We start from the raw sequence: 72,089 nt of genomic DNA, 5'->3' as shown, positions 1-72,089 counted from the left end.
TTAAATAGATATTTTGGACAAATATTAGGTTTTGTTAATATTTGTCCATTTCTTCACACATAGCACACGCACACGCACACGCACACACATACACACACACATACACGCACACACACACACATGCATGCACACACACATGCATGCACACACACACGCATGCATGCGTTTAGATATACTCGCTTATTACTAATAGTATATAATGTTTATATCTTAATTTTATGGTACTATGATTTGTATTTTCATGGTTATGGAGGAGCGTGACCTTCTAATACAGGTAACACTTAGTAGAAGGTCACACACACACTTTGTACACAATTTTGTTATGAAACACACATCTTAACATTTGTGCTTTTTTAATACCACTGAGGTGGCAAACAACAAATATACGACCCACCTGATGGTAAGTGGTTACCATAGCCTATGAACGACTGCAATATCTGGGGTATTACGCGCGCTGTGCCGACCGTGACAAAACCTCATTACCCCTTTTTTGAAGAACCCCGTGCTATAGACTCTTGAAAAAACCACGACAGGGAGTTCATTTCATAACCTGAGCATTCGTGGAAGAAAACATCTCTGAAACCGCGCTGTACGTTTCCATCTATGCTCTAACGTATGGAGGTGAACTTTCTGTTGATGGCGAGTGGCCATGGGCATCATATTGAACATAGTTCTCTGAGCAAAATCGGTTATATAAGCGATAGAATATGCAGAATGAGGTAAAATCTCTTCTAAGACCTAAAGGTTCGATACCGATTGTAAGCTTGGGATCATCGACAATTCTCATAGCTCGTCGTTCTACTGAGTCGAAGGGTTGAAGCTGGTATCTACGTGCTCCTGCCCATAAGTGACAGCAATACTCGATGTAGGATCGGATTTGCGATTTAAATGCTAGTGAGATTATACGGTACGGAGGTATAACATTATAGGCATCATTATAGTCTTAGGAATGACAACTCATGACTGCCATGTGTATCATAGTATATTCTGTGATGATCCAAATTGCTATTTTAGTTTATAGGTAACGGTTACCACTTTTCATCAGGTGCGTGCGTCATCAGCTTGTTTGCCATTTTAAGTATCACATTTTTTTAATCAATTAGTAATCTGGTATCTTATAACACTGGGTATTTTAGTCAATCGCTAATGATTGTGAGACATTTATTATTATTATACTTTTAACGTAAATTTTAAATCATATGAAAGGATGTTTATAGTAAAATATGATATCTACCTGTAAAAAATCAATTTAAAAAATAATACTAAATCCGGTCACAAAGAAAGATATCGCGTAATACTTATAAAGAAATAAATTAAAAACGACCGTCATTTAATAAATAAATACCTGGGTATGAGTGTTTTTAACTATATAATTATGTTAATTCTGATTTATTACAATAAATGAAAGTAGAAGACGGAGCTCTCATATTCTGTAGGTTACCGAGTTTATTTATATTCGACATTTTTTATTCAAGAGAGTAATATTAATACGTACCTATATATGAACTATATTATGTACGAGTGAGTTCGAATATTTGCCGCAATATATAGATTAAATTGCAGATTTTATTAAGATGGAATAATGTCAGATTTCTGTGTTGTTCTAGCAAAGAATAGGCCATCCTTTTTTTTTTCGAGGGTGTCGTAAGAGGTGACTAAGGGAGGGAGAGGGATGGGCAGTAGCGTATTTTTTAAAAATTCTCCAAAGCATAACTGCAGTTATCAGTCCGCTTGCCAAGCATGGCAACTACTAGCGAAACATCCCATGGGCGAGGCTTATGTTCAGCAGTGGACAGTTAAAGATTGATGATTATGATGAACGATAGATTCGTCGTTAAATTATAGAAGTGTTATTGGTTATAAGTTGTCAAAAACTAACGAAATTTATGTATTGGAGTGTTATATGACTTTCATGTCTACTTTTTATATATATTTTATAGATGGGTTTACAAATAATGGATTAAGAGTTTTTTCTCAGGTTTCATACTCGTACTAACTATTCGCCGTGTGGTCCCAGCACAGAACGGATCTTCCCTTATTGTCCCTTGGGTGTCGTAAGAGGCGATTAAGGGAGTTTAATGGTCGAGGGATGGGCAGCAGCGTCTTTTTAAAACATTTCCAAAGCCGAACTGAGGTTGCCAATCTGCCTGCTAAGCATGCAATTATTGGCAAAATTTCATCTTTTGGGGGAGGCCTATGTCCAGCTAAAATAAATGTGGACAGTCAATGGTTGACAAAATACAGTACAAAACTAGCTATTGCCTGCGGTTATGCACGTGTGGTGTGTTTCATTTTGAAGTGCAAAATTGATATTTCTAAATATATCTATTTTTTCGGCGTATGTTGATAGTTAGCCAGTATAAAAGATTTTATTAATGTGTATTTAATTTTATTACTATATATTGTTCAATCACGTTATTGTGAACTGATTATAATAAAGAAAACGCCGGTTCGTGTTGAAAAGTTATACTGACAGTTATAAAAAAAATGAATAATTAAAAGAATACAATATTAGAAATTACAAATTACAAAGGAGTTTGTAACACTCCCCTTTTTTACGTAGGCAGGGGCACCAACTTCCTCATTGGGCGTCTAAATAAGCCGATAGGCGTCCGTACTTCGGCTATTCGAGCAATGCCATCTTGTCCTCGATAAATTGCAGTGATTACACCTCTTAGCCACGTTCCACGCGGTTGTTGATCATCTCCAACTAGCACCAGGTCCCCCACATTCACTCTTGGCGCAATACCCTGCCCTCGTCTAGGCAATAGTGTTGGCAGATATTCTTTAACCCACCTGGACCAGAAATGATCTGCGAGGCGTAGGGCCCTTTTCCATCCTGCTCTACTACAGAGGTCTCGGTCTTCTAGACGTGCAGGTATTGGTTTTCCTGACGAAGTTCCAAGTATAAAATGGAAAGGAGTCAAAGCTTCACTCTGATCAGGGTCAGAGGGCACGTGAGTGAGAGGTCTGGAATTTATGAGCGCTTCTGCCTCTATAAGAAGAGTTAACAAAATCTCGTCACTGGGTGTACGCTCTTTCAAAGTGACTTGCATAGCGGTTTTCACTGACCTCACTAATCTCTCCCATGAACCGCCCATAAAAGGAGCAGATGGTGGGATGAATTTCCAAGAAATACGCTCATTTGCAGCAAACAGTTCCATTTCAGCTCCATACAAAGATTTCAATAAATGATTGGCACCGACGAATGCCGTCCCATTGTCCGACCAGATTTCTGTAGGAACCCCACGTCTACCAATAAATCTGCGTAAACTCATAATAGCGGCATCGGTACTCAAACTATGTACCAATTCTAGGTGAACTGCTCTAGTTACCAAACATGTAAAAAGAGCGACATACCGCTTTTCACGACGTCGGCCAACAGCAACTTGAAGAGGTCCAAAATAGTCAAGACCAGTAAAACTGAAGGGTCTCTTGTGATGAGCTACACGGGCAGCGGGTAAGTCTCCCATAGGAGGCTGATACGGTGTAGCACGTCTTATCTTGCAGACTCTGCAATTGTAAGCAACAGATCGAACAGCGCTTCGAAGGTGAATGATCCAATAAAACTGTCTGAGTTCATTTACTACCAACTCTGTATTGCCATGAGCTGCCTTTTCGTGATAATAGGCAATAAGTAGACGCACAGTCCGATGACGAGCATCCAAGATAATAGGGCGCTTCACGTGATCTTCGACGTCTATTGCACGATCAATCCTGCCTTTTAAACGGATGACTCGCTGTTCATCGATAACTGGGGAAAGCGTGAACAATTTGCTCTTCCGTGGTAGAGGTTGACCATTTTTCAAGAGTACAAGTTCTTCCGCAAACGTTTCTAACTGGCTATGTCGCAGTAAATGTGTTTCAGCAACAGACAAATCTTCAGCCGTAATATCAGAAGTGCCTTTCCGACGCAGCAAGGTAATGAATTTATGAGCTCTTGCCGTTGCTCTTAATAATCTCAACCAGGAGCTTAGTCTGTCAGAGCTAACTACAAGAGGCATGGGAGATGGCTGTGACGTAATGAGATTAACAACACATGAGTGATGACGAGTAGACGGTTTAAGTTCTACGTCGTTTTTGTCCAAGCTACCAGCCATAGATACTGGTGGAGATGATGGCCAACTAGACTCACTGTCATACAGAAAATTGGGACCTACAAGCCAACGAGACGACTGTGTTAAAATAATACGATTAACACGCGTAGCATCATCAGCCACGTTACTATGCGTTGGAACCCATCGCCATTCATTGACTAGTGTGAGTTCGAGTATCTCACCCAAACGATGAGCTACAAATGGCTTATAGGTACGCGCATCACTCCGGAGTCACCCTAGCACGTTTAACGAATCAGTCCAAAAGAATCGTTTTGTTGGTTTATGGTTATGAGATTCGACTATGAATGACGCTAGACGAGCAGCGACTAACGCTCCCTGGAGTTCTAAACGGGGGATGGAAGTCGGCTTTAATGGAGCTACTCTACACTTACTGGAAATGAGAACGACCTTCACATCTCCGTTTGTAAAAATCATCCGCCAATATGCAACTGCTGCATAAGCCATTTCGCTAGCATCACAGAAGATGTGAAGCTCGCGTTTGGATACATCGGGTTCACTCAAACCGTAATAGCGTGATATCTTGAGATTAGATACCAATTTTAGATCCTGAAACCAATCATACCAAATCTTCAGGTCGGTTTGAGGTAACTCGTCGTCCCATGTAAGGCGTTTACGCCATATATTCTGAAACATGATACGCCCTCTGGAAACTATAGGTCCTAAAATACCAAGAGGATCATAAATACGCATTACATAAGAAAGCGCATCACGTTTAGTAATCTGATGTGGCAATTTATCATTTTCGAACCCAATACTAAACGAAATTGTATCAATATTAGGCTGCCAAATAAGACCTAGAGTCCGAACATTTACGTCGTTGTTCGAATTACCTAAATCTATAGACTCGTTTCTACTTTTGATACAAGTAGAAACCAAGTCTTTTGATAAAAGTGATAGGGCATCAGGATTGTTGGATACCCAACCGCGCATCTCAAAACCAGCTCGCTTATTCAGCTCTACAATATCTGCAGCTAAACGAGCTGCTTTCTCAATGTTGTCCTGCGATCCTATATAGTCATCCATGTATGTATCAAATACAGAGGCATGTGCTGCTTCCGGGAATTCTCCTTGGAATTCATCAGCATTTACTTTTTTAACATACAACGCGGTACATGGACTCGAACAAGCACCGAACATCATTGAAGACATGCGATATATTTTAATTTCCTGCGTGTGATAATCGCGCCATAAAAATCTTTGAGCGTCTCGGTCCTGCTCCCTTATCTTAACCTGCGGAAACATCTCTCGAATATCGGCTGTTAAAGCAATAGGGCCTTCCCTAAATCGCATGAGTATACTAAGAAGGGGCTGTAAGAGATCAGGACCGGGTAATAATAAAGAATTTAAGCTGACCCCTTGGAATTTAGCGGCAGCATCATGAACAATGCGTAATTTTCCTGGTTTATGCGGATGTGTCACCCCAAAATGCGGGAGATACCAGGAAATACCTATTGGTGACTTGTGACATTCCTCAACATAGCCCTTGTCTATCATAGCTTGTACATTCACACGATATAACTGCGCGTATTGATCATCACTTTTCATTTTCTTTTCTAAGCTAAGAAAACGTGAAAGTGCTAATCTATAATTATTTGGCACGACACTAATATCAGGACGCCACAAAAGACCAGCTTCAAAATGTCCATCAGGCAATCGTCGCACTGTGCTTTCCAAAATTTTGAGTGCATGTGCGTCCGACCTACCGCGATATTCTTTTTTAACAATGCCAATTGAATACAATCTATAATGTTCTTTAATTATTTCTTCAAAATTTTGAATGTTATCGGATTGACAATCATCAAAAACTGTAGCGTGATTTATTATATCATGACCACTTCCTATTTTACTTTTACTAATAGGTCCGCAAACAACCCAGCCTAAAGCAGTCTTAATAGCCATCGGTTCAGTAGCAGTACCCGCTCGTATTAATTTAGGTACTGTCAAGTGACAGTTATCAATCCCTATCACGATTGTAGGTTGCGCGTTTTCGTAACAAAGCTCATCGGCAATTTCGAAAAGATGAGGATATTTCTTCAAATCGTCAGCTTGAATACCGTATTGATAAGCTACACCTAAATTGTCAACGGAACGAGCACCGTGAATTTGAAAGGAATCTTCGCTGTGTAAACCTTGGATAGTAAAATTAACTAAATAAAAATCACTCACTTTCGAAAGTCCACCTAAGCAGTCAATATGCACACGACCTTTGGGACCTACAGCACCAATATGCTTCGAAATTTTCGCGTCAATCAGTGTTGTAGTACAGCCGTCATCTAATAGTGCATATGTGTTGACAGTACCACAGGGACCAGACACTCTGACAGCAATTATTTTTAGTAAAGAGCGAGAAAGTGTGTTCGGAAAAGTGGTGGTAGCATGAGCTGAAACTTCGACAGCACATTCTTCAGTTCTGCGAGTATTTACTATCTGATTCTTGTCGCTTTGTGATGTAGAAGAATCAGACTCTACAATATCTACATCTGCATGTGCAACGAGGTTAAGTTCTACGCTATTGTTGTGTAAAAGAAAGTGATGTTTGAATAAACAACCATCCTTACCACACGTAGATTTATTTTTACATAATTTAAATCTATGCGAATTTTTTCGTAAACAACGATAACAAACCTTATTAGCCTTTACCCATTTCCATCTGTCATCTATAGATAAAGATAAAAATTTGTCACATACGACAATGTCATGTTCTGTTTGTTTACAAAATATGCATGACATGTTTGCAGATTTATTTACATTTGATTTATTAGGTTTTTTAGATGAACCTGAACTCACGCTTCCCGTATTGCAATTAACTTGATACTTACCCTGTTTATGTGTGTGATTTGATGTATTACGAGTAGTATGAGAGGTCGACGGATGTAAATATGTGTCTGAAGTTATTCCAAATTTATTTTGTAAATGTATCTCCCGTACAAGAAACTCGGATAATACCTCGAGTTTACTACCTCCCTCAGTATGACTAGCTGCATAATCTAACCAACGCATACGTAAAAGTGGAGTCAGTTTGCTAACTAATACGTTGAAAAGTTCAGGTGAACCTAAATAATCTGCCTGATTTAATAATCGCATTATTTCAATGCAGTTTTTCACTCGACACGCAAAAATACCTAAATCCTTTCCTTCGCTACTAACTTTCGGTAGGGCTCGGACGGAATTTAATTCTTGTAGCATAATCATCTCGGGACATCCAAATCGGGTTTCGAGTGCACTGATGACCTGCTGTGGGTCACGCGCCGATACCAATAGGACGTGAACAGCCTCCCGCGCGGCTCCACGCAACGCACCGTTTAGGCGTGCGAGATTCTCACCTGCTGAATAGAATTTTTCCGTGTCTACAAATGTACGTTTGAAGCTAAGCCACTCAGTAGCACAACTGCCATCAAATAACGGCAACTTGGTATGACAGTTATTCGATTTATTACTTGTTAAGACTGCACCTAAATCACTTATAGCCTTAGCTATGAATTGTGCGTCAAAACTCCCCGTGTACTTTTGTCCCTGGGGATCACTGACAGAGTTGTGAGAAGTAGTAGGATGAAATGGTAACCCTAAAGAGTGTGACGCAGGGACCTCTGGGGCACTAATGCCGGGTTGCCGATCGATCGGCTCCTCTGCTAACGGGCCATCACCCGGGTTATTATTCAACCACGTTTCAACCTGTTTGCTACTCATACACGAGCTTGCATACGAGTTTGCATGTACGCTACTCTCAGCCTCTATAGCGGCGAGCTGTGCGCGTAGCTCAGCATCCGCAACTTTACGTTCTAACTCAGCGAGCCGGCGAGCGTGCTCCGCCTCGGCTGCTAAACCATGCCTGCTGCCTTTACCATACTCCCTGTGGATCTTCTCGATGCGGTGTGACTGTCACCCCGAGACCTGGGTGGGGGCTCCACGTGAACTCCCTCCGAAGGCGCATCCATTTGACTGGTGGACGCACATTGAGCCTCCGACGTCCCTTGATCTCCATACGTAGGGTTTGACTGTCCACTCTTGCTGTGATCCATGGTATTTTCGTATTTATTCGACGGCCTACCTTTTTGGGAACGTGTGAGTACCATTTCCAACACTTAAACGGTAGAAGGACCAATAATATTGTGAACTGATTATAATAAAGAAAACGCCGGTTCGTGTTGAAAAGTTATACTGACAGTTATAAAAAAAATGAATAATTAAAAGAATACAATATTAGAAATTACAAATTACAAAGGAGTTTGTAACACACGTAGTTATCTATGACTATTAAAACTAGTCTATAAGTTAAATCTTACAACTTTTGCTTCTTCGATATTGTTACTGTTATTAGTTTGGGTTCATTTCTAATTTCATAATGCTTTGTTTGACAATTTAACCATTTTTAATAACGTTAACAATGATGAAAATTGTATAAATTTTTATTTTTAAAATTAAAAAATACCTGATCACGTAACTCTAACAAATCCTATTGCAATCGATATTTGAAAAAGATATTTTATAAAACTTAGAAGGCAAACAAGCTGACGGCTCACCTAATGGAATTGAAAATGGATGAAAATTAAAAATGTTTTCAAAGTTTTATCTTCCTGCAAAATTATTCGATTTTGTAAAGGAGTTTAGGCTTAAGGATAATTCAAATGCGTGGGATAGGTAGGCATATACACATGATTCAAAAATGGAATTATCAATAATAATGAGTCATGTATAATACATGTCGTTAGGGGTTTTCTTTTTCTTTGTCCATTGTGAACATTTGTGTCGAGTACGGTAACGATTGTCATTCAGTGCGCGCGCGCATACGTGGATGCAGTCCAATGCCGCTGGCTCTTCCTTCCGTTATTTAGAGATGACTGCGCTCTCCGACCGGTCTTAAATGTCAATGGATTTAGAATAATAGAATTTGGGATCAAGTGACTTTGGTATTTGTCGTAATTTATATGTACCTTTGTATTTCTAGAACATTTATATTTAAACACTTAATTGCAAATTGTTATAGAAATATAATTAAACCATGAAAAATAGATACAGTAAACATCGTGATTTGAAAAAACTGCGGTGGGATGAATTAGAACTTGATATAAATATCGATATGGCGGATTTTGAACCGACTTCAAAAAGAAGAAGTTTCTCAATTTGATTATATTTTTTTTGTTTATTATCTATAAATCCATCATTTCTGAAGCGATTTGGAAAATTCTTTTTTTATCTGAAAGGATATGTTTACAGATTGGATCTATAGAAATATTATCAAAATCGGTTTAGTAGTTTAATTTTTAGACCAGAAAAACTAGTTTTGTCACAATTCAAGTCGATTTATTGTGGGACGCATTCTTTAATTATAATTATATTTTTTTTTAATAATTTTATTGAGATCAGAACAATAAATAATAAATGTTAATGGTAATCATAAGATTATCTGTGATTGTACAGTGTACATAGCGAAATTCCATCATGTAGGTGAGGAATGCTAGAGATAGGTATGTAACACAAAGTAGGTAGTTAGATACCTACATCTACTTCGACCAATCTTAAGTAGAACACTGAATACTGCATCAATTCGTAGAGCAATCAACTATTTGGCATTTACAATCGGTTGTTATTGTCTGTCTCATTATATTATTGTAATGCAATTTAAAGCAGTTTATAATATTTTTGAAGGGATATTAATTTAAATAATGTTAGAGTAAACTGTTGATAGAATCGACGGCTTAAAGTGAACGAAGAACTATGGGTGCTATTAAGTACTTATCTATATATTAATACGTGAAGCAAAAACTTTGTAACTTTTTCACGAAAATTGCGTGGTAAGAGGAGTATGAAATTTGGCACACTTATAGTTTATATAGAGGAGTGTAACTTTATGCATAAAAAATACATTATAGCAATAAAAACAAAATTACACACACTACCATGTATTTGACATACACACGCATATATACTCTTTTGTTTAGTGTTAAAGTCTGTTAAATTGCGAATAGATTAATATTGTTTGTCTTTAATATTATTTATTTGTTTATAATGTTACTGAATATCAAATATAACCATAATAAATTCGTTTATTACAATGTATGTTATAGTCGAATTTCGACCACGGGACGACCATTAGTTATAATGTAATACACAACTTTTTAATAAATCAATTACCTACTCTACTGTTTTTGAAGCTCATATTTTAAGAATCATATCAATCAATTTATCAATAAAAATATCGTTATTACTTTTCAATAAAATTATTAATTATCAATAAAATTATTGTTGTATTTAATTAGAATATATCCAGAAACCTACTCATCATCATCTTCCTACCCTTTATCAATTATTATTTGGAGTCAGCGTAATATGTTTTTTTTCTTCGATTTTTCTCTATTCGCAGTCATTTGCGCATTCACTCCCATTTTGGCGATATCATCTTTCACACAGTCCATCCATTCTAGAAACCTACAATTTTAAATTATTTATTATATTATAAATGTGAAAGTTTCTATATAAATGTTCCGATTTTAGTATATTTGATTAAATGGCCGAATGGATTTAAATAAAATTTGGTACACGGGTAGGTTATATTTTAACTTAGTACATGATATTTAATGTACTGATTTACGCAGGCAATGCCGGAGGAAATAGATCTTAATTAATCATTTAGCCTCATTATCATATACCTACCTATAGTAAATAATTAGATAGATTCTCGTAGTACAAAAGCATTTCGATCCGCGTGAATTAAACCCAGGAATTTCTAAGTTCAATAGTTCATTGGATAATTTCGAAATAGGCTCAGGTTTAGGTGTTCTAACTGGGATTCTGAATATTTATTACTCTCTTTCAAGGAATTAACAATAATAATTAATAGATAATTAATATAATAATAATTATTAATTATATTATATTAAATATCTAATTACTTTAAATAAAATGTAATTTAAATGTCAACGGTTTCTTTTAGAGGTTCTCCAAAAAGATCGTAATAAGTTTTCTTAAAAATCTGCATAGCCTACAGTGGCACGGTGATTATTAACAATTTACCATCAGATGAAAAGAGAAGGAAAACTCGAATACCAGACTTCTTTTATTGGAACAAACCCGTGTCCAGCTTGGGGATATAAATTCATTGTTATAAATATATAAGCGTACTTATTTTTAAAAATTTAATGTAGTTTTATAAATACCTTACATAAATATCTTAAGTCTTCTAACATAACACACCGAGGTAGCGTACCAAAGATTTTGATAACATTACCTCTCTGGATAATAATATTTATTTTTTTAGGAGAATATATAACGACCTTAATTTTTAAATGAATTTATGTTCATTTTTTAATGATTTTACGCTCCGTCCCGATGGCTGCTGTATCAATTTATTTGTCGAAATCTTGTAAATGAATCCTGTTTTAATGTTGCCAAACAAGTCAAAAATAAAAACGAAATGGCAGGTATGCAGTTACTTTTAAGTGATAATTTATTTGTGGCAAGTCACTATATTGCCAGTGTATTTAAAATTAGAACAAAAAATAAACAATGTGTGCTTACTTAATGTGGAAGTATATATAAACTGGAATTCCAACAGAAAGCTATATTTTTTTATGATACTTAGAAAGACGAACAAGCCGAATGTCCACCTGATGGAAAGCGGTAGCCGTCGTCTATAGACATTAACAGTGCCACGGACAACACAGAAGATACTGTCATGCCTGTGTTACCACTTATGCGTTGCCGTTCCTGAGGACTGTAGTGTTTTGCCTCAGTATCCTGTAACTTCATAGCCATGTTTAAGATATTAAAAGTAATGACAAATTTAATAACTTTTGTAAGCAATTTACAAATGGCAATTAAGCTGACAGCCCAGTTGATGGATTGATAACCGTTGTCATTAGAAATGAACAGCGTCTTCATTATAAAATAAACTATGACGCCCATGATACCCCTCACATCTAATGTCGTAATAATAAATAATCATGACACCCCTAATAACTAAGACACAATATACATTTTTGCATCCTGTAATCTTATAATCATTATTATTACGATAGATACGTATAGATTACCAAAGTAATGAGAAGGTTTAGAAGTTTATTCTGATTGTGAATTCATTTGGATCAATCGAATAAATAAATAGGAGGTAAATAATTGATGATTAATAATATTTTTATGGATTTATTGTGAAATATAAGTAATTTTTTTAGTAGCATAAAGTCAAAATTAGTATAGGATTAACAATCCAATCAACAACCCAGAATTATAGAGCATATAAAATAAATATTGAGGAATAAAAATATTCTTTTTGAAATCAGTTGATAACAGTATCATTAATTTTAAAGACGAATTTTTTTATAAAGAACAAACGGCTGATTGAAGATTTTCAATATTATTTCATTCATAGACGCGTCTGAAGTCAAAGCAATAAATTGTGGACAATAAAGTGTGAACCCTGACGAGACCTTGAGAAGGCCTTGCTTCGTTTAAGGGATGAATGGTCAAAAGAAATTTGTACCCTTATTTAATTTTGTTTAAAATTAAGACTATATTTAGAATTGTTAAATGTTATTTGTTTATTAGGGTTTATTTTTAAAATTAGTATATCTACTTATTCTAGATATTTTACAATTTGAATATTTTTATTACTATATTAACATAATAAATTTTTAGTATTTGTATATAATCTTTAGATATATTATAGTTTTTCTAATTTGATTTTAGTATTTTTGTTACTATATTAGTAGTATTATAATGTTATAAAATTTATTGTGTGTATTTCTTTACTAGCTTTAATCTGTTACTTTGTACGAGTGGATTTTGGAAGTAATAACTTCTTATCTAGAAGTAGTGTAGTGTGCAAAAATAAAATCATTATATATTATAAAGTTATATTATAGATGCAGTGATATCTGCATGATGTCGGAACAATCATACAAATAAACAGACCTACAATTGTTATAAAAATCTTAAATATCTCCTATTAATATTTCTGTATAGTATCTTTGAAAATACAAAGGGTTTGGTTTGGCTTCCGAAACTAAGTGGGCTTTTCTACAGTTCAAAGAAAGGCGTTTTTGAAAAGAGTAGTAAGAAAAATTGGCTGTACGCATGGGTCGGGTCACCTTTGGTCACAGGCTATGCAGGCGTCCGTAGACTTCGGCAGAGACCATATATTTTAAGTAAAATATCTAACTTATTTAGTCTCTTTGGTTAGCATTTACCAACTGATGGGGTCATATGCTTCCTTGCCACTATCGTAGGCAATACTGATTTGATGTGATCTGATACAAGTTTGGCAAATACCTCTTATAGGAGAGAACAGATTGCTAATAATGAGGATTAGTAGCTTCATTACTAGCAAAACTTCATTACTAGCAAAGTCGACCTCTTCGCGGTTCTCCCTGAAAACCATCGTGATCAATTTCAAGTGAATTCATTACGATGGGCTAACTGACCTGCCTTTTCATCTTCACCTATTATCCTTCATTGGTGCCTTGCCAGCGCATACCGTTAGCGCAGGCGGAGTTACCATTTCATTATCATCCATTTAAAAAAATACCTCTTATACCCTCGTTTGAGATTACAGTCGTGAACATTTTATTTTTAGGTCTTTGTGAGGATTTCAAGTTACATAAAATTTTACTAGAGAACTCCTTTATTAAGTCGGTTAAAAAATAAGGGTGGCTTGAAAATGGAATGTTTTAAGGTCCACATAAATTTTATTACCGCGTAATAAGGCATTTGGACCGTTTCCCGGGCATACTGGTTTACAGACCGTTGCTTGACCTTACAAACATTGATCTCATTGTTTGACACATTGCACTTTTGGGGATTGTCGATGGTGTGCCGCTCATCTATATACAGGTTGATGTTTGTAAAATATGACGATGTATCTCAAATAATACCTATTAATTATGAATTATATTTTTTTTCTTCATGTCAGATGTTTATGGGATAGACACTGGGATTTTTCAAGCCGCAATCATGCGTTCGGTTGACAGAGCTTTTGTCTGCTATAAGGCTGTAATTTTTTTCTATTTGATATTTTTGATCACTTATGTACCTATATTTTTTTTCGTATGATATGGCCAGTAGCGTTTTTTAATAATTTTATTAATTTAGGGCAAATAATGAGATAAGGGTTAAGGGAAAAAGACAAATTTTACAGAACTATTGAGGACAGAAGGGGAAAAATGTTAGGACACTTGATACGACACGACGAACGTATGAACATTATAATAGAAGGTAAGATAGAAGGAAGAAGGGGGAGAGGGAGACCGAGACATAGTTACATCAGGCAGATCAAGGAAGGAGTTGGTGTCGTGTCGTATCAAGAGGTGAAGAGACTCGCTGAAAATTGTAGTGAGTGGCAAGAGCTCCACCGACAAGAGCGCAGCTCTTAAATGGATAGATAGATAGAATGAGATAAAACAAATTGTATACGATTGACACTTTTAAAAATAATTGATAAATACTAATACAAGAAACTAAATTAAATAATACAAATGTACAAAAAGACAAAAAATACTTTAACGTATTAGAGAATAACAATTGTGTATGTGTAATTTTGAATAAGTAAACAAAAATTATTTCCTGTGTCGCATTTAGGAAAAAATAACAGGAAAAAAATTATCATGTACGGTGCGATCCCAGCACACCCTGTGCAGCGTGTGGTCGGGTGCGCGTGCGCATATAACAGCGGTGCAGCGACCGATGTCGCACAATCGCACGCACGCCGCACCACCGCAACCGTGAGTACCGCATACTAAAACACGCAACACTGCCACACGCACATGTGATAAAAATATTGAAAGAAATTCCAAAAAAAAAAAAATCTGAAATCTATAAAAAAAATTGCGGTAATTTTTCGACTTAAGTGTATTTAAATATGCAATGAAAAAATAATACGATAAAAATTTAACGGTGAATTACTAAATAATAATATATTTGTGTGAATAGTTGTATTGGAATTGAAAAGTAAGGAAGACAAAGCAGGTATTTTATATTAAATAAATATTTAAATGTGGAATATCTATTCAATTACGATACGACTTAATTATCAATATCCATTACAGCTTTAAATCGATTAATTGCCATTTGTTTGTTGTTTACAAAATATTGAATGTTTCAATTAATTATTTCACAATGTTTTCCATATAATCTAGATAATTGACAGAACAACAATGAGTTAAGAGCACTATATTATTTTCCCCTACCGTAACAGTTATAAAGAATTAATATTTTTGCATACTATATTGATGATAATATACTATTCAAATTCAAATCATATTTATTTGCTTGTTACACAGTGAAATAAGGTGTTACATATATGAGTAAGTAAATAACATGCAGCACCCCATAGGGATATGCAAATATTAAATTGTATTTGGTTTTATTACATTGATTTTACAAAATTTCTAATTACAATATTCTTAATATCAAATCATTTTATAAAATTATGTTTATATTTTAAATAATCTTTAATACAGTAATAATAATAGGATAAGTTCACAAATTTCGCCACAATTTGGCATGCAAAATTTAAAATACATTGATAACTATATGTATATATATGTACGTTTGTATTAATTTTCAAATTCCTTTTTAATGTCATAAATGTAATTATATGTATCGTTAGGTATTAATGTTACATTAGCCAGAATAGAACCAGGTTATGTTAAATGCCGATAAATATTGAAGGTTGAATCGTGGGGAGGGCATAACATTTGGAATAGTCGATTTTCACGGTGTCTTCTCATAGTACGAGTACTTACCAACGTGATAGGGTAATGCATTGATTTACTATTGTACCTGATTTGATATATCGATGTTTTATTTTGATTGTAACTGTAGATGTGGGTGTAAACGTTATAATAGAAATTTCTCATTGATAAAGAAGATCATAGAGCCTTTATAATGGTGGTCAGTACTCGGCAGCATTAGTGACCTCACCAGTAGGTTTTACTATAGATTTTGGTTTATACAACAGACATTAGGAAACTGTGAAAAGATTGACCTGATAAGATACTTATATTACTTTATATATTTAGGCTCGCCCCTGATTTGTAAGATTCTAAAATATTCAGTGAAATATAAGTATGTCGAATATTACATTCTCTTCAATGGGGATATATGTAAAATGCTTCTGATTATCTTATTGTGGATTACAGTCATGAGCATGCCTTTTTCAATTGTTTATATTATATTTAATGATTTTTATTTATACTTTGCAATATATATTTACAACATTTTCTATCAGCAGACATACCTAGCTTTTACATGCAATTTCGTCCGCGTGACCGGGATATGTTAATTGACCAAGATAAAATGTAGCCTATGTCATTTTTGATTCTATACAGAACTTATATATTAAATTTATACAAAGCAATTAGTAAAGCCCTTAAGGTGCTAAGAGGTAACATTAAAAAAATCACTTTCGTATTTATAATATTAGTAAAGATAAAATACGTAATTTGAAAATAAATAATAAAGTGTTTGATAGAAATATAATTTACTTTATAATTATTTAGAAACTGTCGGAATAATATTTGTTTAATTTCAAAAGTTTATATTGAATTATATTTGTTTATTTAAATTAGGCTTTGAACTTGTACTCATATCTACGTGAAAGTGTTTATATTATATTCAAACAGTTTAGGATTACATTAACTTTCAAGATCACTTTGAACGCGATTTTCACAACCAGTTTCTCTCCTAAATTAAGTAACATTTAAATTTCTTTTTTTCTTAATTTATTTAGAAAAACGTAATTAATTTAATTGCTTGATATGTATAATGCTTACACGTATAATGTTTTATTAAACTTTTCCATCTATTAGACTGACGTTTTAGTTAGTTTCCTTATTCGAAGAACCGTTGTTAGGGATTTCTGAGAAAGTCATTTTAAGTTATTTCTTACTCTGTGCCGCACAAACTTGTTAATATAAGTATCTACTTAATATTCTCTGACATAAAGTTTCTTATAGTTTAGGAGTATTGTAAAATAAAAGTTCATTGTATACACGATTTAGTTATACTAATAGAACAGAATTTTTTACATTGAACACATCAATAAAGAAGGATATTTTTTTAGAGACATTATTATTGAAACAGCGAATAAATAAATAATACGTACATAAAATATAATAAACATAATCATACTTCTTTTTATTAGTGAATGTAATTGTAAGACAACAAAATTTACCTATGTCCAAAATTTAAAGCTACAAATTTGCATTTTTCTTCATCTATTTAATGATTTTTTTGTACTTAAAATATTAGATTATTTCGTAATAAAACATAAAATTAAGTTATATAATGTGATACTTGGCTATTATTATATGTTCGCATTGTATACCAGCTCAGTCGAAAAGATTCAACATCTAAGTTAAAGGAAATGGTCTGATATACGATGTTTCTGATTTTATACGACTTTTTCTTTAGATAAAAATATTGTAATGTTACACATACTAGCGGACTCGGCAAACGTTCTTTTGCTCCTTACTACTGTTTATCGGATCCATGTTTTCAATCACTTAAATTGGACAAACAATACAAATTGACGAAATTTTATTTAAATTGGTTGTATGGTTTCGGTGTTTAGTGTGAAAGAATACTGCGACACGGAATTTATATATATTCAGATAATTTTTAGCAAAATTCTTGTTATATTTATTATTAGAGCAAATAAAAAATCGGCGGTAGACAAAGGGTTTCACTTTCGGCCGCTGACCTTAGTTGAGACCGAAGCTGGTAATGGTGAAGTCACTTGGTTGTTAGTATTCAAATAACGCACTCACAGTGAACGCTATCAGTACCGGGTTTGGTAAAGCGAGACGAGTGTATGTATGTTCAGGGTGGCATTATGATGGCCTACCATCTACACCTCCTAACTGACGTTTATAAAATAATCGTAAACACTTTTTCTAATTTACCACTTTTCCTTAATTAGATAAAAAGTAGCCTTTGTCCTTCTCCATCTCATATAGAATTTTTATTATATCAGTCTTTAACTGTCTATTGTTGAACATAGGCCTCCCCATAAGGTGACTTTTACCAGTTGTGCCACGCTTGGTAGGCAGGTTGGCAACCGCAGTAAGGTTTTTATGATGTTTTAAGAGGGACGCTGCTGCTCATTATTCGACCATTAAGTTACTTTGGTTGTTTCTTATGACACCAACGGGAATGAAGGGATGGCCCATTCTAAATTCATAAAGTATGTATATACCAAATTTCATAATAATTGGTTACTTATTCATAGCGATTCGGCTAAGAAGTACTAAACAAATACACCGATTTTCACATTTATAATATTACTAAGGCTATTATAAAAAAAGGAAAAGTGGCGATACAGTAATTGTCTTCAGGTATATAGAATTAAAGACAATCTGCCGCCCGCATAATTGGCGTCAATTTAAATTTAGAAAAACCATGTAGAGGATTTGAGATTAGTTAGAATTACCCTAAATGATCTTTTTCTTTTTTAAATTATTTTTATTTTTACTTACCCTAATAATGAAGTACCACGCACATTGCATATTACTGTTTATCCCAAGGGTTGACTGGTGGAGAATGCTATAAGCTTTAAGCCTGCCTTTTATATTTTATTTTGGTCAGTAAAGTTATTGGAATAAATAAATAAATAAGATGTCTAAGCCAGCACTGTCCTGATTGCTATGTAACAGTGATTTGTAAGCGATACGTGTATCGCCACACGTGGGTTATGTTCAAGTGGTATTGACATTTGTCGACTGTAGAGTTATTGTTTTGCAATATAAACTACTGCAGAAACTCGTGAACCGTATATACTTTGTTATTATTAGTATTTTTTTTTACTTTGATTGAACGTGTATTTTTAATGAAAACAACTTTTAAACAAATTGATACATTACTAATTAACAAAATCGAAACCTATGGATTTTGAATACAAACTCATGTATCTAAGATTTTGTTTTGCAGCAAGATGTATTTTGCCCAGTAAAGAAAAATTCTACAAAATTAATATGAGAATAACATTGGAATAAAATATATCGGTTTCAAAATGTTTTTGTAATAAAAATACAGACTAATTCAGAATCTTCTTCTTTTAAAATTAAATAAAAATTCATTATTAGGATAGTTTTTAAATGAATTGATTCTGGAGGATCCATAATCAATTAACTCGTGATTTGCGAGCGAACTGTAGAACCGTTTAGTCGATTATATCGAAGATGTGCACTTTTCTCGTTCAACGGGTCAGTCTAGTTATTCAGTGAGTTAATTAAAAATTATAATGCGAAATTCTTAAATTTGAATTTTGCATTTTGGTAACTTTTCCATTCACTCAAACCCATTCATTTTTTATGTACATATTTTTTTAATTCGTTTAGAATTGAATAAATTTAAAATTTATTTATTAATAAATAAATAAGGATTTATAATTATATTGTTTAACCCTTTTCATTAAAAAAATATGGTATAAAAGGTGACTAATGCTAGTAGTATTCTATACCAGTTAACCATTTTAGATAGATGGATAATTTATTTGTATATTTTATCACATTAATAGCGACAAAGATAGATAAACATTCATAAAAATAGAGATAAATATAAAATAAAGGTAACAGAAAAATATATAAAACGTGACAGATTATTTCTTTTTTTTTTCATGTGTATGCCACAGTAACGAAATGAATATCAAATTAAAACTAAATTAAATATTAAAAAAGTAAACAGCGATATAAAATTGATACTTGTTATTATTTTAGTATTTTGTTTGGAACGAGTAGTTTTAGCTAAATATTAGTCTAGCCAAAGCAAGCCAAATAAGAAAAAATACCGAGTTCAACTAAATTATCCATTTTATACATTTTTAGAGTATACAGAACAGACATTATTTACACAGATAGAAATATGTTAAATTTAATAGAATTATAAATTGGGTAGTTAACCCAGTAATGGTTAACATTAAATTTTATTGGGAGAATTGGTTTATCTAGTCATGAGTGTTATCCTAAACAACGTTACTCTGGAAGAAAGTTTCGATACAATATGTATCTTTATCTGATCAGATTGCTCGAGGCTTGAATATAGTTTTATCTTAAGGATACAGAATTTGGAGACAACATCTTAATTGTTAGAAATACACTTAATGTTGTTTTATATTTCTTTTATTTAGTTACCACTTAGAGATATGTCGTCATTGTTTTTATTCGACTGTCGAACAAATGCAGTAATATTTTTTAGATACAAGTAGCTATGTAAATAGTAAAAAGGATTGCTAGTAACGGGGATTTTTAATAATAAATCCGTGTAGACCTGGAAACTATGGTGTTTAAATCCTAATAGTTTCGTTGCGATGGACCAGTTAACCTAATTTTATTCTCACTTACCAGTAACGTAAACCAATAATGCAAGCAAGGCACCATTCCATTTCCATCCATTAAAAAAAATACCTTTGTAAATATGTCAGGATCTTTGGCGTAAGATTCACATTTTTTAGTGATATTGTAAATTATTCTTATTATAAAAAAATAAAGTTCATTATATCTGCTATCTCGATTAAATCAGCTTTCAAATACAAACAGACAAATACAAGGGTTCAAATTTATAATACCATTATTGCGTCGTAAAGTTAAATACTTAAATTTTGATAGAAGTTTTGCGCAGAAATTATTGCAAGCTGACGCCTGAAAATATCGATTGATGATTTTCACAAAATTGGATCTCATTTAGTTTTTTAAACATTTCATGAATCAATATATCTGTATTTTATGATATTATCGAGCATTCGGGGTTTTGGCATTTACCCCCAAGCCTTTGGCAGTTTATGGCCTTTAAACTCGTATAATAGAGCTGTTTGTCGCGAAACGAATATCAATATAAGATGCCATTGACTGAGTATTTGGTATTTATAAATACCTAATACTGTGTTTGTTTATTAAAAGTCAAAAACCTTTTATATTTTTGTTCAAGAATTCATGTTAAGTTTTTATAAAAGTCAGAGTCGATCTTGTGAGCGAAAGTTTCTTTGTAGTTTAATACAACATAAGTACAAAAAGTAATTTTAAACTAGACTTTTTTAAATAATCACTATACAAACAAAAAATTAAAACTTAATTTTTATAAATAAAAATAAAAACTATTCGTTGGTAAACACATCAGTTGAGAATAGATGAGTTCCATTAATTTTTATAACAGAAAATATTCAGGGATTTGTACAGGACAACGTGCCTAGTCTAATATAAAACTTTAGTGACATTCTACTATTACTATTCACTACTCTACTACTACTGTTACTACTCTACTACTGTATGAAAACTTCTATTACTATATAGGCTAAGTGGCTTTAAATATGATCAATATCAACTGCATCCTGGCAATGTTGGCAAGTATGCTGAATTCTATATGAACCATTGTATATCGTAAGAACCCAACTATAATTAATAACTGTGTGAAATAAAACAATGTGTGGGTCCTGGTAATCTTAATAACGAATTTATTATTATTAATATTTACTTACGAATGGGTACATACAAGTTCACTACTTGATTGTTTCTGTCCATATCGTAAGGGATCTAGGATGAAGTTATATAAATAATTCTCATTTTTCCACTACCATTCTCGTATAATAAAAACTCTGCGCTTTTATTTTTAATTTGTTCTTATAACTTTTAGTGCTAAACAAACTTCTGTTTTCAATTAGTTTGATTTTGATTTGCGATCATTTGAATTGCTGATTTCCTTTGCTATTTCTGTAGATGTTCAACCAGTCTGTGTTGTCCTCTAAAGAATGAAATTATGAGAATTTTCTCGAGAAATCAATGGCATGCAATTAGTTTATGTTTTGCATACGAGTATTTGATCAGGAGAAAAATATTAACATAATTTCTCATCGTTTACATACTCGTAGCGAACTTGTTCTACTAGAAAAATAACTACCATATCCTTTCATTTTTGTAATATATTATATGTACTTATAACGTGTTTTGTAAGTTGTTTTAATATATATATATATATATTTAATTTAAATCTGGATTATTTTTATTTTTAATTCTGCTGTAGCAGAATAATAATGAATTCCTTTTTGAAGACATACAAAACAATAGACATGAAAATATCATTAAAGACCCGACTGAAAAATAGATTATTAACAATTTATATATTTCGCGTTCGATTTCGGTCGGGCTATTAATTAATTAAGCACGGATTTAATTATTTTGGGTAGTGCTCCAGATGTGTTTTACCTGTTTTTCGAAACACAAGATATCTTAGCTTCAGAACTAGGCTATTGATATATGGTATTTATTATTATTATTATACAGTTTGTATTTAGATTATACTGTCGACGTGTAGCTTACTGCGCTTTTATAATTACAACGAATGTAATAACTTTATTTATGAAAATATATGTATACACTATGCTAAATATTGTTTGTATTTTTAGAATACCGTGTACTTAACTAGATTTTATTGCACTAAATATGTAAGTATACTCAAAGACTTTCTTCGAGAATAAAAAAAAAATCAAGTTTATGATTTTTTATTATAGACAGTCTGTCGTGATAATATTTATAATACAGTAAAAGCATCTAATAACATGAAATCGATAGCTAACTAGATTCGTCTGCGTTGTATTGTTGTTGTTCTAATTTTGTAAAGGTATTACGATCTGGAACAGATCTTATAATAGTTTCCTTTTAGTCTATTGTTAATGTGAACACAATGAGAGATGTGTCGGGCACCAGGTCAGGCGGGCAAGTTGTGTGTTGGTGTTGACAATGTTGACAGGCCACAGTCTGACACCGTTATGGACATGGTGTCCCGTTATAAACCGTCTCGTGTGAGCTGTTTGGAATGAGTCTTTAGTTGTTCATGATTTATAATAATTATAAGTCTATAAATAATATTGCTCCGCCACTTCACCAACTTCAGTTAAGACAAATATATGAATCTTAGATTATATAGATAGAGTGTCGTCATAGAAATACTTTAAGAAAAACAGGTCAATTTTTTCATACAATTTGGCGTGATAAATAAGTGATTTCTTTATAACTTTTATATTTATTTTGTCTTATAAATTCTGTATTTTTTTAACTCGTAAAAACTAATTTTATTCATTAAATCATTAAATGAAGATACGTCAGGATATATTATGTGTGTAAGTATATAGAACATTAACAAAAAACGAGTCAGTTAATTTGACAATTAGCTGACAAAAAGTTGACCCGTTTTTGAAGCTCTATCTGTATAATTTAAGATATGAATTAATAAACTTTGTTTAGTGAAAAAAGAAAAAGAAATCATTCAAAGCAATCTTATTAGAGTAAGATACCTCTTGGTTAAACAAGATTAAATGAATAAAATACTTTAAGTATTAATTTTAGATAGTAAAAAATAAAATATATCAACATTGGTCATACGGACGAAGTCGTGGGCAAAAATAAATATTTATACAAGTAATAGCATAAATTTAAATAAATGAGAAAGTTAATTTATGTCTCATCACTTTATGTGTCGATAAAGATTAAAAAGTTAGTTAAAATTTTGCAGTCTAGACGCATTGAACATTCTGAAACATGAGCCCCGCGGGAGAGTTTTATCTTTCCCTCTTAAACAGAAGCACGTTTTTTTGCCGCCTCAGAGGAATATTTATAATTTCCTTTAGTTTTATACGTAATAAAAAATATTTAATAAAATGATAAATCTTAACCTGAAAAAATAAATATGACAGTTGAGCTTTTTGCCAGTTCTTACTGGCTGAAAATGTTTACAGAACTAGCAGGTAGATTTTAAAAAAATATTTAAAAATTTTCTATAGGTACATTATTTTAATTCCAAAAAAACATCTTAGTACCTATAACTACAAATACAACCCATCCAGTTTTTTTGGTATTAGAGATTAAATATATATATATATATATATATATATATATATATATATATATATATATATATATATATATATATATATATATATATATATATATATATATACCTAAAGATAACTATCTTATTTGGAGAAAATATTCAATCAAAACTGTCTCCTATAATATATACAAAAAGATTGCTTTAGTACATGATTTTATGGTATTGAATCTTAATTGTTGGTAAACAATTCGACTTTCCGAAGTTAAATTATAATTACCAAGTTTAATCAAATTATAATTGGGGAAATTAATAAAGTCATAAATATGCAGCGCATTTCTAAATTAATATCCTTCCTCTTTTGATGGTTTTCGTTTTGTTTTGTTTATTGGCCTTACGATTGTGTATTAATATAATTTGAATAAAATATAAATTAATCAGATATTTGAATCGCCAATTCTTTTTACAATATAAAAATGTCTATTATGACCTAGCATATGATATACTTAAGTTATAATATATAAGCAACATGGAGAGTAGACAAATGGCAAATTCTATTTCTGACCACGTTTACGGTTCAGCCCACCTGTCTGGTTTGTTTCAGCATTAGTGAAAACCTTTGTATTTTTATAGCTAGAAACAAAATCAACTGCCCGCAATTCACGTATATTGTAGACTAATTCTATACTGTATTTGTAAAGGAATAAAGTTAATTTTCTATTGGATTCTAGCTTAAATATACTTTGGAATATAATTGTTTACCAGACTCCCTGTAGTCCTACTTACGACATTTCGATATTTGACCACCACGTTTCACAACAATTATTATAGGTGCCAATCGATGCCTCACTCGAGATGTATTTTATAAAAAAAATTACTGAGAATTATAAAACTTTGCTGAATAATAACATAAGACAATTACAAAAATTTGGTGGATAGATATCAGACATAAAACATGTTAATAATTTAATTTGCTACGGTAACACAGCGTTACCAAGTTAGCGCAATTTGGCGTTTAGATTTATAGTACTGATATTTTTAACCGGTAGCTTCAATTTTATATCCCATTTCTTATACCTACTTACCAACATATTAAAAAAGTTAAGAAAAGTTAGATTTTTTCAATTCTTAATATTATACTAATACTAATTAATATAATTATTCATTAGAATATATTGAGTGAGGTCATATTTTAAAGATGAGAGACTTTGTACAAAAGTCGTTTGCATGGCTACCTCTGTCGCTTTTCTATCGTCCGTATACCGTGAAGCAGTTGTATTTGAATGGCTGTGTTTTGGTTTAATGTGTGGGATATGGCAGTGAATTTACAAGGTACAAACGAATAACACTTTAGTCCTCAGGAATGGCAACGCATAGGGGGTATCATGGGCGAAACAGTATACTCTGTTGTCTATGGTACTGCTCATATCTATAGGCCGTCGCCTATAGATATGAGCAGTACCTATAGGCGACGATATTATTACCACTTTCCATCAGGTGTTTCGTCAGCTTGTTTGTAGTTCTAAGTTGTATTTAAAAAAGATGTCCATGATACTACATAATAAATAATTTCCCTTAGCAAATAAACCTATCGCTATTGATATTTGCTATATAGTTATATCGTTATGTTACGAGTTTCACTGTAAAAATTTAAAAATTAGGGTAGTATGAGACAGAAATGTCTAAAGTCTTGTTCTATCTCATAGCTAACGAAAACGTATCAGTCAGCAGATTTGTTAGCTACTTGTTTACGGGTACCGAGTTATTTATATTCTTCTATCTCCGTTTCTGCCGAACACGAAATTTTTATAAGAAAATTATGAACATGGAAATGAAATGTGCTTTGGGCGTTTCTACGTAACCTAAATCATTTGAGTTATGGATCAAACTCAATTTATGTAAATAATAACAGCTTCTATTTATATAATATCCAAAAAGTTTTATCTATTTTAGTATAAATAATAACGGTAAATTATAAATAAATTTCGCAGAAAATGTATCATTAAATTTGAGTAACGAAGAGAATACTACGATTAGTTATCTTTAATACAATCTTATCTTTTAAATTGTCTTAATGATTAGAATAAAAAATTATTCAGTTTTTTACAACATATTTTTAAAGATATAATAATATATATCATAATTTAAAAAGTAGGATAGAACTGGGTTCAATTAGAATGGATTGGTAGAAATTAAATATGTACGAGTACACAAGTAAATATTCATTATTCAATTTTGTTATTTTCCTAAATATAGCTCCGAACTGAATAGCAATATTAAAACAAATAATTTAATATTTTATAATTAATCACTAAAATATCAGACTTGAATACTATTATTGCATATTATACCTTATTTAACTAAATTGATATTTTCTAATTGAAGTATAAAGTTATCAACAATTTATTTAATAAAGCTTTATATTTGAATAGTAATATATATTTTAATTTAATATTTACTTAATCTTTATTAATATTATAAATGTGAATGTGAGTTTGTTTGTTTGTTATGTAATAACGCTATAATGCTTAAATTATTTACTATGATTGGTATGTACTATATGGTATGGAGAAATACATAAGGTACTTTTTAACTCACGGACAGTAAAAAATATTCCGATTATGCGGATGAAATCGCCGGTAAAAGCTAGTATTTATATAAATATATTATTTAATAGTAATATAATTATCAATTCAATAAACAATATTACATACACTGCTTTTTAATTCATTGCAGGTTCAAAATGCGAACGTTACTTGTGACGTTGGCCATCTGCATTGCTCTCACAAACGCTGCTCAATGTAAGTAATTTATCACAACAACAAACTTATTAACAATACATTTACATTAAAACGTAGTAAAAAGTATAATAAAATGCAATTACATAAGAAGATAATTAATTTATGTTGTTTATTCTATTTTATGGTAAACTTAGTTACATTTATTCCACAATGTAAATTGAATATGCAGGGATTTACTTAATTGCTACCTCTGTTAATTCATTCAAAGAAGAATACGTTTTCTTAATGAATAAAATAATTCAAATATCAAAATTAATATTATTTTTTAGATCGTTATCATTAAATTCATCGTAATTCCTATTTGATGATACTTAAGAAACCAAGCTCTTGGTATATATACAAAAGTGCAACCTTGGTATGTATAAATGCACATATTTGACTTATACTTCTCATATTTGAGGAGGAATTCACCATGCTGGGCGTGTTGTTTGTTTTTTATTTGTTTGTTATGTAGTTTTATTTCAGATTTTTCCTTATTTTGCCCTAGTTTATTTTTTTAGTTACCTTTTACGACTTAATAATTTTATGATTATTGAATATATTACTTTGTTTAATAACATATTTTATTAATTATTTCATTTAATAATAGAATTAAACATTAACATTAAGGGTTATCACATTGTAATAATACCTATACAAATATAGAGAAAGGTCAATAACCAAATACATTTCCAAATGACAATCATTTACGTATTGTATGATACTATCTACTTTGTTTTTATTACTGTTATATTTTCCATTCCGCTAAAATAATGCTAATTTATACTACGACGGTATTTAATGATCAGCTAGTTGGTAATTCCTTTCTTGTTAGGTGCATATCGGAAGTGGCTAAGCCGATGATTAATTTCTTTAATTAACATATACTATTTGATTGTTTAATACCTCTCGAACTAAAAGTTTATTGGAATTTTATGAAAAAGTTACTTAATTATTATGCTTAAATACACGATGGGATTATAAAGTCATACATAGATAAAATAATCTTTATCTTCATTTAATAAACTAGACGTTCCCCGCTACATTGCTTACATGAATCAACGTATAAAAGTATCTTATGCGTTAAGTTAGGATATAACCCATTCTTGTATATGAGTTTCATATAAATCCGTTCAGTTATTTCATTACAAATTACTTATTTATGGAAACATGTCTAACGTTGCATTCATTCGAATGAAGTTGTCATTTAATAATATTATTATGGGTTCCTTTATTTTACTTGTAAATTCAGTAATCTGGTTTAAAGAGCAAGATAAGACAAAGATATTACTAGATTCTTTAGGAATATTACACGGGTCGACAATGTACCCTACAAGGGCAGATTTAAAGAATGATACAACAACTATTTACAAAATCTGTCAAAGGGGACAATTTTGCGACATCAGATTCAATTTGTTTTAATATTAATTTTTTAACAAATGACTTATATAATCGTGTAGGGAGTTATAAATAAAAATTGGTTACACTTGTTAAAAAAAATGTTCTTAAGTAATTTAAAATGCGTTGTTTTTTTACAGCGGATGGCAGAGCGCGCATAGTATGCTACTTCAGTAACTGGGCGGTGTACCGGCCAGGCGTTGGCCGGTACGGGATTGAGGATATTCCGGTTGATATGTGCACACACATTATATACTCATTCATTGGAGTCACCGAGAAGAGTAGCGAGGTGCTCATCATTGATCCTGAGGTGAGAATAGAAACACTTGTATCTATACTAATGACTCGCTTGGATTTCGCATTATTTTTCTGACAGTGAAAGGTAGCCCATGTTATTCGTTGATGTTGTAACTTTTTACAGGTGCAAAATTTTAAAAAATCGATTGTTTTTTGAGTTTATCTATTACGAACAAAAAATAAAAAAGTCCTTCTTTGTAATAATGTTCGTATAGAAAAATACGTAATAGATTCACACTTTAGTAGATATAGTAATATTACCAGTAAAGTATTATATTATTTGTGGTAACACTATGGATGTTGGTATAATAAACAGATATGAGTCATGTTGAAGGACGCAATTTGAATTCCGTTCTTCTGCAGTGAAAACACTAGATATTGAAATAAGTAGAATATTTGCTGGATCACGAATGCAGGTCTAAAAAGTAGGACATCAAAACAATAACGCTCGGCTAATATTTGCATTCGTATGCATAGAGATAGTGGGGTAATATGTTTATCGAGGCTGCATTGTCAGTTGAGTATCTCGAATATTCACCCTCATGTAAATTTACAGTGACTTGGTAGTTTGATTAAATATGCGAGTTACATTGTTTGAATTACTAACATAAATGTAACAAAGTTAAATAACGATCGATTTAATCGAATGGATTATAAAGTACGATAATTTAGAAGTTGCTTATTTTAGAGATTAAGCTTGAATCCTGAATTTGATATTATTATTATATCAGCCGTTAACTGTCCACTGTCCCTACCCATAAAGTAAGCTTTGCCAGTAGCTGCTACACACTGCGGCAACCGCAGCATTGGTAACCGCAGTTAGTCTTTGAAGATGTTTTAAGAGGGACGCTGTTGCTCATCCTTTGACCGTCAAATTCCCTTAGTTTCCTCTTATGACACCTAAGGGAAAGGAAGGGGTGACCTATTATATACCGAGACCTAAAGGCAACTTCGATGTACTCGTATTTAAATATTATACAAATAAATTGATCAGCGGGTCTACCATGAAATAAAATTCCGAAATGAAATTTCGTGTTTTTGTTTATACCAAAATCGGACCAATAAATGGAGTTTAACATTTCGTTCATCATACATCCTATCATAAAAGTCCAAAGGAACAATATTTTAACATTTTTATTATTTCCAAACGGCATGTACTCGTATTATGTAACTTTAACATCAAAATTGTGTTTCGTTTGGCTCCGAAATTTCGGAGCACATTTCATGGTAGGCCCTCCGGATGTGGCAAAATTAGGTATAATCGATAAATAATGTTAAACTATTATTTAAAAGTATTTTGAAATAAGAACGCGATAAGCAAAGCATATTAGAATCGTTCATAAAATATAGTTTTAATTTGTGCACTGATCAGGCAATAAATTTAGCACTGATAACTTTATCATTAGAAATGATTGTACTCACCTATATCGAAATACGTTTAGCTGTTAAAGAAGAATCTTATACTCGTATTTCTTTCTAAATCGATACTTTTTTTACTTTAAACTTTAAAATAAGGTGGCATATAGCAAAGATAATGAAGTGCAATGTCTTAACTTATTGTTAGGGATCATTGACCGGACATCGTTGGTCACAGACGTAAACTTAAAGTGAGAAACTTTACTAGGTACTCACGTTTTTTATGTTTTATTTTAGAAGACACGATGAATTATTTTTGTTATTGTCTGATTTACTTATCATATAGATAAGTCCATATTACTGGTTAGTTAATTAGAATTATTTTGTTTAATTCCTTTACAATGGTAAAGTATATTTAGAATACATCTAATATTACTTGGAATTTGCTATTATTTTATACTGAGAACCGATCTTGAGGTCCTATTGAACCTATAGAAATCAGTATTAATTGTGAACTGATCGGAATAAGAAAGTTTGACTGCATATTTTGTAATGCGAGTCTTCGTCAACCGTAAACTTATTTTTAAAATTTCATTAAAAATTGATTTTTTAAAATAATTACTAACTTTAGTGTTATGAAGTTAGGTTAGATTTTAAATACTTTCTTCATAATATATCCTATTAAATTTCTAGATTTATAAGATTGATATATAGTAATTAATAGATTAATAATTTAAAAGGCTTACATAGTATATTCTGGGACGTCGATGTAAATAACTATTTATTTGGAATTATAAATACAAAAATATAATGGGAACAATTTTCAAAGATTATGCAGTTGCTCATATCTATCGTGATGGTCTTAAATATATAAATATTAGTGAAGTATTAAGTGTAAAAATATCCTTTTAATCTTTCCAGTTGGATGTAGATAACAACGGTTTCCGCAACTTCACGTCTCTTCGCTCATCTCATCCGAGCGTGAAGTTTATGGTAGCAGTTGGAGGCTGGGCAGAAGGTGGTTCCAAGTATTCACACATGGTCGCACAGAAGAGCTCCAGAATGGCATTTGTCAGAAGTATTGTTGGTGAGTAGAAAGTGCACTAACGACTCTTTGGTTCTTTTCCACTGGTCGTTTATCCGAAGGCTTAATGAGCTAGAAGGGATATTAAAAGTTACTGGTCAATTTGCTGTTCTGGTAGAGATTATACTCATAGTATATTTGTTATTTAAATTATATTGTGTCACTTTAGGTGTATTTTTCTAATAAAAAATAGCACGTTTTAAATAAAAAGTTGTTTATTGAGAGAAAATAAAAATTCCGTGAAATATTAAATAAATAATATATATCAAAAATAAGAATTTAATAGGCCTTATATTTAACATTTTGTTACATATTATATGTTTTTGTAGTAAGTATAATCAGAGTATAATGAACTATTTTTCATATAACTAAGTCGGTTCCTATCATTTTAAAATATTGTCATCTATGTTAGCCTTTACTTCTCAGGTTGATTATTCTATAAAACGTAATAGTGTTACATAATAACACTAACATTTACTTATCATAATTATGTATACGTCTTAATTATTTTAATACGGATTATGAAATAAGGGTAACAAAGGCAGCCGTCAGTGCGGGGACACTTAGTGAGTTATGCGGTCAGACATAATTTTTCCGCGTGTTGGCGGGAACAAAGATGCGGAAAATGTAATATAATTATGTAACAATTATTTAGATGAGAGTAACTGGGTAAAAAATTATTATATTTTTTTCAATAAAAATTTTAGATAAGAGATTAATTTAATATAGGTTTTATGATTCTTATAGCTTATACCTTTAGTAATTATCACATATGATTTATTAATACGTAAATACATGAATAATTAATAAGTATTATTGAGTCTTGGATTAAAATTGTGCTCATTTTCAAGCAAATTTTTATATACAACTTAGTATTGCAAACAAGCTGACGGCCCATGCGATAGCTATGATACCCACCCTACGTTGCCATTTTTGACAACTCAGGTGTTATTCCTCTGTATACTGTAAATTCATTACCATATCTCACCTTTCAATCGAACTACAGTCATGCAAATACAACTGCTACACGGTAGAAACACGAGTGGGACAAAGGTGCCCAAACAAATGACTTTTGTACAAAGTCTCCCTCTGGTAAATTTGCTGAAATAAGTATTTTGGCATAAAAATAGTAGAAGTACTTTATAATAGGTATTTAGAAAATGCGATCTGACAGCAAGTAAAATCTTTATAAAATAATGTTACAAATATAGATATTAATACTAATATTTTGAAAAATATTGCATTTAAAATCATATAATATGTATAGGGCAAATAATATTATTGCATTATAATTTTTAAACAATGTCTGAATATAGACGTTGTTTAAATACATTTCAAGTGAAGATACAGGAAGAAAAAAGTTGTCGTTATATTTAAGTAAACCAATTACGATGCCACATTAGAGAATTATTTACAGCTCCCTTGTCCAATTTTCGTAAACAAGTCACATCTTACAAGGGAGTCTGCGCTGAATCTTAATGAACTTATTATCAACAAAACAGAAATAAGTATGATAATATGCTCTATTTAATCGACAATTTTGTTTGTGTCTCAATAAAAATAACAACAATATAATAAAATGTCGTAAGGGTTTCATGAAACGTTACAATAATACACTTGATGTGGTTTTCATTGTTATGACGTCAATTTTTTTTTGGGAAAGTTCATTTGTACGATGTAAATATGATAGCTTTAGATTAGTAAAGTGAAAAATGTTTATTATTAATACCCTAACCTTTTTTTTATTATGTTTAGATAATTGTTAATTACATTTAAATAATTAGATGGGTTTAAATGAAATTAAATTTGATTGAAGTTAGATTATATATGTAGGTTTACTGTAATAAGTCCTATTTTACTTTTATATAAAGGCGAGGCGTATATAGCCGAAAGAGGAAAATGAAAGGAGAAATACGCTGACATATGGAATCTCTGGTGGGGTAAACAGTAGCAGTTGTATAATTGTCGTGGTATTATATCTATTAATTTTTGTTTATATATGCTTCATGAATATATATATATTATGCTCCTTGAAAATATATATATTTTCATGGAGCATAATATGAATTTACCTCTCAGATTAACGGTGTTCCCATAACCAGGAGTTAGTTGAAATTTTAAATTTACGCACCATCAGGGTTTAGGTTTCATTATTAGTTATAGTTAAATTCGAAGTAATTACGTCGAGTACTCATAGTTTCGCTAGTTTCGTAAATATTATCATAGAAAAAGTATAACAATCCCTATTAACTTTTTTATCTGTGTTATTACTAAATACTTATTGGTGTCTTGGCTTGGAAACAAGAATAATAAACACAATTTTACTACCAATTCTCATCTATAAGAATTGAGAAATATTTTGTACGAATATTTCTTTTCCTTTCTTTCGTTAGTAGAATTTTACTATTTTTATCACGACTATGTACTATTTATCACATCTTCTGGTGTAATAAAATTGTTATGCAACCCAAGGGAATGTGGTAAAAATAATATTTTTCATATTTTTTCATTTAAGTTATATATCAAATAGTCTTCTTAATAGAGTTACTTCTTTTACAACTTTTTGGTTGCTATATAATACGCAAACACAAAAATATTGTCATTCTTAAGAACGAACGGTATAAATGAAATAAAAACTTCGGAGAAACATGGTGTACCTGAATTATGTTTAGTTTTTTGACATTTAATATTACAAGATACTCGTAGTTCGAGACGTATGTTATGTAAATAATACTAGAATCTTTTGAAAAATCTTCAGGGAAATTTTATATTTGTATATTTTTCGCTGTTTAATTTGTCTCGGCAAATAATTATAATATTCCCATGATATTAAGTAAGATTACCTAGTCGTCTAGATTAAATTATTCGTTCGTTATATTTAAATCGATAAAAAATTGGCAAATACGGTGTTAGTTTCGAACTATTTACTGCATTTATAAACCCCAATGCCATCTATCTTATAAAAAAACAAACTCTTCTGATTTATAGTAGGTATTAGGTAACATAGATAATATATAAAATAAATATTTATGTGAATGAGTTTATATTATTTTTTCAGATTTCCTAAAAAAATATGACTTCGACGGCCTGGACTTAGATTGGGAGTACCCTGGTGCAGCAGATCGTGGTGGTTCATTCTCCGATAAAGACCGGTTCTTATACTTGGTGCAAGAATTGAGAAGAGCCTTTATCAGAGCTGGCAAAGGCTGGGAGTTAACTGCTGCTGTACCGCTCGCTAACTTCAGATTGATGGAAGGATACCACGTGCCTGAACTTTGCCAGTGAGTTTAGATGTATTGATATTAACAATACCACATTCTATGCAATGTCTTTTGTAATACCATAATTTCATAAATAATAGAAACACTGATATCTGAACATTTTTTCTCACTTTTAAATTATTGTAAAAAAAAAATAGTAATTTGAGTCATAAACGTGATTAAACAAAGACTGCGATCCCACATTTTAAAATTTAATTATTATATAATTAGATATTTGGAAATGTATTATTAATTTAAAATAAAAATGTTATTTAAATATGAAATATATTACGAAAATCTATAGATAGTTTAAGTAGTTTACCAAATGTGTGGATTAAAAATAAATTCTTATATAATATGAATATTGCAATGCATGTGTCATGTGTAAAATTATTTTGGTTTGTAATGATTTTCATCAGTAGGCTGGGGGAGAGTAAGCCAAAAATTTAAATCAACATGCAAATATAATAGTTATACTTAAAAATGTTACTATTACAGGGACCTAGACGCTATTCATGTAATGTCATACGATTTGCGTGGCAACTGGGCCGGCTTTGCCGATGTTCATTCCCCTTTATACAAGCGACCACATGACCAGTGGGCCTATGAAAAACTCAATGTGGTAAGTTAAATAATATTATTTTAAATTAGCATTAAATCTGGAATGTAATAAGATAATTTTATTTTAATTTTACGTTATATTTAAAGTTAGTTAATTAACAGGTTATCTACCTGTTTACAACTACTTTACTAATGGCCCCAATGTTAGAAATATATTCTATTATATCTACCTCCATGTAGCCCCCTGCCTTCCCTGAAAATCAACATTGTTAATTCCTAGCGAATTCGTTGTGATAGATCAACTGGTCTAACTTCATTCCTCACCTATCATTTTACATTGGTACCTCGCCAGCTATTATTACACTTAAAAAGTTTTGACCTTAAGGTAAGATGCACGAAATTTTTAATGAAAACTGATTTAATTATATTATTTGTTTACTCAGAATGACGGTCTTAGACTATGGGAGGACAAAGGCTGTCCCACCAATAAGTTGGTGGTTGGTATACCGTTTTATGGTCGATCCTTCACCCTGTCTTCGGGAAATAACAACTACAATCTGGGAACATACATTAACAAAGAAGCAGGTGGTGGCGATCCAGCCCCTTACACGAACGCTACTGGTTTCTGGGCTTATTATGAAGTAAGTATTCTGTTTTTATTGTTTGAACCTAAATATTTATAATTTTATATAAAAAAAGTTTTCTTTAATCATTACCAAATTAGTATAAGAACTAAAAATGGAGTGTTATTATTTGGATTAACTTATAAATTTAGAAAATAGCGCGTAAATACGAATAAATAAAATAACAATAATGATTATAAATATTGTTATAAATATTAATTCACAAAAAAGACTCCAGTCTTGACAAAAATAGAATGCGTCTTACATGAAAGAGTAGCACAGTAAAGTACAGAGTTGGCAATGGTGTACCTTAAGCGTATAAAATATATACAAAAAAATCTGTTGAACTTAGAACTTCCGCTTTTTTAGAAATGAATATTAAAAGTGTGAATTTTTAAATACGTGACTCGTTTTAATAGGTAACTAAAAAGTTTATAGTAAAATATTCAAAGGTGTTATTCCACAGTGCCCTCCCAGTAGAGATAGGCTGATAAAGGTCGCACTTTCTACTGAAGTAGTTAAAAACATTTACCTTACATGTTCAATTATTTATTGAGATACAGATTAAACTTTTAATGGAGTGCAAATATAGGTTTCAATTTATATAATATCATTAAAATCCGTTCAACTATTTTCTTATGATGATATAACAAACGTCATTTCTAAAAAAGACTGGACCGATAGAAAGATACTATTCTTTCAGGACAGTACCTTTGTATGGGCCGAACTCTATATTTATTTCTCATCCTAGGCTAATTTTTACGATTTCAATATTCAAACTATCTCTGTATGTAATAGCTATGTATTATATTATATAGTGATATCAACCTTGATTAATTATAAGAAATGCGCCTAATTCTAAGAGATTTTACCTATTTTTATCTTAAAGAAAGGACGCGTACAAACGCACGGCCTAAATAGTCCGAGCACAATAAAATACTTAAAATGGTTTGCTATATGGCGCATTTTATAATAGTACACGAATTGCACAATAGTAATCTTTGTCTTCGGATAAAATGTCCATCGTGCGTTTTTATTTGACATCATATCATTGAGGGAGGTATAAATTGATAGATCTTTTAGACAGTAGATCCCATGGTATTCGGTGTAATATTCCCTGGAGAAGAAGTATAATGGCAATATGCTTAGACAGCCTCTAATTGGCTGGTTCCTGTCTACAGCATTGATATTGACGAAGGGTGACAGCGGTACGGAACCCGCTAGTATAATGATAGCCAATAAATAAGTTCCGGTTATCTAAAACGAATGTACTGGAAAGAGCTGCTAGTAATGATGGGCATTAAAACTCGTCTGAAGAATATGGAAACGATTTGGTTGAGTTTCATCTAAACTGTAGAAACTGCTACTTCAATGGGCTCTGGGATAATAGAATGTAATAGATAACATTTTCTTATTTATTAATACACCTAATGACGTCATTTTTCACGCTTAAGTATTTACTCCGAATCAGGAATTCAGTTGAAACACAATGACAAAAACAATTTAAGGATATGAGTTTTGTTATAATATTTATTAGATAGGTATTGAAATTAATTATCAGATTGTTTTCCATTTCAAGTTGTATGTATAATATTTTGATTAAATAAGTAATCATAAGTACTTTAGGTCGGTCACCAGAGGGAGACTTTGTACAAAAGTCGATTGCTTGGGTACCTCTGTCCCATTCGTGTTTCTATCGTGAAGCAGTTGTGTTTGCATGGCTGTGTTTCGGTTTGAAGGGTGGGATATGGCGTGAATTTACAGGGTACAGAGAATAACATCTGAGTCCTCAGGAATGGCAACGCATGAGGGGTATCATGGGCGAAACAGTATACTCTGTTATGTCCATAGTACTGCTCATGTCTATAGGCGACGGTTACCACTTTCCATTAGGTGGCCCGTCAGCTTGTTTGTCATTCTTAGTTGTATAAAAAAATTATATACGGTATAAAGTAATACAATAATTAATTATTTATATATATCAAGACATAGTTATAGGCTTCAATAATACAATTTGGTATAATAGTATATCATAGTTATAGAAAAAGTAAATCTATTTGAAACTTTATTATTATTTTAGATTTGCACTGAAGTCGATAAGGAGGAATCGGGCTGGACTAAGAAATGGGATGAACACGGAAAATGTCCCTATGCCTACAAAGGCACCCAGTGGGTTGGTTACGAAGATCCCCGCAGTGTGGAAATCAAGATGAACTGGATTAAAGAAAAGGGTTACTTGGGTGCTATGACCTGGGCTATTGATATGGATGACTTCCAAGGGTTGTGTGGCGAAAAGAATCCTTTAATAAAGTTACTTCATAAGCACATGAGTTCATATACTGTACCACCGCCACGCACGGGAAATACTACTCCTACAGTAAGTATACATTGTAATTTTGGGACAGTTCTCTAAGATTAGGATCAAAAATATTTTTTATTAACATTTTTGATGCAAGTAGTATTTAACATTCTTAATGATAGAGCAAGAAAATACCGACTATAACTTTTATAAAATTAGTATTTAGCACAGCAGGAAGATTTTTCAATTAAAAGAACAGTTATCAAAATTGGTTTACAATTGGAGTAAATAATATTGAATGATATAGGTGTACACATATAATTTACAATTTTGCTCCATAAAAATTAAAGGTTTCATTAATAAAGTTTATTAATTGCAAAAACAAAATATAAATTGCAAAAAATATCAAATATACCCGTTACTTAACACAGTCTTCTTTTAAAATAACTAAAAAAAAAATGTTGATTAATTTCTTCATAATTGTATTATTATATCTGAAAAGCATGGCTGCAGAAGAATATCTACTTCGCAAATTACACTCAGCGTCGTGACATAACAAAGATAGATGGGGTAAAGTCATGTAAAACTGTAGCGATGAGATGTAAGCAATAAATCGTTCTGATAAATGGCAATCTCGTTATTCATGGAGATATTATCTTTAGCCGGATTGGGCGAAGCCGCCGTCGACGCCGTCCGACCCCTCGGAAGGGGAGCCGATTCCCACTACAACTACATCGAGACCGAGTACTACGGCCAGACCGGCTACGACTACTAGGCCGTCTATAACTACTAGGCCTACTATTGCTGCTAAGCCGACTACTACTTCGACTACGCAGTCACCTACAACATCTACGGCAGCATCTACTAGCACTGATATTGATGTTGAGCAGCCTGTGGTAATTTTATTTTAATTTGTATTGTAGTATCAAATATACTCACTAATATTATAAATATCAAAGTGAGTTAGCTTCCCCAATCACTATACGTACTATATCTAATGGTGGATAGGCTATACTTTCTATCTCGGTTAATGAACCTATTCCAATCACGCGGATAAAGTCTTAGGTAAAAACTAGTAATATTGTAAACCTATATCGAGTAGGTACATCAAATCGAGTTAATAATAATAATGTGACACATAATTATAACAATAGTTTGGTCCATAAGCTAGGATACCATAATGCGCAGCTTTTTATCGCGTATAGCACAAGTAATATTTAAAAAAACCTTGTATTATGAGAAACCAGGTTACAAACATGTGGGGGTACAATCCACAACACTTAGACTCGAATCAATTCAAAAAATCCATTTCCTAATTTGGCCCGATCGGGAATTAAATCCGGAACCGCATTTATGCAAAGCAACGTACTTATCACTGCGCCACGGAGATTGTCGAGTCAAAATCAACTGAATGTTAGATGTGGGTCAATCTTACTGCGTTTCCTGTCATATATTTATTTTTTGCACGCAATAAAATATGTATACAGAGCGGACTTAATGTGTGATGGCATTCTGTACATATAACATGAAGTAATAAATATTCTGTTCCATTCATGTCATTGAACAATATTATTAATCTTTTGTACAGTATTATATTTACATATTATAAATACACCACTTACTCATGTTTATCAGATTTTTCTTTTGAATTAACCGTGTTCACCATTTCGTCCGCATACTAAGACATATTGATTAATTAAGATAAAAAGACTTTCCAAATCTCGAATTTTAATTAAAACACCGATGGTATATAAATTAGATGAATAATTGTGATTGTTTTAACAGGAGAACGAGATCGACTCTCCTGACGATGTATGCACATCTCAACAAGACTATGTTGCTGACAAGAAACACTGCGATAAGGTAATTGTAATTTTCATATCAGCTCTTAACTGTCCACTGCTGAACATAAGCCTTCCCCATCAGGGAAGTTTTGCTAGTAGTTGCCACGTTTGGCAGGCGGGTGGCAACTGCAGTTAGGCTTTTAGAAATGTTTTGTGAGGATCGCTGCTATCCATCCATCGATCATTTATTTCCTTTAGTTGCATCTTACGACATCCATGGGAAAGGAAGGGGTGGCCTATTTTATGACAGTTTATTTTTCATCTTATATAATTATAACTTTACATAAGATGAAATACAAACAATTATATAGTAATTTCTTGCAAAATGATAAAAAAAATAAGCCTTCCGTTTGATAGCTATGTTTGTTCATAGGAAAGTTATAATAGATACTCCTTTGGGAAAAATATTTGGTTTCATGGTAAAAACCTTCATTAAAAGGACGTTAATGATGTTATATTACGAAGCAAAGGCAACATAATATATTTTTCTTATGTTTTATGTCTAGGTGGCGGTTGCCATTTTTTTTATCACATGAGTTGTTGGTTTATTTGCTATTTAATCATCAAAAAAAAGATCGCTGTATGTGTCCCGGCATAGAATGGGCCACCCTTTACTTTCTCGTAAGTGTCGTCTAAGCAAAAGTTTATCGTAAGTGTCCCTTGCCCTTTCTTAGTCGAGGCGACTAAGAAAGGGCAAGGGACGGGCAGCAACCTCCCTCTTACAATACCTCTAAAAGCCTAACCGCGCGCATTTTCCTGCCTGCCTAACGTGGAAACTGCTGGCAAAACTCCCCTTATGGGGAAGTTTTATGTCCAGCAATGGACAATCAACGGCTGAAATAATAAAAAAAGTTAAACACTCTTTTAGTAGATAGTGTATTATAATTGGGCTATGTCGACTTTTACTATTACATACATAGTAAGTAAAAAGTGTCCAAAATTTAATTTTGACATATATATTTTTTTCCACAGTATTGGCGCTGCGTGAATGGAGAGCCTGTCCAGTTTACATGCCTTCCCGGGACCGTTTTCAATTCGAAACTCAATGTCTGCGATTGGCCTGACAATGCTAAACGCCTCGATTGCCCACCGTAAACTTAATTGTATAATTAATATTATAATTGTAATTTCACGTGAATAGGAATCTTTAATTGTTACGTGTTTGTTTGTAGTTGTCAGAATTGTTTCTGTAAATGATTTACAATTGTGACAACATTTTTTTAATTAAATGAAATAATATTGTCGTGTTTTGTTCCCTTCGTAACATAATACGCTAATGTTATATATAATAGAGAATACTAGTTAAAATAGATTAGTGCAGTGGTTTTTTTTTTCAGTGACAAAAATCAAAATGTAGTTCAAATATAGTTCGTGATAATTATTATCAGATAGAAGTTTTGTTATATAAATACTCATAGTGTAAAATGATAAAAAACATGTAGACTAAATAATTATGAACATTAAGAATTAATATGTAAAATTGGTCGTTGTCGAAGACTGTTAGTGATTAATCGTATCGTTTTTAGTAGATTACAGTTTATAAAAATGTTTCGTTTAAAAAGCTCCTGTATATTATTATGCGATAAGTTAACGCAGAAAACATAATATTATTAATTTCTTGGATAATTTGTTACAAGCTGGCGTGGCTATCGTGGCAGCCAATTACACGGTTCTCGACTTCAACGGAATTTAAATGAAATTTTCAGAACTCCTGAGGAGTGGTCTCGTCTCTAACTAGGTTATTTTATGTTAATTAATTTATTTCTAACAATAATTGATACGTAATAAATATCGTTAGCAAATTAAAACAATGTTTTTTTATTGCCTATTTTCTTAAATTAAATCTGTGAAGGAAAATTGAAATATTTGACATGATCTGTTTGTTTAAGCTAATGTGTTAGTAACAAATTAAAATACTTAAGATATTATTCTATGAAAAAAAAATTGCGACTTCAATCGTAATAGAATTAGTAGGTAATCTGAAAGGGTATATCCTATCCTATCCTGCATATACATTATTGTATTTAAAGCAAAAGGTTGAAATGGCTTATAATACACTGCATTTTTTAGTGCACAGAAACATAAAGAAATTATAAATTTGAAAGCGAATTAGTTTGTTTTCTTTAGGCGCTTCAACGACATGACCAATAGTTATGAAATTTGGTACCTATTCAGGTAATGTATGAGATGAAGATAAACGTAGACTACTTTTTGCCTTGTCAATAGACGTTATCTTGATCATGCAAACGAAGTTGCAGGCAAATCAGCAGTCAGTCTATCATTTTTAGCATTACTTACCAGAGGGAGACTTTGTACAAAAGTCGATTGCTTGGGTACCTCTGTCTCATTCGTGTTTCTACCGTGAAGCAGTTGTGTTTGCATGGCTGTGTTTCGGTTTGAAGGGTGGGATATGGCGTGAATTTACTGGGTACAGAGGAATAATACCTGAGTCCTCAGGAATGTCAATGCATGGGGGATATCATGGGCGAAACAGTATTCTCTGTTATGTTTATGGTACTGCTCATGTCTATAGGCGACGGTTACCACTTTCCATCAGGTGGGTCGTCAGCTTGTTTGCTATTCTAAGTTGTATAAAAAAAATCTTAGTATAAAAAAAAAACTATCATAATTAACTACATTTTTTTTCCAATTTAAAATATAACTTGAGTCTAGGGCATAATTAAACTGGAAAGAAATTTTACATTATCATTGTAAGCGAATAATTTACATATCTAAATAGAAAAGGGCAGATAAAACATCCTTTAAAAAGTGTGAGTAGATTTAGAAATAAGAACAGACAGGTTGATACTTTTAAATAACAATGAGTCTGACACCTGACACTTAACTAGTGAAACAAAAACGACTTTTTTTTATAAATTCAATAAAATATCTATTGGCATACGATAGACATGAATGAAAATGAATCATCTTCTAGCACTTAGATTTTATATGTAGATATAACCCCTTTAGGATGCCTACATAACTACATTATATATAAATCGATATATATAGGTTACTGGTCTGCGAAGTTTATTTGTAATTTGTATTTTATTGTATCATGTTACATTTTCAAACTACTGTTTATTGCAACCGATATTTATGCACAAACACTAAATTAGCACTTTTAAACACCTCTTCGATTAACCAGCGGTTAACCACATATCGTCATCATCATCATATCAGTCGTCGATTGTCAACTGCTGAACATAAGCCTTCCACATAAAGCGGGTTATGCCAGTAGCTGCCACGCTTGGTAGGCTTTTGTTGATATTTTAGAAGCGACGCAGCTGCCCATCCTATGACCATTATGTTACTTTAGTTGCCTTTTGAGACACCTATAGGAAAGGAACAAACACACACACACACACACACACACACACACACACACACATATATATATATATATATATATATATATATATATATATATATGCTACAAATGAACCATATAACCTAGGGTAATTTTTATCCTAATTTTCTAGTTTTTTTTTTATCTAAGTATATAGAAACGAAATCCATTCTATCACTCATTCCCTAACTGTTTTTAACTGAATGAAACACAAAATCTTAAAAAATACGCGACCGGAATCGGAATTTTTTCAGGGAGACTTCTTACGGTATGTAGATGAACGATATTAACGAGTGAAGCTGCATGAAACAGGTAGTTTTTTTTAAACGCGAATATTTGTTTGTCAATTTTGATAGATAGATATCCTGGTATGTGATATATTAGGATGGACATTAGAATAAACATAATCAAAATTGTTAGTCACTATTGGATTTGTATGTTTTACTCTTTTAGTAATAAAGGAATATTGGAAAAAAATATTTAATAATAATCGTCATATATATACGCAAAAGAAAAACTCTAAATAAAATCCTGTATCAAGTAGCCTGGCTAGTGAGGTACATCCTGTTTTTATAGGAACTGAACCTAGTAAAGTGAACCTTCCTTTGCGTAATGGGTTATTATAGTAATATAATATGCATTTAGAAACTAAAAGTGGTAGTTTCATATTCAGTGGAAAACAGCTAAAATTATATTATAATTAGCTTTTACTCATGACTTCGGCCACGTGACGTGAGATATTTTGGCCGTGATAAAAAGTAGCATATGTCCTTCTCCATCCTATATAATTAATACCTGTATACTAAATTTCATAGTGATTAATTAAACCTTTCATATGCCAAGAGATAAAAAATAAGCAAAGAAATAAACTCACCTTAACGTTCATAATATTGAGTAAGGATAATCAAAATCGATACAAATATAGAAAAAGTCTTAGTAAAAAGGTGAACCTGAAATTATATTTTTCTTTATATTACGTCAGTGAATTTTATATATATAATAGACAGACTTTATTGATATCGCTCAGCATCTGAATTATTAGATTATCTGTACATATGTGTTGGTTTATTGATTTGAATGAAGAGAGATATCGTAATATAAAAGCAATAAAATTATATTACATGCGCCATGTGTGATGACAATTAGTTAAATTAGATCTACTTTAAGATACTACAAATTATAGCTTAATACTGAGATTTCTATTTAGTTCACATGATCCGTTAACAATTGAATTAAAACTTGAAAATAAAATAAAATAATATTAACGTACTGTTATAAAATTTTATTGTTGATGTGCACAAACTCCACTTACAAACTAGCCCGTAATGTTATCTAAATAGTTACATCTTGTAAAAAATAAGAATAGTATTTTACATGTAAGTTTAGATAAAAAGGAAAAGTGAAACACAGGGAAAATAATAAATGAAAAATGTTCCCGCGAGATAAAGAGAATGTCACTTCCTTTATTAGGTCAATTTAAAAATTTAGCGTCAAGGTTTAACCCTTGAATAATGAAAGTACTTTTACGAGGAAACTGTAGTGTTCTCATGGGATAGTGGAAAATATTTTTATATTTAACTCAGTTTGAAAATTTAGCAATTACTTAGATATTGGTTTTCTTTTAATAAACTTTTCCGTGTTTTTTAATGTCCTTTTTTAATTCTCTATCTTATCTGTGAATAATATTTTTACTTTAGAATCATGTTTTAACAGTTTTAAACAGAAGCACGTTTTTTTGCCGCCTCAGAGGAATATTTATAATTTCCTTTAGTTTTATACGTAATAAAAAATATTTAATAAAATGATAAATCTTAACCTGAAAAAATAAATATGACAGTTGAGCTTTTTGCCAGTTCTTACTGGCTGAAAATGTTTACAGAACTAGCAGGTAGATATTAAAAAAATATTTAAAAATTTTCTATAGGTACATTATTTTAATTCCAAAAAAACATCTTAGTACCTATAACTACAAATACAACCCATTCAGTTTTTTTGGTATTAGAGATTAAATATACATATATATATATATATATATATATATATATATATATATATATATATATATATATATATATATATATATATATATATATATATATATATATATATATATATATATATATATATATATATATACCTAAAGATAACTATCTTATTTGGAGAAAATATTCAATCAAAACTGTCTCCTATAATATATACAAAAAGATTGCTTTAGTACATGATTTTATGGTATTGAATCTTAATTGTTGGTAAACAATTCGACTTTCCGAAGTTAAATTATAATTACCAAGTTTAATCAAATTATAATTGGGGAAATTAATAAAGTCATAAATATGCAGCGCATTTCTAAATTAATATCCTTCCTCTTTTGATGGTTTTCGTTTTGTTTTGTTTATTGGCCTTACGATTGTGTATTAATATAATTTGAATAAAATATAAATTAATCAGATATTTGAATCGCCAATTCTTTTTACAATATAAAAATGTCTATTATGACCTAGCATATGATATACTTAAGTTATAATATATAAGCAACATGGAGAGTAGACAAATGGCAAATTCTATTTCTGACCACGTTTACGGTTCAGCCCACCTGTCTGGTTTGTTTCAGCATTAGTGAAAACCTTTGTATTTTTATAGCTAGAAACAAAATCAACTGCCCGCAATTCACGTATATTGTAGACTAATTCTATACTGTATTTGTAAAGGAATAAAGTTAATTTTCTATTGGATTCTAGCTTAAATATACTTTGGAATATAATTGTTTACCAGACTCCCTGTAGTCCTACTTACGACATTTCGATATTTGACCACCACGTTTCACAACAATTATTATAGGTGCCAATCGATGCCTCACTCGAGATGTATTTTATAAAAAAAATTACTGAGAATTATAAAACTTTGCTGAATAATAACATAAGACAATTACAAAAATTTGGTGGATAGATATCAGACATAAAACATGTTAATAATTTAATTTGCTACGGTAACACAGCGTTACCAAGTTAGCGCAATTTGGCGTTTAGATTTATAGTACTGATATTTTTAACCGGTAGCTTCAATTTTATATCCCATTTCTTATACCTACTTACCAACATATTAAAAAAGTTAAGAAAAGTTAGATTTTTTCAATTCTTAATATTATACTAATACTAATTAATATAATTATTCATTAGAATATATTGAGTGAGGTCATATTTTAAAGATGAGAGACTTTGTACAAAAGTCGTTTGCATGGCTACCTCTGTCGCTTTTCTATCGTCCGTATACCGTGAAGCAGTTGTATTTGAATGGCTGTGTTTTGGTTTAATGTGTGGGATATGGCAGTGAATTTACAAGGTACAAACGAATAACACTTTAGTCCTCAGGAATGGCAACGCATAGGGGGTATCATGGGCGAAACAGTATACTCTGTTGTCTATGGTACTGCTCATATCTATAGGCCGTCGCCTATAGATATGAGCAGTACCTATAGGCGACGATATTATTACCACTTTCCATCAGGTGTTTCGTCAGCTTGTTTGTAGTTCTAAGTTGTATTTAAAAAAGATGTCCATGATACTACATAATAAATAATTTCCCTTAGCAAATAAACCTATCGCTATTGATATTTGCTATATAGTTATATCGTTATGTTACGAGTTTCACTGTAAAAATTTAAAAATTAGGGTAGTATGAGACAGAAATGCCTAAAGTCTTGTTCTATCTCATGGCTAACGAAAACGTATCAGTCAGCAGATTTGTTAGCTACTTGTTTACGGGTACCGAGTTATTTATATTCTTCTATCTCCGTTTCTGCCGAACACGAAATTTTTATAAGAAAATTATGAACATGGAAATGAAATGTGCTTTGGGCGTTTCTACGTAACCTAAATCATTTGAGTTATGGATCAAACTCAATTTATGTAAATAATAACAGCTTCTATTTATATAATATCCAAAAAGTTTTATCTATTTTAGTATAAATAATAACGGTAAATTATAAATAAATTTCGCAGAAAATGTATCATTAAATTTGAGTAACGAAGAGAATACTACGATTAGTTATCTTTAATACAATCTTATCTTTTAAATTGTCTTAATGATTAGAATAAAAAATTATTCAGTTTTTTACAACATATTTTTAAAGATATAATAATATATATCATAATTTAAAAAGTAGGATAGAACTGGGTTCAATTAGAATGGATTGGTAGAAATTAAATATGTACGAGTACACAAGTAAATATTCATTATTCAATTTTGTTATTTTCCTAAATATAGCTCCGAACTGAATAGCAATATTAAAACAAATAATTTAATATTTTATAATTAATCACTAAAATATCAGACTTGAATACTATTATTGCATATTATACCTTGTTTAACTAATTTGATATTTTCTAATTGAAGTATAAAGTTATCAACAATTTATTTAATAAAGCTTTATATTTGAATAGTAATATATATTTTAATTTAATATTTACTTAATCTTTATTAATATTATAAATGTGAATGTGAGTTTGTTTGTTTGTTATGTAATAACGCTATAACGCTTAAATTATTTACTATGATTGGTATACACGTACTATATGGTATGGAGAAATACATAAGGTACTTTTTAACTCACGGACAGTAAAAAATATTCCGATTATGCGGATGAAATCGCCGGTAAAAGCTAGTATTTATATAAATATATTATTTAATAGTAATATAATTATCAATTCAATAAACAATATTACATACACTGCTTTTTAATTCATTGCAGGTTCAAAATGCGAACGTTACTTGTGACGTTGGCCATCTGCATTGCTCTCACAAACGCTGCTCAATGTAAGTAATTTATCACAACAACAAACTTATTAACAATACATTTACATTAAAACGTAGTAAAAAGTATAATAAAATGCAATTACATAAGAAGATAATTAATTTATGTTGTTTATTCTATTTTATGGTAAACTTAGTTACATTTATTCCACAATGTAAATTGAATATGCAGGGATTTACTTAATTGCTACCTCTGTTAATTCATTCAAAGAAGAATACGTTTTCTTAATGAATAAAATAATTCAAATATCAAAATTAATATTATTTTTTAGATCGTTATCATTAAATTCATCGTAATTCCTATTTGATGATACTTAAGAAACCAAGCTCTTGGTATATATACAAAAGTGCAACCTTGGTATGTATAAATGCACATATTTGACTTATACTTCTCATATTTGAGGAGGAATTCACCATGCTGGGCGTGTTGTTTGTTTTTTATTTGTTTGTTATGTAGTTTTATTTCAGATTTTTCCTTATTTTGCCCTAGTTTATTTTTTTAGTTACCTTTTACGACTTAATAATTTTATGATTATTGAATATATTACTTTGTTTAATAACATATTTTATTAATTATTTCATTTAATAATAGAATTAAACATTAACATTAAGGGTTATCACATTGTAATAATACCTATACAAATATAGAGAAAGGTCAATAACCAAATACATTTCCAAATGACAATCATTTACGTATTGTATGATACTATCTACTTTGTTTTTATTACTGTTATATTTTCCATTCCGCTAAAATAATGCTAATTTATACTACGACGGTATTTAATGATCAGCTAGTTGGTAATTCCTTTCTTGTTAGGTGCATATCGGAAGTGGCTAAGCCGATGATTAATTTCTTTAATTAACATATACTATTTGATTGTTTAATACCTCTCGAACTAAAAGTTTATTGGAATTTTATGAAAAAGTTACTTAATTATTATGCTTAAATACACGATGGGATTATAAAGTCATACATAGATAAAATAATCTTTATCTTCATTTAATAAACTAGACGTTCCCCGCTACATTGCTTACATGAATCAACGTATAAAAGTATCTTATGCGTTAAGTTAGGATATAACCCATTCTTGTATATGAGTTTCATATAAATCCGTTCAGTTATTTCATTACAAATTACTTATTTATGGAAACATGTCTAACGTTGCATTCATTCGAATGAAGTTGTCATTTAATAATATTATTATGGGTTCCTTTATTTTACTTGTAAATTCAGTAATCTGGTTTAAAGAGCAAGATAAGACAAAGATATTACTAGATTCTTTAGGAATATTACACGGGTCGACAATGTACCCTACAAGGGCAGATTTAAAGAATGATACAACAACTATTTACAAAATCTGTCAAAGGGGACAATTTTGCGACATCAGATTCAATTTGTTTTAATATTAATTTTTTAACAAATGACTTATATAATCGTGTAGGGAGTTATAAATAAAAATTGGTTACACTTGTTAAAAAAAATGTTCTTAAGTAATTTAAAATGCGTTGTTTTTTTACAGCGGATGGCAGAGCGCGCATAGTATGCTACTTCAGTAACTGGGCGGTGTACCGGCCAGGCGTTGGCCGGTACGGGATTGAGGATATTCCGGTTGATATGTGCACACACATTATATACTCATTCATTGGAGTCACCGAGAAGAGTAGCGAGGTGCTCATCATTGATCCTGAGGTGAGAATAGAAACACTTGTATCTATACTAATGACTCGCTTGGATTTCGCATAATTTTTCTGACAGTGAAAGGTAGCCCATGTTATTCGTTGATGTTGTAACTTTTTACAGGTGCAAAATTTTAAAAAATCGATTGTTTTTTGAGTTTATCTATTACGAACAAAAAATAAAAAAGTCCTTCTTTGTAATAATGTTCGTATAGAAAAATACGTAATAGATTCACACTTTAGTAGATATAGTAATATTACCAGTAAAGTATTATATTATTTGTGGTAACACTATGGATGTTGGTATAATAAACAGATATGAGTCATGTTGAAGGACGTAATTTGAATTCCGTTCTTCTGCAGTGAAAACACTAGATATTGAAATAAGTAGAATATTTGCTGGATCACGAATGCAGGTCTAAAAAGTAGGACATCAAAACAATAACGCTCGGCTAATATTTGCATTCGTATGCATAGAGATAGTGGGGTAATATGTTTATCGAGGCTGCATTGTCAGTTGAGTATCTCGAATATTCACCCTCATGTAAATTTACAGTGACTTGGTAGTTTGATTAAATATGCGAGTTACATTGTTTGAATTACTAACATAAATGTAACAAAGTTAAATAACGATCGATTTAATCGAATGGATTATAAAGTACGATAATTTAGAAGTTGCTTATTTTAGAGATTAAGCTTGAATCCTGAATTTGATATTATTATTATATCAGCCGTTAACTGTCCACTGTCCCTACCCATAAAGTAAGCTTTGCCAGTAGCTGCTACACACTGCGGCAACCGCAGCATTGGTAACCGCAGTTAGTCTTTGAAGATGTTTTAAGAGGGACGCTGTTGCTCATCCTTTGACCGTCAAATTCCCTTAGTTTCCTCTTATGACACCTAAGGGAAAGGAAGGGGTGACCTATTATATACCGAGACCTAAAGGCAACTTCGATGTACTCGTATTTAAATATTATACAAATAAATTGATCAGCGGGTCTACCATGAAATAAAATTCCGAAATGAAATTTCGTGTTTTTGTTTATACCAAAATCGGACCAATAAATGGAGTTTAACATTTCGTTCATCATACATCCTATCATAAAAGTCCAAAGGAACAATATTTTAACATTTTTATTATTTCCAAACGGCATGTACTCGTATTATGTAACTTTAACATCAAAATTGTGTTTCGTTTGGCTCCGAAATTTCGGAGCACATTTCATGGTAGGCCCTCCGGATGTGGCAAAATTAGGTATAATCGATAAATAATGTTAAACTATTATTTAAAAGTATTTTGAAATAAGAACGCGATAAGCAAAGCATATTAGAATCGTTCATAAAATATAGTTTTAATTTGTGCACTGATCAGGCAATAAATTTAGCACTGATAACTTTATCATTAGAAATGATTGTACTCACCTATATCGAAATACGTTTAGCTGTTAAAGAAGAATCTTATACTCGTATTTCTTTCTAAATCGATACTTTTTTTACTTTAAACTTTAAAATAAGGTGGCATATAGCAAAGATAATGAAGTGCAATGTCTTAACTTATTGTTAGGGATCATTGACCGGACATCGTTGGTCACAGACGTAAACTTAAAGTGAGAAACTTTACTAGGTACTCACGTTTTTTATGTTTTATTTTAGAAGACACGATGAATTATTTTTGTTATTGTCTGATTTACTTATCATATAGATAAGTCCATATTACTGGTTAGTTAATTAGAATTATTTTGTTTAATTCCTTTACAATGGTAAAGTATATTTAGAATACATCTAATATTACTTGGAATTTGCTATTATTTTATACTGAGAACCGATCTTGAGGTCCTATTGAACCTATAGAAATCAGTATTAATTGTGAACTGATCGGAATAAGAAAGTTTGACTGCATATTTTGTAATGCGAGTCTTCATCAACCGTAAGCTTATTTTAATAATTTCACTAAAAATTGATTTTTTAAAATAATTACTAACTTTAGCGTTATGAAGTTTCTGATAATGGAACGTATAAAATAATTTGCATAGTTAGATTTTAAATACTTTCTTCATAATATATCCTATTAAATTTCTAGATTTATAAGATTGATATATAGTAATTAATAGATTAATAATTTAAAAGGCTTACATAGTATATTCTGGGACGTCGATGTAAATAACTATTTATTTGGAATAATAAATACAAAAATATAATGGGAACAATTTTCAAAGATTATGCAGTTGCTCATATCTATCGTGATGGTCTTAAATATATAAATATTAGTGAAGTATTAAGTGTAAAAATATCCTTTTAATCTTTCCAGTTGGATGTAGATAACAACGGTTTCCGCAACTTCACGTCTCTTCGCTCATCTCATCCGAGCGTGAAGTTTATGGTAGCAGTTGGAGGCTGGGCAGAAGGTGGTTCCAAGTATTCACACATGGTCGCACAGAAGAGCTCCAGAATGGCATTTGTCAGAAGTATTGTTGGTGAGTAGAAAGTGCACTAACGACTCTTTGGTTCTTTTCCACTGGTCGTTTATCCGAAGGCTTAATGAGCTAGAAGGGATATTAAAAGTTACTGGTCAATTTGCTGTTCTGGTAGAGATTATACTCATAGTATATTTGTTATTTAAATTATATTGTGTCACTTTAGGTGTATTTTTCTAATAAAAAATAGCACGTTTTAAATAAAAAGTTGTTTATTGAGAGAAAATAAAAATTCCGTGAAATATTAAATAAATAATATATATCAAAAATAAGAATTTAATAGGCCTTATATTTAACATTTTGTTACATATTATATGTTTTTGTAGTAAGTATAATCAGAGTATAATGAACTATTTTTCATATAACTAAGTCGGTTCCTATCATTTTAAAATATTGTCATCTATGTTAGCCTTTACTTCTCAGGTTGATTATTCTATAAAACGTAATAGTGTTACATAATAACACTAACATTTACTTATCATAATTATGTATACGTCTTAATTATTTTAATACGGATTATGAAATAAGGGTAACAAAGGCAGCCGTCAGTGCGGGGACACTTAGTGAGTTATGCGGTCAGACATAATTTTTCCGCGTGTTGGCGGGAACAAAGATGCGGAAAATGTAATATAATTATGTAACAATTATTTAGATGAGAGTAACTGGGTAAAAAATTATTATATTTTTTTCAATAAAAATTTTAGATAAGAGATTAATTTAATATAGGTTTGATGATTCTTATAGCTTATACCTTTAGTAATTATCACATATGATTTATTAATACGTAAATACATGAATAATTAATAAGTATTATTGAGTATTGGATTAAAATTGTGCTCATTTTCAAGCAAATTTTTATATACAACTTAGTATTGCAAACAAGCTGACGGCCCATGCGATAGCTATGATACCCACCCTACGTTGCCATTTTTGACAACTCAGGTGTTATTCCTCTGTATACTGTAAATTCATTACCATATCTCACCTTTCAATCGAACTACAGTCATGCAAATACAACTGCTACACGGTAGAAACACGAGTGGGACAAAGGTGCCCAAACAAATGACTTTTGTACAAAGTCTCCCTCTGGTAAATTTGCTGAAATAAGTATTTTGGCATAAAAATAGTAGAAGTACTTTATAATAGGTATTTAGAAAATGCGATCTGACAGCAAGTAAAATCTTTATAAAATAATGTTACAAATATAGATATTAATACTAATATTTTGAAAAATATTGCATTTAAAATCATATAATATGTATAGGGCAAATAATATTATTGCATTATAATTTTTAAACAATGTCTGAATATAGACGTTGTTTAAATACATTTCAAGTGAAGATACAGGAAGAAAAAAGTTGTCGTTATATTTAAGTAAACCAATTACGATGCCACATTAGAGAATTATTTACAGCTCCCTTGTCCAATTTTCGTAAACAAGTCACATCTTACAAGGGAGTCTGCGCTGAATCTTAATGAACTTATTATCAACAAAACAGAAATAAGTATGATAATATGCTCTATTTAATCGACAATTTTGTTTGTGTCTCAATAAAAATAACAACAATATAATAAAATGTCGTAAGGGTTTCATGAAACGTTACAATAATACACTTGATGTGGTTTTCATTGTTATGACGTCAATTTTTTTTTGGGAAAGTTCATTTGTACGATGTAAATATGATAGCTTTAGATTAGTAAAGTGAAAAATGTTTATTATTAATACCCTAACCTTTTTTTTATTATGTTTAGATAATTGTTAATTACATTTAAATGATTAGATAGGTTCGAATGAAATTTAATTTGATTGAAGTTAGATTATATATGTAGGTTTACTGTAATAAGTCCTATTTTACTTTTATATAAAGACGAGGCGTATATAGGTGAGAGAGGTAAATGAGAAGGGAAATACGCTGACGTATGGAATCTCTGATGGGGTAAACAGTAGCAGTTGTATAATTGTCGTGGTATTATATCTATTAACTTTTGTTTATATATGTTTAAGTTATATATATATATATATATATATATATATATATATATATATATATATATATATATATATATATATATATATATATATATATATATATATATATATATATATATATATATATATTAAAATATATATATTTTCATGGAGCATAATATGAATTCACCTCTCAGATTAACGGTGTTCTCATAACCAGGAGTTAGTTGAAATTTTAAATTTACGCACCATCAGGGTTTAGGTTTCATTATTAGTTATAGTTAAATTCGAAGTAATTACGTCGAGTACTCATAGTTTCGCTAGTTTCGTAAATATTATCATAGAAAAAGTATAACAATCCCTATTAACTTTTTTATCTGTGTTATTACTAAATACTTATTGGTGTCTTGGCTTGGAAACAAGAATAATAAACACAATTTTACTACCAATTCTCATCTATAAGAATTGAGAAATATTTTGTACGAATATTTCTTTTCCTTTCTTTCGTTAGTAGAATTTTACTATTTTTATCACGACTATGTACTATTTATCACATCTTCTGGTGTAATAAAATTGTTATGCAACCCAAGGGAATGTGGTAAAAATAATATTTTTATTTCATTTAAGTTATATATCAAATAGTCTTCTTAATAGAGTTACTTCTTTTACAACTTTTTGGTTGCTATATAATACGCAAACACAAAAATATTGTCATTCTTAAGAACGAACGGTATAAATGAAATAAAAACTTCGGAGAAACATGGTGTACCTGAATTATGTTTAGTTTTTTGACATTTAATATTACAAGATACTCGTAGTTCGAGACGTATGTTATGTAAATAATACTAGAATCTTTTGAAAAATCTTCAGGGAAATTTTATATTTGTATATTTTTCGCTGTTTAATTTGTCTCGGCAAATAATTATAATATTCCCATGATATTAAGTAAGATTACCTAGTCGTCTAGATTAAATTATTCGTTCGTTATATTTAAATCGATAAAAAATTGGCAAATACGGTGTTAGTTTCGAACTATTTACTGCATTTATAAACCCCAATGCCATCTATCTTATAAAAAAACAAACTCTTCTGATTTATAGTAGGTATTAGGTAACATAGATAATATATAAAATAAATATTTATGTGAATGAGTTTATATTATTTTTTCAGATTTCCTAAAAAAATATGACTTCGACGGCCTGGACTTAGATTGGGAGTACCCTGGTGCAGCAGATCGTGGTGGTTCATTCTCCGATAAAGACCGGTTCTTATACTTGGTGCAAGAATTGAGAAGAGCCTTTATCAGAGCTGGCAAAGGCTGGGAGTTAACTGCTGCTGTACCGCTCGCTAACTTCAGATTGATGGAAGGATACCACGTGCCTGAACTTTGCCAGTGAGTTTAGATGTATTGATATTAACAATACCACATTCTATGCAATGTCTTTTGTAATACCATAATTTCATAAATAATAGAAACACTGATATCTGAACATTTTTTCTCACTTTTAAATTATTGTAAAAAAAAAAATAGTAATTTGAGTCATAAACGTGATTAAACAAAGACTGCGATCCCACATTTTAAAATTTAATTATTATATAATTAGATATTTGGAAATGTATTATTAATTTAAAATAAAAATGTTATTTAAATATGAAATATATTACGAAAATCTATAGATAGTTTAACTAGTTTACCAAATGTGTGGATTAAAAATAAATTCTTATATAATATGAATATTGCAATGCATGTGTCATGTGTAAAATTAATTTGGTTTGTAAAGATTTTCATCAGTAGGCTGGGGGAGAGTAAGCCAAAAATTTAAATCAACATGCAAATATAATAGTTATACTTAAAAATGTTACTATTACAGGGACCTAGACGCTATTCATGTAATGTCATACGATTTGCGTGGCAACTGGGCCGGCTTTGCCGATGTTCATTCCCCTTTATACAAGCGGCCACATGACCAGTGGGCCTATGAAAAACTCAATGTGGTAAGTTAAATCTGGAATGTAATAAGATAATTTTATCTTAATTTTAAGTTTTATTTAAAGTTAGTTAATTAACAGGTTATCTACCTGTTTACAACTACTTTACTAGTGGCCTTAATGTTAGGAATATATTCTATTATATCTACCTCCACGTAGCCCCCTGCCTTTCCTGAAAATCAACATTGTTAATTCCTAGCGAATTCGTTGTGATAGATCAACTGGTCTAACTTCATTCTCACCTATCATTTTACATTGGTACCTCGCCAGCTATTATTACACTTAAAAGTTTTGACCTTAAGGTAAGATGCACGAAATTTTTAATGAAAACTGATTTAATTATATTATTTGTTTACTCAGAATGACGGTCTTAAACTATGGGAGGACAAAGGCTGTCCCACTAATAAGTTGGTGGTTGGTATACCGTTTTATGGTCGATCCTTCACCCTGTCTTCGGGAAATAACAACTACAATCTGGGAACATACATTAACAAAGAAGCAGGTGGTGGCGATCCAGCCCCTTACACGAACGCTACTGGTTTCTGGGCTTATTATGAAGTAAGTATTCTGTTTTTATTGTTTGAACTTAAATATTTTTAATTTTATATAAAAAAAAAAACTTTCCTTTAATCATTACCAAATTAATATTAGAACTAAAACTGGAGTGTTATTATATGGATTAACTTATAAATTTTGAAAATAGCGCGTAAATACAAATAAATAAAATAAAAATAATGATTACAAATATTGTTATAAATATTAATTCACAAAAAAGACTCCAGTCTTGACAAAAATAGAATGCGTCTTACATGAAAGAGTAGCACAGTAAAGTACAGAGTTGGCAATGGTGTACCTTAAGCGTATAAAATATATACAAAAAAATCTGTTGAACTTAGAACTTCCGCTTTTTTAGAAATGAATATTAAAAGTGTGAATTTTTAAATACGTGACTCGTTTTAATAGGTAACTAAAAAGTTTATAGTAAAATATTCAAAGGTGTTATTCCACAGTGCCCTCCCAGTAGAGATAGGCTGATAAAGGTCGCACTTTCTACTGAAGTAGTTAAAAACATTTACCTTACATGTTCAATTATTTATTGAGATACAGATTAAACTTTTAATGGAGTGCAAATATAGGTTTCAATTTATATAATATCATTAAAATCCGTTCAACTATTTTCTTATGATGATATAACAAACGTCATTTCTAAAAAAGACTGGACCGATAGAAAGATACTATTCTTTCAGGACAGTACCTTTGTATGGGCCGAACTCTATATTTATTTCTCATCCTAGGCTAATTTTTACGATTTCAATATTCAAACTATCTCTGTATGTAATAGCTATGTATTATATTATATAGTGATATCAACCTTGATTAATTATAAGAAATGCGCCTAATTCTAAGAGATTTTACCTATTTTTATCTTAAAGAAAGGACGCGTACAAACGCACGGCCTAAATAGTCCGAGCACAATAAAATACTTAAAATGGTTTGCTATATGGCGCATTTTATAATAGTACACGAATTGCACAATAGTAATCTTTGTCTTCGGATAAAATGTCCATCGTGCGTTTTTATTTGACATCATATCATTGAGGGAGGTATAAATTGATAGATCTTTTAGACAGTAGATCCCATGGTATTCGGTGTAATATTCCCTGGAGAAGAAGTATAATGGCAATATGCTTAGACAGCCTCTAATTGGCTGGTTCCTGTCTACAGCATTGATATTGACGAAGGGTGACAGCGGTACGGAACCCGCTAGTATAATGATAGCCAATAAATAAGTTCCGGTTATCTAAAACGAATGTACTGGAAAGAGCTGCTAGTAATGATGGGCATTAAAACTCGTCTGAAGAATATGGAAACGATTTGGTTGAGTTTCATCTAAACTGTAGAAACTGCTACTTCAATGGGCTCTGGGATAATAGAATGTAATAGATAACATTTTCTTATTTATTAATACACCTAATGACGTCATTTTTCACGCTTAAGTATTTACTCCGAATCAGGAATTCAGTTGAAACACAATGACAAAAACAATTTAAGGATATGAGTTTTGTTATAATATTTATTAGATAGGTATTGAAATTAATTATCAGATTGTTTTCCATTTCAAGTTGTATGTATAATATTTTGATTAAATAAGTAATCATAAGTACTTTAGGTCGGTCACCAGAGGGAGACTTTGTACAAAAGTCGATTGCTTGGGTACCTCTGTCCCATTCGTGTTTCTATCGTGAAGCAGTTGTGTTTGCATGGCTGTGTTTCGGTTTGAAGGGTGGGATATGGCGTGAATTTACAGGGTACAGAGAATAACATCTGAGTCCTCAGGAATGGCAACGCATGAGGGGTATCATGGGCGAAACAGTATACTCTGTTATGTCCATAGTACTGCTCATGTCTATAGGCGACGGTTACCACTTTCCATTAGGTGGCCCGTCAGCTTGTTTGTCATTCTTAGTTGTATAAAAAAATTATATACGGTATAAAGTAATACAATAATTAATTATTTATATATATCAAGACATAGTTATAGGCTTCAATAATACAATTTGGTATAATAGTATATCATAGTTATAGAAAAAGTAAATCTATTTGAAACTTTATTATTATTTTAGATTTGCACTGAAGTCGATAAGGAGGAATCGGGCTGGACTAAGAAATGGGATGAACACGGAAAATGTCCCTATGCCTACAAAGGCACCCAGTGGGTTGGTTACGAAGATCCCCGCAGTGTGGAAATCAAGATGAACTGGATTAAAGAAAAGGGTTACTTGGGTGCTATGACCTGGGCTATTGATATGGATGACTTCCAAGGGTTGTGTGGCGAAAAGAATCCTTTAATAAAGTTACTTCATAAGCACATGAGTTCATATACTGTACCACCGCCACGTACGGGAAATACTACTCCTACAGTAAGTATACATTTTTATTTTATTGTAATTTTGGGACAGTTCTCTAATATTAGGATCAAAAATATTTTTTATTAACATTTTTGATGCAAGTAGTATTTAACATTCTTAATGATAGAGCAAGAAAATACCGACTATAACTTTTATAAAATTAGTATTTAGCACAGCAGGAAGATTTTTCAATTAAAAGAACAGTTATCAAAATTGGTTTACAATTGGAGTAAATAATATTGAATGATATAGGTGTACACATATAATTTACAATTTTGCTCCATAAAAATTAAAGGTTTCATTAATAAAGTTTATTAATTGCAAAAACAAAATATAAATTGCAAAAAATATCAAATATACCCGTTACTTAACACAGTCTTCTTTTAAAATAACTAAAAAAAAAATGTTGATTAATTTCTTCATAATTGTATTATTATATCTGAAAAGCATGGCTGCAGAAGAATATCTACTTCGCAAATTACACTCAGCGTCGTGACATAACAAAGATAGATGGGGTAAAGTCATGTAAAACTGTAGCGATGAGATGTAAGCAATAAATCGTTCTGATAAATGGCAATCTCGTTATTCATGGAGATATTATCTTTAGCCGGATTGGGCGAAGCCGCCGTCGACGCCGTCCGACCCCTCGGAAGGGGAGCCGATTCCCACTACAACTACATCGAGACCGAGTACTACGGCCAGACCGGCTACGACTACTAGGCCGTCTATAACTACTAGGCCTACTATTGCTGCTAAGCCGACTACTACTTCGACTACGCAGTCACCTACGACATCTACGGCAGCATCTACTAGCACTGATATTGATATTGAGCAGCCTGTGGTAATTTCATTTTAATTTGTATTGTAGAATCAAATATATTCACTAATATTATAAAAATCAAAGTGAGTTAGCTTTCCCAATCACTATACGTACTATATCTAATGGCGGATAGGCTATATTTTCTATCTCGGTTAGTGAACCTATTCCAATCACGCGGATAAAGTCTTAGGTAAAAACTACTAATAATCTATATCGAGTAGGTACATCAAATCGAGTTAATAATAATAATGTGACATATAATTATAACAATAGTTTGGTCCATAAGCTAGGATACCATAATGCGCAGCTTTTTATCGCGTATAGCACAAGTAATATTTAAAAAAACCTTGTATTATGAGAAACCAGGTTACAAACATGTGGGGGTACAATCCACAACATTTAGACTCGAATCAATTCAAAAAATCCATTTCCTAATTTGGCCCGATCGGGAATTAAATCCGGAACCGCATTTATGCAAAGCAACGTACTTATCACTGCGCCACGGAGATTGTCGAGTCAAAATCAACTGAATGTTAGATGTAGGTCAATCTTACTGCGTTTCCTGTCATATATTTATTTTTTGCACGCAATAAAATATGTATACAGAGCGGACTTAATGTGTGATGGCATTCTGTACATATAACATGAAGTAATAAATATTCTGTTACATTCATGTCATTGAACAAGATTATTAATCTTTTGTACAGTATTATATTTACATATTATAAATACACCACTTACTCATGTTTATCAGATTTTTCTTTTGGTTTAACCGTGTTCATCATTTCGTCTGCATACTAAGACATATTGATTAATTAAGATAAAAAAGTAATTACGACTTTCAAACATTCGAATACTAATTAAAACACCGATGGTATATAAATTAGGTGAATAATTGTGATTGTTTTAACAGGAGAACGAGATCGACTCTCCTGACGATGTATGCACATCTCAACAAGACTATGTCGCTGACAAGAAACACTGCGATAAGGTAATTGTAACTTTCATATCAGCTCTTAACTGTCCACTGCTGAACATAAGCCTTCCCCATCAGGGAAGTTTTGCTAGTAGTTGCCACGTTTGGCAGGCGGATTGGCAACTGCAGTTAGGCTTTTAGAAATGTTTTGTGAGGATCGCCGCTATCCATCCATCGATCATTTATTTCTTCTAGTTGCCTCTTACGACATCCATGGGAAAGGAAGGGATGGCCTATTTTATGTCAGTTTATTTTTCATCTTATATAATTATAACTTTACATAAGATGAAATACAAACAATTATATAGTAATTTCTTGCAAAATGATAAAAAAAATAAGCCTTCCGTTTGATAGCTATGTTTGTTCATAGGAAAGTTATAATAGATACTCCTTTGGGAAAAATATTTGGTTTCATGGTAAAAACCTTCATTAAAATGATGTTAATGATGTTATATTACGAAGCAAAGGCAACATAATATATTTTTCTTATGTTTTATGTCTAGGTGGCGGTTGCCATTATTTATCACATGAGTTATTGCTTTATTTGCTATTTAATCATCAAAAAAAAAACGCTGTATGTGTCCCGGCATAGAATGGGCCACCCTTTACTTTTTCGTAGGTGTCGTAAGAGGCGACTAAGAGAGGACGAGGGATGAACAGTAGCCTCCCTTTTACAATATCTCTAAAACCTTAACCGCGCGCATCAAACTGCCTAGCGTGGCAACTGCTGGCAAAACTCCCCTTATGGGGAAGGTTTATGTCCAGCAATGGACAATCAACGGCTGAAATAATAAAAAAAATTAAACACTCTCTTAGTAGATAGTGTATTATAATTGGGCTATGTCGACTTTTACTATTACATACATAGTAAGTAAAAAGTGTCCAACATTTAATTTTGACATATATATTTTTTTCCACAGTATTGGCGCTGCGTGAATGGAGAGCCTGTCCAGTTTACATGCCTTCCCGGGACCGTTTTCAATTCGAAACTCAATGTCTGCGATTGGCCTGACAATGCTAAACGCCTCGATTGCCCACCGTAAACTTAATTGTATAATTAATATTATAATTGTAATTTCACGTGAATAGGAATCTTTAATTGTTACGTGTTTGTTTGTAGTTGTCAGAATTGTTTCTGTAAATGATTTACAATTGTGACAACATTTTTTTAATTAAATGAAATAATATTGTCGTGTTTTGTTCCCTTCGTAACATAATACGCTAATGTTATATATAATAGAAAATACTAGTTAAAATAGATTAGTGCAGTGGTTTTTTTTTTTCAGTGACAAAAATCAAAATGTAGTTCAAATATAGTTCGTGATAATTATTATCAGATAGAAGTTTTGTTATATAAATACTCATAGTGTAAAATGATAAAAAACATGTAGACTAAATAATTATGAACATTAAGAATTAATATGTAAAATTGGTCGTTGTCGAAGACTGTTAGTGATTAATCGTATCGTTTTTAGTAGATTACAGTTTATAAAAATGTTTCGTTTAAAAAGCTCCTGTATATTATTATGCGATAAGTTAACGCAGAAAACATAATATTATTAATTTCTTGGATAATTTGTTACAAGCTGGCGTGGCTATCGTGGCAGCCAATTACACGGTTCTCGACTTCAACGGAATTTAAATGAAATTTTCAGAACTCCTGAGGAGTGGTCTCGTCTCTAACTAGGTTATTTTATGTTAATTAATTTATTTCTAACAATAATTGATACGTAATAAATATCGTTAGCAAATTAAAACAATGTTTTTTTATTGCCTATTTTCTTAAATTAAATCTGTGAAGGAAAATTAAAATATTTAACATGATCTGTTTGTTTAAGCTATTGTGTTAGTAACAAATTAAAATACTTAAGATATTATTCTATGAAAAAAAAATTGCGACTTCAATCGTAATAGAATTAGTAGGTAATCTGAAAGGGTATATCCTATCCTATCCTGCATATACATTATTGTATTTAAAGCAAAAGGTTGAAATGGCTTATAATACACTGCATTTTTTAGTGCACAGAAACATAAAGAAATTATAAATTTGAAAGCGAATTAGTTGTTTTCTTTAGGCGCTTCAACGACATGACCAATAGTTATGAAATTTGGTACCTATTCAGGTAATGTATGAGATGAAGATAAACGTAGACTACTTTTTGCCTTGTCAATAGACGTTATCTTGATCATGCAAACGAAGTTGCAGGCAAATCAGCAGTCAGTCTATCATTTTTAGCATTACTTACCAGAGGGAGACTTTGTACAAAAGTCGATTGCTTGGGTACCTCTGTCTCATTCGTGTTTCTACCGTGAAGCAGTTGTGTTTGCATGGCTGTGTTTCGGTTTGAAGGGTGGGATATGGCGTGAATTTACTGGGTACAGAGGAATAATACCTGAGTCCTCAGGAATGTCAATGCATGGGGGATATCATGGGCGAAACAGTATTCTCTGTTATGTTTATGATACTGCTCATGTCTATAGGCGACGGTTACCACTTTCCATCAGGTGGGTCGTCAGCTTGTTTGCTATTCTAAGTTGTATAAAAAAATCTTAGTATAAAAAAACTATCATTATTAACTACATTTTTTTTTCCAATTTAAAATATAACTTGAGTCTAGGGCATAATTAAATTAGAAAGAAATTTTACATCATCATTGTAAGCGAATAATTTACATATCTAAATAGAAAAGGGCAGATAAAACATCATTTAAAAAGTGTGAGTAGATTTAGAAATAAGAACAGACAGGTTGATACTTTTAAATAACAATGAGTCTGACACCTGACACTTAACTAGTGAAACAAAAACGACTTTTTTATAAATTCAATAAAATATCTATAGGCATACGATAGACATGAATGAAAATGAATCATCTTCTAGCACTTAGATTTTATATGTAGATATAACCCCTTTAGGATGCCTACATAACTACATTATATATAAATCGATATATATAGGTTACTGGTCTGCGAAGTTTATTTGTAATTTGTATTTTATTGTATCATGTTACATTTTCAAACTACTGTTTATTGCAACCGATATTTATGCACAAACACTAAATTAGCACTTTTAAACACCTCTTCGATTAACCAGCGGTTAACCACATATCGTCATCATCATCATATCAGTCGTCGATTGTCAACTGCTGAACATAAGCCTTCCACATAAAGCGGGTTATGCCAGTAGCTACCACGCTTGGTAGGCTTTTGTTGATATTTTAGAAGGGATGCAACTCCCCATCCTATGACCATTATGTTACCTTTGTCTACCTGTATACTAAATTTCATAGGATTAATTAACAAACACACACACACACACACACACACACACACACACACACAAAATATATCTATATATATATATATATATATATATATATATATATATATATATATATATGCTACAAATATAGAAAAAAGTCATATAACCTAGGTAATTTTTATCCTAATTTTCTATTTTTTTTATATATATAGTCACGTGAATTTCTATATATATATATAATGAAACACAAAATTTAAAAAATATCGCTCAGAATCTGTATTTTTAGATTATCTGTACATATGTGTGAAGATATTATTGATTTGAATGAAGAGAGATATCGTTTTTAAACGCAATAAAATTATATTTGTCAATTTTGATAGATGACAATTAGTTATATATTAGATGGACATTAGAATAATAATCAAAATTATAGTTTAATACTGATGTTTTCTATTTAGTAATAAAGGAATATTGGAAAAAATATTTAATAATAAATATATATACGAAAATAAAAACTAAAATAATATTTACGTACTGTTATAAAATTTTTTTGATGATGGAACTGAACCTAGTAAAAACCTTCCTTTGCGTAATGTTATTATAAATATAATATGCATTTAGAATATTAAAAATAGTATTTCATATTCAGATAAAACAGGAAAATTATATTAACACAGCTTTTAAAATAATAAACGTGAAGAAATTTTGGCCGTGATAAAAAGAGCATATGTCCTTCTCCATCCTATATAATTAATACCTTAAAAATTTCATAGTGATTAATTAAACCTTTCAATAATGAAGAGATAAAAAATAAGCAAAGAAATAAACTCACCTTAACGTTCATAATATTTTTATATTTAATCAAAATCGATACAAATATAGAAAAAAGTCTTAGTAAAAAGGTGAACCTGAAATTATATTTTTCTTTATATTATGTCAGTGAATTTTATATATATATATAATAGACAGACTTTATTGATATCGCTCAGCATCTGTATTATTAGATTATCTGTACATATGTGTTGGTTTATTGATTTGAATGAAGAGAGATATCGTAATATAAAAGCAATAAAATTATATTACATGCGCCATGTGTGATGACAATTAGTTAAATTAGATCTACTTTAAGATAATACAAATTATAGTTTAATACTGAGATTTCTATTTAGTTCACATGATCCGTTAACAATTGAATTAAAAATTGAAAATAAAATAAAATAATATTAACGTACTGTATATAAAATTTTATTGTTGATGTGCAAAGTATTGTTACAAACTAGCCCGTTTAATGTTATCTAAATAGTTACATCTTGTAAAAAATAAGAATAGTATTTTATATGTAAGTTTAGATAAAAAAAAAGTTAAACACAGGGAAAATAATAAATGAAAAATGTTCCCGCGAGATAAAGAGAATGTCATTTGACTTATTAGGTCAATTTAAAAATTTATATTTAACCCTTGAATAAAAAAATATATTTTTACGAGGAAACTGTAGTGTTATCTCATGGGATAGTGGAAAATATTTTTATATTTAACTCAGTTTGAAAATTTAGCAATTACTTAGATATTGGTTTTTTTTTTAATAAACTTATCCGTGTTTTTCAATGTCCTTTTTAAATTCTCTGTCTTATCTGTGAATACAATTTTTACTTTAGAATCATGTTTTAACAGTTTTACGTACCTACATTCTGAGAGTGGAAAAAAATAATAGCCGAGCTTCACTTTACTCGTGGATATTTGTTATTAGGTTAATAAATTGTAAAAACTAAATTGAAAAACTAATGAATCTTGAATTTATTCAGCAACCTAACGTCAATAGAAAATTAAGGGCTTATTCAAGACTAAGTCATAAAAGTACGCTGTATATATAATTTTATTAGTTTCTACTTAATTCTTTAAGTATTGTCAAAACCATTTATATTTACTGCAACTTTAATTGGCTCTGAAAATGTTTGTATTAATTATATTGGAGGTTTTTAAAAAAAATAATTTACTGATAGAATTCCATTTATAATTTGTATTTGGAGTCTATTCACCATAGTGTTTATTTGACTTTCGGATACAAGTAAATATAAGTATATTTATTGAGAGTAAAAAAATATATTTTTAATACAAGTTGTAGGTATTATATTCTACAGAGTAGGGTTTATAGCAGATAATATCTTACCCTTCGCACTTAAGACGACTAATATCTTGGTAAAGAATATTTTAAATATTCGCAGATCAGAAAATAGGTAGAGACCAGATTTTTCTTTCACTGTATTATCATAATAATAGGCATATAAATTATACAATACTGCGATTTTCATTCAAGCTTGGAGATTATGGGTACTCTCGCTTATTGGAGGGTTAAGTTTGTCTCATAGCGAATATATACTGGTGAAATCAAAGTTATTGGGAAAAGGGATTGTTAGTAATGGGTATGTTAGTTCCCATTAAGCCAAGGTTACTATTTCATAGCGAATTCAGCTCGATGGGATAACTTGCTTGACGTCATCTTCATTGTTCCACACTCCATTGGTGTCCTGCTATTATATGCCATGAGCATAGACGGGTGAATTATTCCGTCTTCTTTTGTAACCAAAAATTAAAGCCATTGGCACTATTTTATTATATTAAAGTTGTTAATCATATTTTTCAAAATAATTAAATTATTTCCCACAAAAAGAAAACAGATTTTAATTTTAACATTATCAGTTACTTTTAATCTAAAAGTTAAACTACTTAACTGATTTTGATAAAATTTCTGTAGTACTAATCTGTAGGTACTTGTACGAGTACATGTCCATCAGTTAAAAAGAAAAGATTTTTCCATATCAGTTTAGAAATGACGGAGTTATGTGGTAATAAAACGTTAAAAAAAAAATACAAACGAATTGCGAACCTCCTTTTTTTGAGGTTGGATGATGAATACCATACTCCTTGGCAGTAACTCCTTTTTATACTGGTCAACATTTTTAAATTTAGATGGTATGTCTGTAGACAGTTTTCATTCTACGTGAAAGATGTGCATTTTAACTTTGGAGGTTTATATTTTATGTTCACTTTTATGTACTCCATCGGGTCATGGAGCTTATCTTTTTATAAATAAAACACCCTCACCTTTTTTAGGGTCCATTATTAAAAATATTCTAATAGAAGGCCGCAGATATTACTTGCAGTGAATAAGTAGCAACCATAAACGCTTCCTAAATAAAGTACTCAATTTTTGTTTACGAGAAAAGATACGATGTTTTGAGTGTTTTTTTTTTCCAATCATTTAGATTCTTTCGATTACAATGTTTTCCGTATTAGTAGTATTTTAGTATTACGGTTCAATATATTTGACCTTTGATTAGCTATTTATTTAAAGATTCTTCGTATATTCAACCCTTATTTTCAAATATATATATAAAACCCTTATTTTCAAATAGTTTTAAGTAACTTTCAAATTGAGGTAGTTCTGAATTCGCATACATTTTTTTTATTATTATGATTATGTTTATGATTTATAAACATATATATTTATATTATTTTTGGAGTCGATTGAGTTTTACTTCTATATTAATTTAGTATTATTGAAACTGTATTTATTATTTCCAGAATAAAATTTTGCTTGTTGCTTAATATTATTATTTTAACATCTGTTGGTCTTTTTAAGACCCCTTATTTTATTTTTTCTTAAATATCTTCCATGTATGAATATTGTATAGTTATAATTTTATTATATTATTAGGTTATAAGATTAAGGTGGGCCTAATGGGTAATAATGGATAAAATGGCCTTGTCATTAAAAATATAACTTATATCTCAAAATAACATTTAAGATTATATTACTTTTTGATGACGTCAAAATAGCCTTATAAAGAAACAAATCAACTCTGAAGTAGCGTGCTGTTAATTAACAGAAGTTAGAAACAATTTTAAAAATTCTTTCGTAAAATTTTCCAGAAGGATTAGTTACTAATAATTATGTAAGACTAATTATGTCCCGCGGTATTGAATTTGAATTGGGATAAAAAATGGTACATTATGCCGATTTAGGATATCAGTTTTTGTATCGAACTAAGTCTGTAAGTGAGAAAAAATCTCCATTTTTTTTTTATTTGCATATATATGGTATTGAACTTTCAGTTAGTTTTTGTCCCGTCGTTTGTATATATAAAAGTCCATTTAAAATTATTGTTTTATAATATAGATGACAATAATACTATATTTTTTTTTTGTACAGTTTCATAAAGCTCATGATTCTACAATATACAGACAAATAATCATAATGAAATTTAAGGGATTTTTAGCACCTGATCCTAAAAATCAAAGTCTACAATATAAAAATTATTAATTGGTATTATAAACATTGATCATTTATATACTAGTGGCTTGTACCGGCTTTGTACGTTTTTTTTCAAAATTAATATATAGCTGACGTCATTCACTGATAAACTAGCTTTCCACAGGTGAAATAAAATTTAAAAATATGTTAAGTCGTTTTTGAGTTTATTTTTTACAAAAATACATACAAAAATAAAATCTTTTCTCTTTATAATATAAGTTTAGATTTAGTTATATAACAATGTAAGAATTAGAGTTTTTCAACTTCTATAGAGCAATGCCAGTGCTGTCATCCCCAAGGACCAATATTAAGTCAATTAAATTTCTGTAACTTTGTATTTGTAATTGAGTGCGTGCTTGCAAATTGTAGCTTTGTTTCAAAGTAGATTTTAAAACGGTCTATTCCCTTGATAGTTTTATCTATTAGGGTTTTCAGTAATGGTTTGTATGTAAAATATTTAGTTTAATTGTATATACAATTTGACATAAATATATATAACTATTAGTGCTATATCACGCCAATTATACGATAAAACATGCCCTATAATTTGTAATTAAAATATATTGTGATATTATTGTACAGAAAACATAAAAAAGGCACGGTATCGATACGCAATGTCCTATTTAAAATTCCAAATTATCTTTTTAGGTTCCTATCTGAATTTAATTTGTCATTACAGAATAAAAAGCATGATAAAAACTGTTAATGGACTGCCTCATCATTATAATCATTTATACGACGAGATTGTTATGTAATAACTATTTATTTTATAAATACAAAAGTATTAGAAATTAAGAAAAGTTTGGGGAAGTATAAATAAATAAAAAAAAACAAATTGGGCTCGTCCGGGATTTGAACCCGGGACCTCTCGCACCCTAAGCGAGAATCATACCACTAGACCAATGAGCCATTTCTTAGAAGGTCCGAATTTAACAGTTGTTATATTAATAATATGCATTAGTAAGTGAAAGGCATAGACATAACGTTACATATCTACATTCAAATTAAAAGGAATAAACAGAATAAAATTAACCGTTTTTATAAAACATCTGATTTTTTTTAGGCAAGAATACATAGGTACCTTTTTTTTTTTTAAAAAATGTGTATACCGTTTTTTTATACAACTTAGAATGGCAAACAAGCTGACGGCCCACCTGATGGAAAGTGGTAACCGTCGCTTATAGACTTTACAAATTTTTCGCCCATGATACCTGTACATGACCATAGTTACTTTAAAATTTTCATTGATCTAATTATTTTTAGAAATATCGCTTAAATTATAAATATCATCTGCATAGTAACTAGTATAAGCTGTATCAAAAGGAAGTAATGAAATTGTAAATAATCGAACAATTGGTCTAAGTCGAAAATAATAAGTACAAGTAGATATAGTCTGCTCATGTACATTTGTAATACACATCAAAAGTTGATTAAGCGATAGAATGTATCGATTCATTACTAATCCCATTTAGAGACATTGTCTGTGATAATTTTAACAATAGATGATTACATTTTCACTAGTTTCTATTAACAGATTATACATATATTATCGGGTATAAGAATAAATTAAGTACTTATTCTTATAGGTTAGGACTAGATGGCGACATTATATACATAGTTATTTATCTTATTTATTTTTTCTGTAGTCCATATAAGTAAATGTAAAACAATAGGTATATATATACCTACCTACACATAAAGTGTGTGGGCGTATTATTATTATGTATTACCTATTTATACATATAATAAATAATTAATTATTTTTTATTATATTAGAAAGAAACATTTATTTAGTGCTTAATTATTTTTATTATAATTATTTTGTATTAAATACTTTAATTGTGAGATTTTATTACACAATTAAAAAAGAACTTTTAAAATTTATATAATTAAAATGGGAATAATAGGAGAGGAGATTTCTTAGAAAAAAATCTGCTAATTAGTTCCAGAATTGCCGAACATTGACATATAAAAAATATAATAGTATTTAAAATTTCTGTCTTGAACTAGCTCGATAAATAATTCTGAATGTGTATAATATTTAGATTATATTTTTTTGATCGAATAATAAAATTGCAAAATCAACCTAAAAGACAATTATTATAAGGTTTATAGTTGCTGGTTGTTATTCGACTATTACTACATTGACGTCACTGTATGTCTCAACTGGACCTCTTAAAGCTTAATATAAAGGCTGATAGATGATTTTAGTTTGGTGACATCAAACGGCAGATAGCTATGAAGATTAGACGTTGGAATCGAATATTTCCGAACGGTTATATAAACCGTATTTTACTATCGTTTTATCTACTATTTCAATAAATTGCTTTACGATCGAATATAAATCTTTTATTGAACCGCTGATAGTATTTATTTGTAGATATAAATATCAATTAAACAAGTTCCTACTTTGTTGATTAAATTTGATTGATTATTATAAAATACTCACTTGTATTGATTTATTAAATACATACAAATTACTATTTGTCATGTGGTCCCGGCATTAAATAGGCCGCCCATTCCTTTCTCGTTACGGTAGGGCGAGAGGTGGGTAGCAGCGTCCCTCTTAAAATATTTTCAAAACCTAACTGCGGTTGTCAATCCGTCTGCCAAGCGTGGCGACTACTAGCAACACCTCCCAAGAGATTTTATATCTACTTAAGTACCTACTTATTAATATATTTTTAAATAAATAAATACGATAGAATGGAAATAATTTTTATTCAAATCGATTTTTATAAGCTTTTAATTGTCATATTATGTATTTACTGCTGGGTTCGGAACGTTATTAACTGCTTGAGAAGAACCCTCGAAAAACTTAGCAATCCTTTGAAATATCCATTAACGTTATGTTTTATTTATTTAAATGTGCTATGTCTAAAATAAGGTGATCTATTGTAAAATATTTTATATAATAATATTAAATAAAAATCCGTCTTGAAATTCATGACAAAAATATTCAGTTTATTTTAAATAGTAAAATGTGACCTTTTTTTTATTTTAAATGCAATTCGCGCATCGCACGGCGCACAAGACAGAGCGAAGGCTTCAATCTACCAGCTAGTAGTAGCGACGGAAGCGCGGCAAAAGCGTCATCGCGCCGCCATTTGCTACCCCTGGTTTTCCCGCGAAAAACTTCACAGAATAATAATTATAAAAATAAAAAAGTAGTGTCGCTTGTGTACTCGAATGAACTAAGAAGACAAAGTTGTAAAAGTTACACAGTCATAATGGGTTAAACGGTTGCGTGTGTTTTAATTAAATATTTGAAACATAAAGAAAACTTGAAGGTGTAAGGAACTATGTGATTGTTTATTTCCATAGATTGTATGAGCAATGTATTAAAAATTTGTCACTGTTCAGTGGAGAGTTTTTAACAATGATTTTGCGAGTCTGATCTTACAGGTATGTACGTAGTATAATGTACTTAATAATTATTATTTCCATATTATTATATTTTTTATGATATTAAAATATTTTTATAATTTTTAATTTTATATTTAGCAGTTGCGTTCTATAATGAAATTACCACTAAAACGATTTTTAGATGAACATTTTGTTATTAGGGATTATCGTTTCAAAAATTTTAACGCGACTACTACTATATTTCAATAAAGTAAAAAAAGTAAATGAAAAAAATATTGTGTAAAATTACATATAACTGTAATTAATCTCCTCACTAAGTTATAATTAATAATTCATTAAATTTTTTATCTATCAAGCAGACAATTAATTATATATTTTATTTCATTTGACCATTTTTGAATGCTTTTTAATTATTTATTGAGAAGAAATTGTAAGATTGCACTATTTAAAGTAATTAAATATTTAAGAATTAAGCTTTACAAAGCACTTTATATTGTTAGTTCTAGCTGAAAAAATTAATTGTATCTATGCTCTATATAAAAGTCATTATTTTAATGGTAATAATGGGGTTGATTCATAAATGTCCTTTCTAAACTTAAGTCTAAAATAAAATTAATTAACAAAGTTTGCGTAACTATTATGGTATGGATTATTAAGAACTAAAAACGTAATTTCGATTCATAGATTTAGTTCATCGTAGCCTTTAAGGTTTCACTATAATCTTAAAATAAAGGCACTTCAGAATGGATCCTTT

At 30.7% G+C, this 72,089-nt stretch overlaps 3 protein-coding genes and 1 non-coding gene across 4 annotated transcripts; 2 read left to right on the top strand and 2 right to left on the bottom strand.

Moving 5' to 3' along the window:
- Positions 1-2,555: 2,555 nt before the first annotated feature.
- LOC113519323 (uncharacterized) lies at positions 2,556-4,100 on the bottom strand. The gene has a single exon (XM_026904382.2). The coding sequence runs from the start codon at positions 4,098-4,100 to the stop codon at positions 2,556-2,558; it is 1,545 nt and encodes a 514-aa protein (XP_026760183.2).
- Positions 4,101-14,788: 10,688 nt separating this feature from the next.
- Positions 14,789-41,237, top strand: LOC113520288 (endochitinase). The gene is made up of 11 exons (XM_026905571.3): positions 14,789-14,830; positions 26,661-26,725; positions 28,243-28,412; positions 30,677-30,842; positions 33,898-34,120; positions 34,598-34,721; positions 35,104-35,301; positions 37,364-37,660; positions 38,245-38,478; positions 39,368-39,445; positions 40,399-41,237. The coding sequence occupies exons 1-11, from the start codon at positions 14,793-14,795 to the stop codon at positions 40,519-40,521; spliced, it is 1,716 nt and encodes a 571-aa protein (XP_026761372.3). The 5' UTR covers positions 14,789-14,792; the 3' UTR covers positions 40,522-41,237.
- A 6,287-nt stretch (positions 41,238-47,524) lies between these two features.
- Positions 47,525-62,158, top strand: LOC128201358 (endochitinase-like). Its single transcript, XM_052898103.1, has 10 exons — positions 47,525-47,587; positions 49,105-49,274; positions 51,570-51,735; positions 54,875-55,097; positions 55,576-55,699; positions 56,054-56,251; positions 58,318-58,614; positions 59,210-59,443; positions 60,336-60,413; positions 61,319-62,158. The coding sequence occupies exons 1-10, from the start codon at positions 47,530-47,532 to the stop codon at positions 61,439-61,441; spliced, it is 1,671 nt and encodes a 556-aa protein (XP_052754063.1). The 5' UTR covers positions 47,525-47,529; the 3' UTR covers positions 61,442-62,158.
- Positions 62,159-68,806: 6,648 nt separating this feature from the next.
- On the bottom strand, positions 68,807-68,878 carry Trnap-agg (transfer RNA proline (anticodon AGG)). Its single transcript has one exon. It is a non-coding gene; the product is annotated as a tRNA-Pro (tRNA).
- Positions 68,879-72,089: the final 3,211 nt, after the last annotated feature.

The sequence above is a fragment of the Galleria mellonella genome, unplaced genomic scaffold (genome assembly GCF_026898425.1).
Source record: "Galleria mellonella isolate WM207_F2 unplaced genomic scaffold, CSIRO_AGI_GalMel_v1 utg40, whole genome shotgun sequence".
Classification (NCBI taxonomy): Eukaryota; Metazoa; Arthropoda; class Insecta; order Lepidoptera; family Pyralidae; genus Galleria; species Galleria mellonella.
Note: the sequence above shows the minus strand (reverse complement) of the source record. Positions and strands in the feature narration are given on the sequence as shown.

Bases quoted from the DNA above. Each gene is read 5' to 3' on its own strand.
- LOC128201358 (XM_052898103.1), top strand. From the start codon at position 47,530: ATGCGAACGTTACTTGTGACGTTGGCCATCTGCATTGCTCTCACAAAC. The intron at 58,615-59,209 runs GTAAGTATACAT...TATTATCTTTAG, and splicing joins CGGGAAATACTACTCCTACA to CCGGATTGGGCGAAGCCGCC. The intron at 60,414-61,318 runs GTAATTGTAACT...TTTTTTCCACAG, and splicing joins ACAAGAAACACTGCGATAAG to TATTGGCGCTGCGTGAATGG.
- LOC113519323 (XM_026904382.2), bottom strand. From the start codon at position 4,100: ATGGCTGGTAGCTTGGACAAAAACGACGTAGAACTTAAACCGTCTACT.
- LOC113520288 (XM_026905571.3), top strand. From the start codon at position 14,793: ATGTCGCACAATCGCACGCACGCCGCACCACCGCAACC. The intron at 30,843-33,897 runs GTGAGTAGAAAG...TTATTTTTTCAG, and splicing joins ATTTGTCAGAAGTATTGTTG to ATTTCCTAAAAAAATATGAC. The intron at 37,661-38,244 runs GTAAGTATACAT...TATTATCTTTAG, and splicing joins CGGGAAATACTACTCCTACA to CCGGATTGGGCGAAGCCGCC.